The following is a 72,089-nucleotide window of genomic DNA, read 5'->3' on the forward strand; positions in this document are numbered from 1 at the left end:
TACACTATCGGATATTATGTCACATCTGTAATCTAGTACTTTTAAACGGCCACACTATCGGATATTATGTCACAGCTGTATGTAATCTAGTAATCTTAAACGGCCACACTATCGGATATTATGTCACATCTGTAATCTAGTAATCTTAAACGGCTACACTATCGGATATTATGTCACATCTGTAATCTAGTAATTTTAAACGGCTACACTATCGGATATTATGTCACATCTGTAATCTAGTAATTTTAAACGGCTACACTCAGGCTATCGGATATTATGTCACATCTGTAATCTAGTAATCTTAAACGGCTACACTATCGGATATTATGTCACATCTGTAATCTAGTACTTTTAAACGGCCACACTATCGGATATTATGTCACATCTGTAATCTAGTAATCTTAAACGGCTACACTATCGGATATTATGTCACATCTGTAATCTAGTAATTTTAAACGGCTACACTATCGAATATTATGTCACATCTGTAATCTAGTAATCTTAAACGGCTACACTATCGGATATTATGTCACACCTGTAATCTAGTAATCTTAAACGGCCACACTATCGGATATTATGTCACATCTGTAATCTAGTAATCTTAAACGGCCACACTATCGGATATTATGTCACAGCTGTAATCTAGTAATCTTAAACGGCCACACTATCGGATATTATGTCACATCTGTAATCTAGTAATCTTAAACGGCCACACTATCGGATATTATGTCACATCTGTAATCTAGTAATCTTAAACGGCTACACTATCGGATATTATGTCACATCTGTAATCTAGTAATTTTAAACGGCTACACTCAGGCTATCGGATATTATGTCACATCTGTAATCTAGTAATCTTAAACGGCTACACTATCGGATATTATGTCACATCTGTAATCTAGTAATTTTAAACGGCCACACTATCGGATATTATGTCACATCTGTAATCTAGTAATCTTAAACGGCCACACTATCGGATATTATGTCACATCTGTAATCTAGTAATCTTAAACGGCTACACTATCGGATATTATGTCACATCTGTAATCTAGTAATTTTAAACGGCTACTCTATCGGATATTATGTCACATCTGTAATCTAGTAATCTTAAACGGCTACACTATCGGATATTATGTAACATCTGTAATCTAGTAATTTTAAACGGCCACACTATCGGTTATTATGTCACAGCTGTATGTAATCTAGTAATCTTAAACGGCCACACTATCGGATATTATGTCACAGCTGTAATCTAGTAATCTTAAACGGCCACACTATCGAATATTATGTCACATCTGTAATCTAGTAATCTTAAACGGCCACACTATCGGATATTATGTCACATCTGTAATCTAGTAATCTTAAACGGCCACACTATCGGATATTATGTCACAGCTGTAATCTAGTAATCTTAAACGGCCACACTATCGGATATTATGTCACATCTGTAATCTAGTAATCTTAAACGGCCACACTATCGGATATTATGTCACATCTGTAATCTAGTAATCTTAAACGGCTACACTATCGGATATTATGTCACATCTGTAATCTAGTACTTTTAAACGGCCACACTATCGGATATTATGTCACAGCTGTATGTAATCTAGTAATCTTAAACGGCCACACTATCGGATATTATGTCACATCTGTAATCTAGTAATCTTAAACGGCTACACTATCGGATATTATGTCACATCTGTAATCTAGTAATTTTAAACGGCCACACTATCGGATATTATGTCACATCTGTAATCTAGTAATCTTAAACGGCTACACTATCGGATATTATGTCACATCTGTAATCTAGTAATCTTAAACGGCTACACTATCGGATATTATGTCACATCTGTAATCTAGTAATTTTAAACGGCTTTACTATCGGATATTATGTCACATCTGTAATCTAGTAATCTTAAACGGTCACACTATCGGATATTATGTCACATCTGTAATCTAGTAATCTTAAACGGCCACACTATCGGATATTATGTCACATCTGTAATCTAGTAATCTAAAACGGCTACACTATCGGATATTATGTCACATCTGTAATCTAGTAATTTTAAACGGCTACACTATCGGATATTATGTCACATCTGTAATCTAGTAATCTTAAACGGCCACACTATCGGATATTATGTCACTACTGTAATCTAGTAATTTTAAACGGCTACACTATCAGATATTATGTCACATCTGTAATCTAGTAATCTTAAACGGCTACACTATCGGATATTATGTCACATCTGTAATCTAGTAATCTTAAACGGCTACACTATCGGATATTATGTCACATCTGTAATCTAGTAATTTTAAACGGCTACACTATCGGATATTATGTCACATCTGTAATCTAGTAATCTTAAACGGCCACACTATCGGATATTATGTCACTACTGTAATCTAGTAATTTTAAACGGCGAAACTGTCCTCTTAAAGTTAATACTGTTAAAACCGGAAAAATGTGTATCATTGATTTAGAAGCTCTACCAACAATGTGTGAGATGGCGTTGGAGAAAAACAATGTGTTATCTGTTCTAAAAATAGCGAAACACAAGGAAGTCTATAAACACGGCATACAATTCTCTAAATTCTGCGATTGTGGTCTCCGATTTTGTGTCTCTCTTTTATGTTTGGCAGCCTGAGACAGAAGCCTGAAAAGTTAAGAAATTAAGAAAGAAGAATAAACAAAAAAATAAGAAATCGAATACATGACTAAAACACGGCAAAGCAACTACAAAAATTTAAATCTCAAAGTTGTATTATTTAACATAGCCAATCATATTTATTAAACATACGAGACATTGAGTTTAGGCTTAATTGTCCCTATATTCAAATCACGATCAAAATCCAATCCGCTAATAAATTACAGTTGTTTAGAAAAATTATTTACAAAATTACTTAAAATAAAATTATCTCTGGAAAAATAAGCCATAATTTGGTTTCAGGAAACCTGAAAACAATAAATAAAATTATCTATGTTATCTAAGGAAACAATGAAAGATATCGGAGATATTAAAAAAATCATTCGACATGTTAACGTTGTAAAAACCATGAATCAATCAGTTGTTTAAGATTGGCACTCATAATAATAATAATAGTAGTGTCCTTTTGCCTGAAATATCATGTAAATGGACGCCCGCGGTGGCGACAATCTCTCGTATAAAAAGAAACGTAGCTAGGGGGTCTACTATACAACGTGGAATACTTGAGGTGTTCACACACACACACACATCACTTCGCTGAAACATGGCGGCGAGTATATTGGACAGCAACGGTACGAAAGAAAACAACAGCGGATCTCATTATGAAGGAGCTGAAAAATTGTTAGAGGTATGGTGGAAGGCGTCTACACACCCTAAGGCTAATTTAAGGAACATACCGAGGTGAGTTTACCGCTGTTCGCTCGTTCAATCCAATGCCAACGTCAACGAGCATGCACATACCGGCCCAGCAAAATCGCTCTGCACTTACCGGCCCAGCAAAATCGCTCTGAAGCAAGAGTGCGTAAAGCTATAGTACAACCATTATGTTGATTTCACAATTCATTCAAGACCAAATTGTCTTATTTTGTCAATTTTCAGTTATTATTCTGGACTGTAGCGAAGCATTAATTTAAAGGTTGGCATCTTCACACCTCGGCATGTTGTGATCAGTTCACGTAGCAGCTGTCACTCGTGTACAGTAAAACCCGACGGTACATACCTCGTTGAGTGGTCTATCCATGGAGGTAAAAATAGAATCTAGTTTTTGTCACAGCTGCCCGTGATTTAATTTGTTTGGTTCTCTGCGTCAATTGTAAACATAGACCACATTCATACGCATTCATAGCCCAGTCTGTGTCAATCAGTAACTGTGTTTTGAACGTGTTTGGAGCATGTTTTTTTCTTCTTCTTTATTTGTTTTGTTATGTGTGATCATTTTTATCAGAAAGACTTTCCAATGTACCCCACCCCTTATTCTAACTATAAACCTAACCCTCCAGCCCCCAATTCTGTTGTATATCATGCCCCTTTAGATAACTATATGTGACGTATACAATTATTCTATGTCACTTATGACCACTACGTAACCTGATGTCCATTGTGTTTTAACAGGAGCAAACTTGAACGACTTTTACAGAAAGTAAAATGTGAAATAATCAGTCAAATGAAAACCGTAGACCAGGATGCATATGTATTAAGGTAATAAAATGTTGTATTCCTATTTATTGTGTTCATACAGTTTATATTCATTTATTGACTCTTACGCAATCCCCGGAGGAAAAGGAAATGGTCACAATGTACAAGAAAAAAATAAAAGACAATATGCTAAATAACAAAATACAATCACTAAATTGCTAAATAATACAAAATCACTAAATAATATAAGATTACCAAAACATAAACATAGTTTATTGAAACACTTAAAATTCCTCAGAAGGAATTAAAATGGTTACACTAACTGCTAAAATACATATATAAAACATACAAATTTTACAAAAATTACTATCTAAAGCACAACAATGGTAGCTGTATTAGATGGAAGCAAGTTGTATTCCTATTTAGTATGACTGTTAGAAAACCTCTCACTGAGAAATTGTATCCAACAAAAATGAAATCCAATTGTGAAGTCTCCCCTAAACTAAAGCAAATCTTACAAACACATATTTGTTTGAGTGATTATGACAATCATTTTTTTTAAAGGTGAAGTCAAGTCAAACAACATAATGCTCCCCAAGGAAAGAACTCCACAAATGTAGGAGAATGCAATTTACAGTTTTTGTATATCACTTTTCTTTCTTATAGTGGGCTACAGAATACTGGTGAAAAGTTGAATATCTAGAGAATGAAAAGTGATAAAAATAAATTTAGCCACTAAATTACATTAGTCTGGATAGTATTATTACATGTTTACTATATGATTATTTTTAATCAAATACCCTGAGCTACTAGAGACCATTATCATCTGCCAGAAGTTGTATTTTTCCAAAGTTTTTCCTGCTTGAATTGACTCACATAAACAAATCAGTTGTCGTAAAAGATTTTTGGTTTGTGATGATGCTAGAAAACATGCATGATTCAAATAAATGTATCGGAAATTCAAGAATGTAAAGTCATGATTGTTATACAACAATGAACTTCAGTTAATTTATGTCTTTATTTTATTTAGTATTCTTTCTGTGATTAATCTGATTTGATCACTGACACTTTAATTAGATCAATTTTCAATTCTACTAACTCCTCAGTTTTGAACAAATTTGACAATTTAAGAGTAATTTACCGGTAATTATGGCATGTATTGAGTATATGTGCAATGCTTTGTGTATTTTTGTAAAAGAAATTTCAGACAACCCCCGCCCCTTCCCCCTCCAATACCTTAATGACATCACAATTGTTGTTCATGTTCTGCTTTCTTTATTAATTAATTTTGATGCAATGAACTAAGGATGCAGGTTTATATTTTGATGCAATGAACTAAGGATGCAGCTTTATATTTTGATGCAATGAACTAAGGATGCAGGTTTATATTTTGATGCAATGAACTAAGGATGCAGGTTTATATTTTGATGCCATGAACTAAGGATGCAGGTTTATATTTTGATGCAATGAACTAAGGATGCAGGTTTATATTTTGATGCAATGAACTAAGGATGCAGGTTTATATTTTGATGCAATGAACTAAGGATGCAGGTTTATATTTTGATGCAATGAACTAAGGATGCAGATTTATATTTTGATGCAATGAACTAAGGATGCAGGTTTATATTTTGATGCAATGAACTAAGGATGCAGGTTTATATTTTGATGCAATGAACTAAGGATGCAGGTTTATATTTTGATGCAATGAACTAAGGATGCAGGTTTATATTTTGATGCAATGAACTAAGGATGCAGGTTTATATTTTGATGCAATGAACTAAGGATGCAGGTTTATATTTTGATGCAATGAACTAAGGATGCAGGTTTATATTTTGATGGAATGAACTAAGGATGCAGGTTTATATTTTGATGCCATGAACTAAGGATGCAGGTTTATATTTTGATGCCATGAACTAAGGATGCAGGTTTATATTTTGATGCAATGAACTAAGGATGCAGGTTTATATTTTGATGCAATGAACTAAGGATGCAGGTTTATATTTTGATGTAATGAACTAAGGATGCAGGTTTATATTTTGATGCAATGAACTAAGGATGCAGATTTATATTTTGATGCAATGAACTAAGGATGCAGATTTATATTTTGATGCAATGAACTAAGGATGCAGATTTATATTTTGCTTTTTTCTTATCTAGACAGTCTTGGCTACATTAAAATTTCAAAGCTATGTCAATGGTGGAATATACTCAAAAAAAACTATTTTAAAATAAAAGATGCATCTATTTGCTTAAAAGATCCAAAAGTTTGTTTACGTTGTTCTTTGATTGAAAAATCACTGTTGATAATATATGCAAATGAGTTGCTGGCATCAGTATGTGCGATGATGTGTGGTTTCCAGAATCAGATCGTCAAACCAATACATACAATATACATGTATCTATGTACATGTATATCTATGAGTTTATTGAACATTGAACATAATCAGTCAAAGCATGCCAGAGATACAGATATTATATTTTACCATGTTTCTTTTACTATTTATGTACTTACACAAGTGAGAATGTTTGTTCCTGTTTTCTACATTTTAAAATCTTTTTTTTTTTAAGTTCTGCTATTAAGTATTTCAAAAACAGTTTCAAAGCGCCCTCACACCTGCATCTATACCTTTAATCAGTTTAAACTTCATTAAGTTGTGCACAACCTGGCATGGATATTATCTTTAATGGTGTTAATTTTGTTGTCATAAAATTTAATGAAATGAATTACAGCAACGACATATTAGTGTTATTAATAGAGTTTGTGATGATGTTAATCACCTAGGTAACAATCCCTGATGATGTCAATCACCTAGGTAACAATCCCTGATAAGTGTTGTTCAGATTCCATTTGTATTTCTTTCAGTGAAAGCAGCATGTTTGTTTCCAATAGAAGATTTATTCTAAAAACCTGTGGTACAACAACCTTACTCTATGCCATGGAGGATATCTTACAGCTCGCTAAAGAACTTGGATTTGAAGAAGTTGAGGTATTGTTGTGTTGATAACCTTAAAAACTAACAAATTTCAACCACCTAATTCTTCAGCAGATTTTCACATTACATTGTATTTACCACATAATGTGCTGTTTTAATTCTCAAAATTTCGTCCACCGCAAATTTGTTCTTCTTTGACTTATGGTTTTTGAAAACAAACTGTTGAACTGATGGAATGGGATGTTAAGGACTCTGGAAGAATAATCTACTATACTTGCGCATAAAAATACCTTACTCTTCAGAGGTTCTTACAGCATTGCTTATTATTCAGTCATGGGTTGATACCAAAAATGTTATTTCTTTGGTTTGCTATAAAATAAAAAAATTTAAGCATGTTTTATTGTGAAAAAATGTTTCACAACACTATCAATCCTGCACAAATGTTTTTTTAGAACACAAGTTGACCTAATATGGTGTCTTTTGACCTGGTAGGTCAAAAATGCCATCAACCAATCAGAATACAGCATGATACCACCAACATATTGACAAATCACATAAATGTAACCCTGAAGTTAATTTCTTTAGTATTCAAGTTGCATTATAATCTGTTGCCATTGAATTTTGCCGTATAATGTTTTTAAAGAGATGATTTAAACTTTTTAAAAGATAAAACGAGTACTGAAAGTGTTAAACCGCTTTTATTATGATAACAAATTTATTTAACCTATTCAACCAATAAAATCTTTTTCTACTGCGCTAACTCTTTCTATTTTCTGCCATGAAACCTCAAATGATTGTGTTTTGACACAAATGTTGTCTTCTACAATAAAACATGTACCATGCTAAGGAATGATTTGGTAATCACTGATTTTTACTTATAATTCGCCTAGTGTTAAAGACATTTGTTTTTCATTCCTAGGACATATTTTATTCAAGGAAGAATTTTCTACGTCCTGAGTTACAGCATGGACCTCACCAAAATTTTGAGGACGAGGTAACTATGAACACCCAACACTTGTATACACCAGGTACATGTTATAAGAACTATGAACACCCAACACTTGTATACACCAGGCACATGTTATAAGAACTATGAACACCCAACACTTATATACACTGTGTACATGTTATAAGAACTATGAACACCTAACACTTATATACACCGGGTACATGTTATAAAAACTATGAACACCTAACACTTATATACACTGTGTACATGTTATAAGAACTATGAACACCTAACACTTATATACACAGGGTACATGTTATAAGAACTATGAACACCTAACACTTGTATACACTGTGTACATGTTATAAGAACTATGAGCACCTAACACTTATATACACTGGGTACATGTTATAAGAACTATGAACACCTAACACTTATATACACTGGGTACATGTTATAAGAACTATGAACACCTAACACTTATATACACTGGGTACATGTTATAAGAACTATGAACACCTAACACTTATATACACTGTGTACATGTTATAAGAACTATGAACACCTAACACTTATATACACTGTGTACATGTTATAAGAACTATGAACACCTAACACTTATATACACTGTGTACATGTTATAAGAACTATGAACACCTAACACTTATATACACTGTGTACATGTTATAAGAACTATGAACACCTAACACTTATATACACTGTGTAGATGTTATAAGAACTATGAACACCTAACACTTATATACACTGTGTAGATGTTATAAGAACTATGAACACCTAACACTTATATACACTGTGTAGATGTTATAAGAACTATGAACACCTAACACTTATATACACTGTGTACATGTTATAAGAACTATGAACACCTAACACTTATATACACTATGTACATGTTATAAGAACTGTGAACACCTAACACTTATATACACTGTGTACATGTTATAAGAACTGTGAACACCTAACACTTATATACACTGTGTACATGTTATAAGAACTGTGAACACCTAACACTTATATACACTGTGTACATGTTATAAGAACTGTGAACACCTAACACTTATATACACTGTGTACATGTTATAAGAACTATGAACACCTAACACTTGTATACACTGTGTACATGTTATAAGAACTATGAACACCTAACACTTATATACACTGTGTACATGTTATAAGAACTATGAACACCTAACACTTATATACACTGTGTACATGTTATAAGAACTATGAACACCTAACACTTATATACACTGTGTACATGTTATAAGAACTATGAATACCTGACACTTATATACACTGTGTACATGTTATAAGAACTATGAACACCCAACACTTATATACACTGTGTACATGTTATAAGAACTATGAACACCCAACACTTATATACACTGTGTACATGTTATAAGAACTATGAACACCCAACACTTATATACACTGTGTACATGTTATAAGAACTGTGAACACCCAACACTTATATACACTGTGTACATGTTATAAGAACTATGAATACCTGACACTTATATACACTGTGTACATGTTATAAGAACTATGAACACCCAACACTTATATACACTGTGTACATGTTATAAGAACTACGAACACCTAACACTTATATACACTGTGTACATGTTATAAGAACTATGAATACCTAACACTTATATACACTGTGTACATGTTATAAGAACTATGAACACCTAACACTTATATACACAGGGTACATGTTATAAGAACTATAAATACCTGACACTTATATACACTGTGTACATGTTATAAGAACTATGAACACCTAACACTTATATACACTGTGTACATGTTATAAGAACTATGAATACCTGACACTTATATACACTGTGTACATGTTATAAGAACTATGAACATCTAACACTTATATACACCGGGTACATGTTATAAGAACTGTGAACACCCAACACTTATATACACTGTGTACATGTTATAAGAACTATGAATACCTGACACTTATATACACTGTGTACATGTTATAAGAACTATGAACACCTAACACTTATATACACCGGGTACATGTTATAAGAACTATGAACACTTAACACTTATATACACTGTGTACATGTTATAAGAACTATGAACACCTAACACTTATATACACTATGTACATGTTATAAGAACTATGAACACCTAACACTTATATACACTGTGTACATGTTATAAGAACTATGAACACCCAACACTTATATACACTGTGTACATGTTATAAGAACTATGAACACCTAACACTTATATACACTGTGTACATGTTATAAGAACTATGAACACCTAACACTTATATACACTGTGTAGATGTTATAAGAACTATGAACACCTAACACTTATATACACTGTGTACATGTTATAAGAACTGTGAACACCCAACACTTATATACACTGTGTACATGTTATAAGAACTATGAACACCTAACACTTATATACACTGTGTACATGTTATAAGAACTATGAACACCTAACACTTATATACACTATGTACATGTTATAAGAACTGTGAACACCCAACACTTATATACACTGTGTACATGTTATAAGAACTGTGAACACCCAACACTTATATACACTGTGTACATGTTATAAGAACTATGAATACCTGACACTTATATACACTGTGTACATGTTATAAGAACTATGAACACCTAACACTTATATACACTGTGTACATGTCATAAGAACTATGAACACCTAACACTTATATACACTGTGTACATGTCATAAGAACTATGAATACCTAACACTTATATACACTGTGTACATGTTATAAGAACTATAAATACCTGACACTTATATACACTGTGTACATGTTATAAGAACTATGAACACCTAACACTTATATACACTGTGTACATGTTATAAGAACTATGAATACCTGACACTTATATACACTGTGTACATGTTATAAGAACTATGAACACCTAACACTTATATACACTGTGTACATGTCATAAGAACTATGAACACCTAACACTTATATACACTGTGTACATGTCATAAGAACTATGAACACCTAACACTTATATACACTGTGTACATGTTATAAGAACTATGAATACCTGACACTTATATACACTGTGTACATGTTATAAGAACTATGAACATCTAACACTTATATACACCGGGTACATGTCATAAGAACTATGAACACCTAACACTTATATACACTGTGTACATGTTATAAGAACTATGAACACCCAACACTTATATACACTGTGTACATGTTATAAGAACTGTGAACACCCAACACTTATATACACTGTGTACATGTTATAAGAACTATGAATACCTGACACTTATATACACTGTGTACATGTTATAAGAACTATGAACACCCAACACTTATATACACTGTGTACATGTTATAAGAACTATGAACACCCAACACTTATATACACTGTGTACATGTTATAAGAACTGTGAACACCCAACACTTATATACACTGTGTACATGTTATAAGAACTATGAATACCTGACACTTATATACACTGTGTACATGTTATAAGAACTATGAGCACCCAACACTTGTATACACTGTGTACATGTTATAAGAACTACGAACACCTAACACTTATATACACTGTGTACATGTTATAAGAACTATGAATACCTAACACTTATATACACTGTGTACATGTTATAAGAACTATGAACACCTAACACTTATATACACAGGGTACATGTTATAAGAACTATGAACACCTAACACTTGTATACACCGGGTACATGTTATAAGAACTATGAACACCTAACACTTATATACACTGTGTACATGTTATAAGAACTATGAACACCTAACACTTATATACACAGGGTACATGTTATAAGAACTGTGAACACCTAACACTTATATACACTGTGTACATGTTATAAGAACTATGAACACCTAACACTTATATACACAGGGTACATGTTATAAGAACTATGAACACCTAACACTTATATACACTGTGTACATGTTATAAGAACTATGAACACCTAACACTTATATACACTGTGTACATGTTATAAGAACTATGAACACCTAACACTTATATACACTGTGTACATGTTATAAGAACTATGAACACCTAACACTTATATACACTGTGTAGATGTTATAAGAACTATGAACACCTAACACTTATATACACTGTGTAGATGTTATAAGAACTATGAACACCTAACACTTATATACACTGTGTACATGTTATAAGAACTATGAACACCTAACACTTATATACACTGTGTACATGTTATAAGAACTATGAACACCTAACACTTATATACACTGTGTACATGTTATAAGAACTATGAACACCTAACACTTATATACACTGTGTACATGTTATAAGAACTATGAACACCTAACACTTATATACACAGGGTACATGTTATAAGAACTATGAACACCTAACACTTATATACACTGTGTACATGTTATAAGAACTATGAACACCTAACACTTATATACACCGGGTACATGTTATAAGAACTATGAACACCTAACACTTATATACACCGGGTACATGTTATAAGAACTATGAACACCTAACACTTATATACACTGTGTACATGTTATAAGAACTATGAACACCTAACACTTATATACACTGTGTACATGTTATAAGAACTATGAACACCTAACACTTATATACACTGTGTACATGTTATAAGAACTATGAACACCTAACACTTATATACACAGGGTACATGTTATAAGAACTGTGAACACCTAACACTTATATATACTGTGTACATGTTATAAGAACTGTGAACACCTAACACTTATATACACCGGGTACATGTTATAAGAACTGTGAACACCTAACACTTGTATACACCGGGTACATGTTATAAGAACTATGAACACCTAACACTTATATACACCGGGTACATGTTATAAGAACTATGAACACCTAACACTTATATACACCGGGTACATGTTATAAGAACTATGAACACCTAACACTTATATACACTGTGTAGATGTTATAAGAACTATGAACACCTAACACTTATATACACAGGGTACATGTTATAAGAACTGTGAACACCTAACACTTATATATACTGTGTACATGTTATAAGAACTGTGAACACCTAACACTTATATACACCGGGTACATGTTATAAGAACTGTGAACACCTAACACTTATATACACCGGGTACATGTTATAAGAACTATGAACACCTAACACTTATATACACCGGGTACATGTTATAAGAACTATGAACACCTAACACTTATATACACCGGGTACATGTTATAAGAACTATGAACACCTAACACTTATATACACTGTGTAGATGTTATAAGAACTATGAACACCTAACACTTATATACACTGTGTAGATGTTATAAGAACTATGAACACCTAACACTTATATACACTGTGTACATGTTATAAGAACTATGAACACCTAACACTTATATACACTATGTACATGTTATAAGAACTGTGAACACCTAACACTTATATACACTGTGTACATGTTATAAGAACTATGAACACCTAACACTTATATACACTGTGTACATGTTATAAGAACTATGAACACCTAACACTTATATACACTGTGTACATGTTATAAGAACTATGAACACCCAACACTTATATACACTGTGTACATGTTATAAGAACTATGAATACCTAACACTTATATACACTGTGTACATGTTATAAGAACTATGAACACCTAACACTTATATACACAGGGTACATGTTATAAGAACTATGAACACCTAACACTTATATACACTGTGTACATGTTATAAGAACTATGAACACCTAACACTTATATACACCGGGTACATGTTATAAGAACTATGAACACCTAACACTTATATACACTGTGTACATGTTATAAGAACTATGAACACCTAACACTTATATACACTGTGTACATGTTATAAGAACTATGAACACCTAACACTTATATACACTGTGTACATGTTATAAGAACTATGAACACCTAACACTTATATACACAGGGTACATGTTATAAGAACTATGAACACCTAACACTTATATACACTGGGTACATGTTATAAGAACTATGAACACCCAACACTTGTATACACCGGGTACATGTTATAAGAACTATGAACACCTAACACTTATATACACTGTGTACATGTTATAAGAACTATGAACACCTAACACTTATATACACTGTGTACATGTTATAAGAACTATGAACACCTAACACTTATATACACAGGGTACATGTTATAAGAACTGTGAACACCTAACACTTATATACACTGTGTACATGTTATAAGAACTATGAACACCCAACACTTATATACACTGTGTAGATGTTATAAGAACTATGAACACCTAACACTTATATACACTGTGTAGATGTTATAAGAACTATGAACACCTAACACTTATATACACTGTGTACATGTTATAAGAACTATGAACACCTAACACTTATATACACTATGTACATGTTATAAGAACTGTGAACACCTAACACTTATATACACTGTGTACATGTTATAAGAACTATGAACACCTAACACTTATATACACTGTGTACATGTTATAAGAACTATGAACACCTAACACTTATATACACTGTGTACATGTTATAAGAACTATGAACACCCAACACTTATATACACTGTGTACATGTTATAAGAACTATGAATACCTAACACTTATATACACTGTGTACATGTTATAAGAACTATGAACACCTAACACTTATATACACAGGGTACATGTTATAAGAACTATGAACACCTAACACTTATATACACTGTGTACATGTTATAAGAACTATGAACACCTAACACTTATATACACCGGGTACATGTTATAAGAACTATGAACACCTAACACTTATATACACTGTGTACATGTTATAAGAACTATGAACACCTAACACTTATATACACTGTGTACATGTTATAAGAACTATGAACACCTAACACTTATATACACTGTGTACATGTTATAAGAACTATGAACACCTAACACTTATATACACAGGGTACATGTTATAAGAACTATGAACACCTAACACTTATATACACTGGGTACATGTTATAAGAACTATGAACACCCAACACTTGTATACACCGGGTACATGTTATAAGAACTATGAACACCTAACACTTATATACACTGTGTACATGTTATAAGAACTATGAACACCTAACACTTATATACACTGTGTACATGTTATAAGAACTATGAACACCTAACACTTATATACACAGGGTACATGTTATAAGAACTGTGAACACCTAACACTTATATACACTGTGTACATGTTATAAGAACTATGAACACCCAACACTTATATTCACTGTGTACATGTTATAAGAACTGTGAACACCTAACACTTGTATACACCGGGTACATGTTATAAGAACTATGAACACCCAACACTTATATACACCGGGTACATGTTATAAGAACTATGAACACCCAACACTTATATACACTGTGTACATGTTATAAGAACTATGAACACCTAACACTTATATACACTGTGTACATGTTATAAGAACTATGAACACCTAACACTTATATACACTGTGTACATGTTATAAGAACTATGAACACCTAACACTTATATACACTGTGTACATGTTATAAGAACTATGAACACCTAACACTTATATACCCTGTGTACATGTTATAAGAACTATGAACACCTAACACTTATATACCCTGTGTAGATGTTATAAGAACTATGAACACCTAACACTTATATACACTGTGTAGATGTTATAAGAACTATGAACACCTAACACTTATATACACTGTGTACATGTTATAAGAACTATGAACACCTAACACTTATATACACTGTGTACATGTTATAAGAACTGTGAACACCTAACACTTATATACACTATGTACATGTTATAAGAACTGTGAACACCTAACACTTATATACACTGTGTACATGTTATAAGAACTATGAACACCTAACACTTATATACACTGTGTACATGTTATAAGAACTATGAACACCTAACACTTATATACACTGTGTACATGTTATTAGAACTATGAACACCCAACACTTATATACACTGTGTACATGTTATAAGAACTATGAACACCTAACACTTATATACACTGTGTACATGTTATAAGAACTATGAACACCTAACACTTATATACACCGGGTACATGTTATAAGAACTATGAACACCTAACACTTATATACACCGGGTACATGTTATAAGAACTATGAACACCTAACACTTATATACACTGTGTACATGTTATAAGAACTATGAACACCTAACACTTATATACACTGTGTACATGTTATAAGAACTATGAACACCTAACACTTATATACACTGGGTACATGTTATAAGAACTATGAACACCTAACACTTATATACACTGGGTACATGTTATAAGAACTATGAACACCTAACACTTATATACACCGGGTACATGTTATAAGAACTATGAACACCTAACACTTATATACACAGGGTACATGTTATAAGAACTGTGAACACCTAACACTTATATACACTGTGTACATGTTATAAGAACTATGAACACCCAACACTTATATACACTGTGTACATGTTATAAGAACTATGAATACCTAACACTTGTATACACCGGGTACATGTTATAAGAACTGTGAACACCTAACACTTATATACACCGGGTACATGTTATAAGAACTATGAACACCCAACACTTATATACACTGTGTACATGTTATAAGAACTATGAACACCTAACACTTATATACACTGTGTAGATGTTATAAGAACTATGAACACCTAACACTTATATACACTGTGTACATGTTATAAGAACTATGAACACCTAACACTTATATACACTATGTACATGTTATAAGAACTGTGAACACCTAACACTTATATACACTGTGTACATGTTATAAGAACTATGAACACCTAACACTTATATACACTGTGTACATGTTATAAGAACTATGAACACCTAACACTTATATACACTGTGTACATGTTATAAGAACTATGAACACCCAACACTTATATACACTGTGTACATGTTATAAGAACTATGAATACCTAACACTTATATACACTGTGTACATGTTATAAGAACTATGAACACCTAACACTTATATACACCGGGTACATGTTATAAGAACTATGAACACCTAACACTTATATACACTGTGTACATGTTATAAGAACTATGAACACCTAACACTTATATACACTGTGTACATGTTATAAGAACTATGAACACCTAACACTTATATACACTGTGTACATGTTATAAGAACTATGAACACCTAACACTTATATACACTGTGTACATGTTATAAGAACTATGAACACCTAACACTTATATACACAGGGTACATGTTATAAGAACTGTGAACACCTAACACTTATATACACTGTGTACATGTTATAAGAACTATGAACACCTAACACTTATATACACTGTGTACATGTTATAAGAACTATGAACACCCAACACTTATATACACCGGGTACATGTTATAAGAACTATGAACACCTAACACTTATATACACTGTGTACATGTTATAAGAACTATGAACACCTAACACTTATATACACCGGGTACATGTTATAAGAACTGTGAACACCTAACACTTATATACACCGGGTACATGTTATAAGAACTATGAACACCTAACACTTATATACACCGGGTACATGTTATAAGAACTATGAACACCTAACACTTATATACACTGTGTACATGTTATAAGAACTGTGAACACCTAACACTTATATACACTGTGTACATGTTATAAGAACTATGAACACCTAACACTTATATACACTGTGTACATGTTATAAGAACTATGAACACCTAACACTTATATACACTGTGTACATGTTATAAGAACTATGAACACCCAACACTTATATACACTGTGTACATGTTATAAGAACTATGAACACCTAACACTTATATACACTGTGTACATGTTATAAGAACTATGAACACCTAACACTTATATACACAGGGTACATGTTATAAGAACTATGAACACCTAACACTTATATACACTGTGTACATGTTATAAGAACTATGAACACCTAACACTTATATACACTGTGTACATGTTATAAGAACTATGAACACCTAACACTTGTATACACCGGGTACATGTTATAAGAACTATGAACACCTAACACTTATATACACCGGGTACATGTTATAAGAACTATGAACACCTAACACTTATATACACTGTGTACATGTTATAAGAACTATGAACACCTAACACTTATATACACTGTGTACATGTTATAAGAACTATGAACACCTAACACTTATATACACTGTGTACATGTTATAAGAACTATGAACACCTAACACTTATATACACTGTGTACATGTTATAAGAACTATGAACACCTAACACTTATATACACAGGGTACATGTTATAAGAACTGTGAACACCTAACACTTATATACACTGTGTACATGTTATAAGAACTGTGAACACCTAACACTTATATACACCGGGTACATGTTATAAGAACTGTGAACACCTAACACTTATATACACCGGGTACATGTTATAAGAACTATGAACACCTAACACTTGTATACACTGGGTACATGTTATAAGAACTATGAACACCCAACACTTATATACACTGTGTACATGTTATAAGAACTATGAACACCTAACACTTATATACACTGTGTACATGTTATAAGAACTATGAACACCTAACACTTATATACACTGTGTACATGTTATAAGAACTATGAACACCTAACACTTATATACACAGGGTACATGTTATAAGAACTATGAACACCTAACACTTATATACACTGTGTACATGTTATAAGAACTATGAACACCCAACACTTATATACACTGTGTACATGTTATAAGAACTATGAACACCCAACACTTGTATACACTGTGTACATGTTATAAGAACTATGAACACCCAACACTTATATACACTGTGTACATGTTATAAGAACTATGAACACCCAACACTTGTATACACCGGGTACATGTTATAAGAACTATGAATACCTAACTCTTGTATACACCGGGTACATGTTATAAGAACTGTGAACACCTAACACTTATATACACAGGGTACATGTTATAAGAACTATGAACACCTAACACTTATATACACAGGGTACATGTTATAAGAACTATGAACACCTAACACTTATATACACTGTGTACATGTTATAAGAACTATGAACACCTAACACTTATATACACAGGGTACATGTTATAAGAACTATGAACACCTAACACTTATATACACAGGGTACATGTTATAAGAACTATGAACACCTAACACTTATATACACAGGGTACATGTTATAAGAACTATGAACACCTAACACTTATATACACTGTGTACATGTTATAAGAACTATGAACACCTAACACTTATATACACCGGGTACATGTTATAAGAACTATGAACACCTAACACTTATATACACCGGGTACATGTTATAAGAACTATGAACACCTAACACTTATATACACCGGGTACATGTTATAAGAACTGTGAACACCTAACACTTATATACACCGGGTACATGTTATAAGAACTGTGAACACCTAACACTTATATACACCGGGTACATGTCATAAGAACTGTGAACACCTAACACTTATATACACTGTGTACATGTTATAAGAACGGTGAACACCTAACACTCGTATAGCTGGGTGTATTTTACAAGTACTACATTAACACATCGCCATCAGAAAGCCATCATTTATTTTCAAGCTGTTGAAGTTAGTATGATACATGAATAAACATACAATTACAATGCATTATTACTCCATCACACATTTACATTTTAGATCATGTTGTAATATACTACATGTACTATATTGTGTAAACTTTTGAAGTTAGTGATTTTGAACCTTTTATATAAAACTATTCAGCAATATTAATTCAATAATTCATTTTTAGGTCAAAGTTTTGGATCGTTATTTTCCAAGTAAGTTCCAATTCTACTTTCTACTATTCTGTGAGAAAAAAAGCTACCATATTTGTTTTATTAGTAGTGCATCAAAAAAATTCATATTTAAATGATCATCATCAAGCATATAATAAATATGCTTCTAATTCTTGACCTACCCCCGGTAACCCATATCTGTAAAATAATATTCCCACTATTAGAAATGCTATATGAAAATATCATAAATATTTAGTAATTTTTAACTTGTTTGAATGCTGTTGATCATTTGACCTACAATAAGATTTGTTTTCTGATAAGCACTGGTGTTCTAAATTATTGTATTTGTTCACAGTAATTTTGGAACAAGGCTGAATATTTCTCTGAATTCCTTCCATTATATGTTGCATAATATTGCACCAATAAGTACCATCTCAAAGTGCAGATTTGATATTTTGAACAAAATATGTAAATGAACTAGGAATGAACTTTTAAGCCAAATAACTCATGCTAATTATCTCAACAGATGGTGCAGCATATGTGTTGGGCCGGATGAATGGTGATTGCTGGTAAGTAATGTTAGTTTCTTTCAAGCTGGCATATAAATCGTTAAATCACGCAAATTAGGCATTTATTTAATTCGGGAATATGGTAAATTTGTCAAATGTTCTATAAATGTTCTTTAAAATCAATGTAATGTCATCGTACCTCACTTGGTTTTAATTTTAATGAATTTAAAATCTGGTGATTAGATCCTAAATAAGTTTAAATAATGTAAAAATTATTGGTTCAGAAATTAATTGTGGACAGCAAAGTTAAATTGTATAAAATTAAAGAGAAAAATAACTACTGATATCTCAAAAACTGCTAATCTAATCTAGGTATATAGCTGTATAGAGATAATGCTAGATCTGATGGTTTTCATGGAAATCCACTAAATCTAAATCTGGAAATGTATTTGTTGAGTTACTGTGGTCGGTGTGGTCATCAAGTCTTTATATATTTGTTCAACATATTCTTGTCTGTGGTGAGTGCAGTAATTTGCATATGGCAAGATATGTAGTTGATTGCTGTATGCAAGGCACACAATGAGTATCATTGCTGGATACATGTATGTGTGTTCTACCAATATCTCAAGAACCAATCATTAGATTTTAATGAGGTTTCCATGGAAATCTGTGCATGTTACTAATATAATAGTATTACTACCCTACTCCCAAATGAAATGCCATTTTATTGGCAAAATTCATTGAGTAACAGGGAACTTGCTGGTCAGCATACATTGCCGGTAATGTATATAAGGCATTTTCTTATTCAATTGTCTTGTCTTTGACTAAATTTCCACTCATGTACTTGTTCATTGAGGAAGAGTGGACCGTAAAAAACACATTATCAAGTTTATCTTATAAGGTTGAGTTAGATAAGAAATGTCTTTTCTAGCATAGCTGGTTGCTGCGATTGACTACTTAAAGTCAGTTGAAGTGCCGACAACTATTGCCACGGAACTCTCAATGATCTCTATGTCTATGTTTTCCAAGTTTGTCAATTTGAGTTTGATGTCTGGCTTGTCTTTTAGTTATTTGTCAGGTTACTGGGTATGTAAATATAGTGATGTATTCCATCGATCAACTAAGTAAACAAAAAAGACTCAAAATTATAATAAAAAAAGAAAATATTTTAACATTCTAAACTAAATGATAGTCGTGTGCAAGGGAATTGACATCCTGTTGAAGTGGGTGAGTGCATCAAGTCGATTGCGAGGAAAATACAGCAAAACAGCACAGTGTTATTTGAGTTAGCGTGATTGTTATAATTATAACATCACATTAAATATTTCTTGGTCGCTAAATAATGACAGCCCATTCATTATAAAGATCAAATTGCAAGATAAAATCATAGAAGTCGTCATTCACCACAAATCTCCAAACAATTCAGAAACTTTTATACAGTGAAATTAAAAACAATTACCGACATGCAAGTGTTAGGTAATTTCCTGTTTGACTGATGTTACGGTTTTCATGTCACATCATTGCTACCACTTACATAACATACATACATGGCCTCAACAAAACATTATTCAGAATCCCAAAACATTTGAAACTCTTATCCAATGTTTCTCTCTCTTCTGAAAGCACCCACAGTGAACATGGGTTGGTCCAGAATCTGGTTCTTTAAAAAGTGTTAGTACTAGCTAAGTTTAATTTTTCGACACTTGTCTTTCAATCTTTGTTATAAATGAGAACTGTTGTTCAGCGAGAGAATGTCCATCCCAACTTTTTCTCATTGAATTTACAGCTTTGGATCGTTTTGAAACACATAAATTCTCACAGTATTACTATACATATTGTTGCATCTGCCAAAAATGCAATGTTTCAAAAAATATTATATATTGTTAATAGTATAGTGCATAAGTATAGCTTCCTCTCATATTTTGGCATTTAGTGACGCACTTTTACTTCGGCTAAAGTTGGAAATAGTCAACTGTTTCAGGATAGGTTGGCATGGCAACAACTCATGTTGAACTGGAAATTAATTGCGCAATTTTATTTTTGCGAACCTATTGCAAATGGTCATTGGGTGATATTTAAACCCTGTTTTTATGCTGGTGTCGTGAATAATATGTAATAGTTACAATGTTGGTGATACTCCTCTTCTAAGAGGATTTGAAACCATTTTTAAGTTACACTGGCATAATATGTTCATATAATTTGGGGAGGTTGATAAAGGGACACTAAGAAGAGATATGATCACGCTACATCAAATAAAATCTGTTCTCATTGTTTTACAAGTACCTGCAAAATGATTTGGAAAGGTTGTTGTTTCTCAATAATGTTAAAAACTGATAAATTGCTACTTTTGACTCTTTCTAGGTATTTGTATACATTGGATGTCGTCAGAAGCGTTGTAATACCAGACCAGACTTTAGAAGTATCCTTTGTTGCGACAATTATGACTTGGTTTAAATAAGTGTACATGTGTCCATTATCAAAATGCAAAACATCAAATTCTCAGAAACCTAGTGAAATTAGGTTAGGCTAGGTTTTGTTTTAGCGACTACTTGATCTTGACATTTAATTTTTAGCTCCACTGTCGACTTTGTCGAGCGGAGCTTATCATATGAGTGATTGTCCGTCGTCGTCGTCCGTGTCAATGTTTTACTTTTTCGACTTCTTCTTGAAAACTACAAGCCTAAATGCTTTGATACTTGGTGTATATGTACCTTGGGTAGACCTCTCTTAGGTTTGTTCATTTCATGTTGATATCTTCAATTCTCTAATTTTGGTGAATATTTTTGTCATTTTTTGGTAAAAAGTGATATTTTCGACTTCTTGTTAAAAACCGCAAGGGCAAATGCTTTGATATTACATATATAGGTACTACATGTGGACCTCTCTCAGATTTGTTCATTTTGTAATGATATCTTTAATTCTCTAATTTTGGTGAATATTTTTGTCATTTTTGGTAAAAAGTGATATTTTCGACTTCTTGTTGAAAACCGCAAGTCCAATTGCTTTGATATTACATATATAGGTACTACATGTGGACCTCTCTCAGATTTGTTCATTTCATAATGATATCTTTAATTCTCTAATTTTGGTGAATATTTTTGTCATTTTTGGTAAAAAGTGATATTTTCGACTTCTTGTTGAAAACCGCAAGTCCAATTGCTTTGATATTACATATATAGGTACTACATGTGGACCTCTCTCAGATTTGTTCATTTCATAATGATATCTTCAATTCTCTAATTTTGGTAAATATTTTTGTAATTTTTGATAAAAAGTGATATTTTCAACTTCTTGTTAAAAACTGCAAGTCCAATTGCTTTGATATTACATATATAGGTACTACCGGTATGTGTGGACCTCTCTCAGATTTGTTCATTTTGTAATGATATCTTTAATTCTCTAATTTTAGTGAATATTTTTTTAATTTTTGGTAAAAAGTAATATTTTCGACTTCTTGTTAAAAACTTCAAGTCCAATTGCTTTGATATTACATATATAGGTACTACATGTGGACCTCTCTCAGATTTGTTCATTTCATAATGATATCTTCAATTCTCTAATTTTGGTATATATTTTTGTAATTTTTGATAAAAAGTGATATTTTCAACTTCTTGTTAAAAACCGCAAGTCCAATTGCTTTGATATTACATATATAGGTACTACCGGTATGTGTGGACCTCTCTCAGATTTGTTCATTTTGTAATGATATCTTTAATTCTCTAATTTTAGTGAATATTTTTTTAATTTTTGGTAAAAAGTAATATTTTCGACTTCTTGTTAAAAACTTCAAGTCCAATTGCTTTGATATTACATATATAGGTACTACATGTGGACCTCTCTCAGATTTGTTCATTTTGTAATGATATCTTTAATTCTCTAATTTTGGTGAATATTTTTGTCATTTTTGGTAAAAAGTGATATTTTCGACTTCTTGTTGAAAACCGCAAGTCCAATTGCTTTGATATTACATATATAGGTACTACATGTGGACCTCTCTCAGATTTGTTCATTTCATAATGATATCTTTAATTCTCTAATTTTGGTGAATATTTTTGTCATTTTTGGTAAAAAGTGATATTTTCGACTTCTTGTTGAAAACCGCAAGTCCAATTGCTTTGATATTACATAAAGGTGTATATATAATAATAATAATAATAATCTTTATTGTAATCGTATCCTTATTAGGATCTTGACAAAAGTGTACAATAAAGTATAGAGAAGAAAAAAAAAAAAGAAGAAAAATAAAAAAATAACATTAAACACATTAAATAAAATTAAAATACATGTAACTATTTAGATTTTGAGGCAGATGACATACTGTTTTTTTTAATATTTTCTTCTCTCAGATTGAAACAGTTGTAAATATATTTAGACAGTTCTATTATAATTGACTCATCATCACTAGTCATTATGGCTATCATTTTTTCTTCATTTGATGTAATATTATTAAGATGTTTTGTCATGGTAATTAGGGGTTCTCTCACATTTGTGTAGAGTTTACATTTGAGCAGGAAGTGTTCTTCATCCTCTATTTCATTTTCATCACAGACTGGACATTTTCTGTCACTTATTTCTACATTACTGTATCTTCCCATTTCAATCTGCAAAACATGTGCACTTAGTCTAAATTTTGATAATGAAGATCGATGATGCGGGTTTTTTATTATGTCTAAGTATTTTTCAAATGTAAAGTCCTTTTTTAGCTGCCTATAGGTACGAAGTTTATTTTTGTGGTTGATGCCTTTATTATCGTTGTTTAGAGTGTTCCTGGCATGTACTTTAAATTTGGTTATTAGTTTGTCAGTTATTTGTTCAATAAAGTTATCTTCTATGTTTTTATCACTCCATGCACTTTCCATGCTTGTATACTCTAGGCAATTTTTTATGCTGGATACCCAGTTTTGAGTGCCAGAATTGTCTAGAGCGATGCCAAGCTTGTACGCATCATATATTAGTGTATTATCAGGCATTTTTTTTAATTCTAAGCCAATATTTTAACATTTGTTTGATGCCAGTGATAATTAATGGGTATCTCCCTAATTCAATTAAGCATGCAATGTTTGTTGCTCTACTATTGACCTTGAGTAGGAATTTGCAATATTTAATGTGCATTTTTTCCATGGGTGACATTAGATTCTTAAAGTATTTTTTATTATTCACAATGTCACCCGCCCAAATTTCACAACAGTATAAAAGAATTGGTTTGATCATTGAGTCAAACATTTTTAAGTATATTTTAATTGGGATTAATGTTTCTGAATATAGTAGCTGTTTAATATATATGTACTACATGTGGACCTCTCTCAGATTTGTTCATTTCATAATGATATCTTCAATTCTCTAATTTTGGTAAATATTTTTGTAATTTTTGATAAAAAGTGATATTTTCAACTTCTTGTTAAAAACCGCAAGTCCAATTGCTTTGATATTACATATATAGGTACTACCGGTATGTGTGGACCTCTCTCAGATTTGTTCATTTTGTAATGATATCTTTAATTCTCTAATTTTGGTGAATATTTTTGTAATTTTTTGTATAAAGTGATATTTTCGACTTCTTGTTGAAAACCGCAAGTCCAATTGCTTTGATATTACATATATAGGTACTACATGTGGACCTCTCTCAGATTTGTTCATTTTGTAGTGATATCTTTAATTTTCTAATTTTGGTGAATATTTTTGTCATTTTTGGTAAAAAGTAATATTTTCGACTTCTTGTTAAAAACTTCAAGTCCAATTGCTTTGATATTACATATGTATTCATGTGAAATTTTTACTCAGTTATATTCCTGACAAGTAGACCCTTGTCATTGTTAGATAACTATAGGATTGTTGTGCAAACCATTATCAAAAAAGCAAATAAATCTAATTTTATTTCAAACCAATTTTATACATATAGGTACTACATGTGGACCTCTCTCAGATTTGTTCATTTTCTAATGATATCTTCTGTTCTTTAATTGCCATGTGCATTGCTAACAGCGGAGCTATCTCAGCCGACAGGCTGCTTGTTTAATTAACAGAATAAATTAAAAATTATTTGATATAAATTTTAAAAATTGTATGAAGGTGCATTACATGAAATAATTTGTGTGTGTGTGTGTGTGGGGGGGGGGGGGTTAAACATTTGACTTTGTTGCTATCATTACTTAACAAATGTTCAGTTACTGATGAGTGATTTAGATCCTGATGTCATGTCTCGTTTTTACAAGACTGGAGATAAAACTTCTCAAGAAGTTGAAAGGGTAAGTGTTTTTGTTTTTTTGGCATAATGATTTGAAACAGTGGTTTTTTGATGAACTCTTCTTTGTGCTGTCAATTTAACTTGTTCAGGTCAGTGGAGCCAATTATTTTTTATACTTTAATATTCCAAGCATCTTTAGCTCCGCTGTTGACTTTGTCGAGCGGAGCTTATCATATGAGTAATTGTCCGTCGGTGTGATATTTTCGACTTCTTGTTAAAAACCGCAAGTTTGATTGCTTTGATGCTATACATATATAGGTACTACATGTGGACCTCTCTCAGATTTGTTCATTTTGTAATGATATCTTTAATTCTCTAATTTTGGTGAATATTTTTTTAATTTTCGGTAAAAAGTGATATTTTAGACTTCTTGATAAAAACCGCAATCCAATTGCTTTGATATTACATCTATAGGTACTACATGTGGACTTCTCTCAGATTTGTTCATTTTGTAATGATATCTTTAATTCTCTAATTTTAATGTATATTTTTGTAATTTTTGGTAAAAAGTGATATTTTCGACTTCTTGTTGAAAACCGCAAGTCCAATTGCTTTGATATTACATATATAGGTACTACATGTGGACCTATCTTTAATTCTCTAATTTTGGTGAATATTTTTGTTATTTTTGGTGAAAAGTCATATTTTTGAATCCTTATTAAAAACAGCAAGTCCGATTGCTTTGATACTATACATATTGTGTATTTTCTAATGATATCTTCAGTTCTTTAATTGAACAGCGGAGCTATCTCAGTCGACAGGCTGCTTGTTATAATATTTGAACTAAAATGTCATAATCCTAAAATACTACCAGGAATTGTATTCTTTGTTCTATTAGTAGCACATATGCTTAGTGAATTACAGTATTTCTATTTTGGGTTTATAATCTATTAGGGATAATAGAGCATACAGTATTTGAATATTTCCTGTAATTTCAGATGTCAACAAAAACGTGTGTAATATAATAAAGCCATATATATTTCAAATTCTACCAACCTCAACTTTTCCATACACCCATGCATGTCCAGTGGCAATTTTTCAAGGGTTGTGAAAAGACCATGGTTTGAATTAGCTTCAAAATCAGTAATTACATGTATATTACCAATGCATCCCAAAAACTGTAAATGTAATTATGTCTCCAAAAATAACTGCAATAGGTTAAACTAATGTGATCTTTTTTGCATTTAATAAATCTGTATGGTAAATTACTGCAATTGATATTTTTATTCCTCGTTCTGACATGGTCAGAAAACAGGAACTTATTGATTGACCTCTGTGCGTGCGTTTGCGTGTTTGTGCATGTGTGCATTCTAACTTCGCACATACATCATACATAATATTATGCATGTGCACAGCAATTTGTTTCAAGATCTGATTCAAGATCATTTTTGTACTGAAATTGAGCATTTCTGGCATTCCAAAACCGGATCTGAGCTGTTTACAGATGAATTTTGTTCAAACTTTGTACACGCAATTGACATTATAGGTCCTTGATGCACGCATGGATTTGAAATGGGCAACTGGTGGCATGACATGCTTTGACTGATTATGATCAAATTTTATATATTTATTATACATTATGTAAATGATATACAGATATTTTGGTTTGACCATCCAGCTCAAAATGATCAACTGGTGCCATTTTGTTTTAATTATTGCTGTTCCAGAACAATATCTCTCAATATGGACAAGTACTTGTTTGATGATCAGATACAAGATGACTGAATGTCAACCATTTTATTGTTAAAAAATCATCATAATCAAGCATCATCTTCTGGATCCATATCTCTGACATGTTTATGTTCCAACTATATTACTATAAAAAAAACTATATATCTTAAATTTGATAACTAACAGGGAATGTGCCATGCATGGCTTGTTCACTAATGCTATAGTTTCTTGATAATGGAAATAATGGCAACTGTGGTGAACCAAGAACATTTGAGCAAATCTGAGCAAAAATGATATTTTTTTCCGGTGTTTAATAGCTGTTATTACTATAATATCGTAACCATGCTGCTAATAGCTGTTACTATAGTAACCATGCTGCTAATAGCTGTTACTATAGCACCCATCTTGTTTTGTACTACCACCATGTGTTACATTCCTACTAATCAACTTTTGTTGTTTATTACCATTACATTTTTTAATAACCTGTTTCAATAATTTTCACTTTCAATAAAATAACTATTTTAGAAAATAACTCTTTTACATGTAGTTCATAATTAATAACTATTTTAGTTCATAATTACATTTAATGTATTTACTCCTTTATTAGTAGTGCATGCATTAAAGGTATTTATGGTCAGAATATTTTAAATGATCTAGTTTGCAACTATTAGTTTATTTGGAAGATGCATTTCTTTTATTGGAAGATGCATTTCTTTTATTGGGAGATGCATTTCTTTTATTGGGTGATGCATTTCTTTTATTAGTAGATGCATTTCTTTATTGGGAGATGCATTTTTTGTATTGGGAGATGCATTTCTTTTATTGGGAGATGCATTTCTTTTATAGGGTGATGCATTTCTTTTATTGGGTGATGCATTTCTTTTATTGGGTGATGCATTTCTTTTATTGGGTGATGCATTTCTTTTATTGGGTGATGCATTTCTTTTATTGGGTGATGCATTTCTTTTATAGGGAGATGCATTTTTTTTATTGGGAGATGCATTTCTTTTATAGGGTGATGCATTTCTTTTATTGGGTGATGCATTTCTTTTATTGGGTGATGCATTTCTTTTATTGGGAGATGCATTTCTTTTATTGGGAGATGCATAATAATAGAACAAATATGGTGTGGATTAATTCCACAAAAAATAATAATATTTTGTGAACATATTCATTAACAACATTAAATGTGAAACATATTTATCTTTTGTAGTCATGTGGTATTTTGGATTTGTTTCCTGAGATATCGATTGATTCCACTCTATTTGATCCATGTGGCTACTCTATGAATGGACTAATGTCTGATGTGAGTATTAATTTGTCATATTGCATGTATGGGTTTGTCACATTTTTTTTTATACCATATATCATGTGTAATAAAGCAGTATAATATGTTTTTATCCCAATGCTCTGTTATACAAATCTCAGTTATCTGATTGATCAAAGCAAGCAATCTCAATAACAGTTAAAATCTGTTGACAAAGTCTAGTAAGAGCTACAAAGACTACTTTTGTAGCTTGTTGCTACAAAGTAAACTTAATTACTTGAAAATTCATGTATCAGAATAAAGAGGGAGACACACACACAAGTTGACGGGTTGTGGGGTTAGCAGTGAAGTGCCACTTTTTATTGCGTATCACGTGATCAGCTCATGACAACATACATGACGTAAGAATTACTAGAATTAAGTCAGCGAGTCACCTGTCAAGAACCACAGTGAATTGTTCATTGCTAGAATTAAGTCAGAGTGTCACTGTTGTTCATTTACATACCATTTACATTTATGTGTAGTTTACACAATGTACATTGTTGTTCATAAAGTTACTGACATACATGTCCCATAGGCTTACATTGTTATTAATTATTCACTTTTTTCGTTTCTCCAGAGTGGATATGTCACCATTCATGTAACTCCGGAATCAAAGTTTTCATATGTCAGTTTTGAAAGTAACATTGCACAGGTATGTATAAATATGATTCATAAAAGTCACACATGCCAATATATAACCTCTAAAGGTAATAAAAAAACAGTATTTTGGAATTTAAGAGCTGGATAGCTGTGAGCCCCATGTGATGGTGCATAACTTTGTTATCTTCACTGCAAGTTCATGATTTAAAACTTGCTATGCACCAACAATATATATGCTATTGTATCCATAGTTGTACAATATATATGCTATTGTATCCATAGTTGTACAATATATATGCTATTGTATCCATAGTTGTACAATATATATGCTATTGTATCTATAGTTGTAAAATATATATGCTATTGTATCCATAGTTGTAAAATATATATGCTATTGTATCTATAGTTGTACAATATATATGCTATTGTATCCATAGTTGTACAATATATATGCTATTGTATCCATAGTTGTACAATATATATGCTATTGTATCCATAGTTGTACAATATATATGCTATTGTATCCATAGATGTACAATATATATGCTATTGTATCCATAGTTATACAATATACATGCTATTGTATCCATTGTTGTACAATATATATGCTATTGTATCCATAGTTGTACATTATATATGCTATTGTATCCATAGATGTACAATATATATGCTATTGTATCCATAGTTGTACAATATATATGCTATTGTATCCATAGTTGTAAAATATATATGCTATTGTATCTATAGTTGTGCAATATATATGCTATTCGCCTATTGTATCCATAGTTGTACAATATATATGCTATTGTATCCATAGTTGTACAATATATATGCCAAAATGGCTGCTATCCACTAAAAAATACAACCATGATTTTCTTGAAAATTAACCTGGTGACCCCCATTTTTTTTTAAAGTCAGTATTCTTATATTGCCTAGAAGTACAATATATTAAAAAATGAATAAAATTCACTATGTTCAATTACATACCATAGACTTTCGGTCAGTCAAAATGACTATTTTGAACTGTAGGAATTAATCAGCGATTCTGCCAATGACGGAGAGATAGAATAATAGGTCAGGGGAAGCCCCATGACCCCAAGATTCTTTTCCTTTACGTCACAAACCACGTGACAGAGACCATATGGCGGCGCCATTATGGCTGGATTTTCACTCTCCTTTCTTCTCTGCATCGACGGGATGAAGTTTAGCGGCTCTGCTTGCATAGCCTGCCTTTTCCTGTCTGGGTTTCTAGCTTGGATTCTTGCCACAGTGCTTGTAGCTGGTAAGATAAGTCTTTGGGTCATGGTGCTTCCCCTGACCTAGATTCTATCTCTCCATCATTGGCAGAATCGCTGATTAATGCCTACAGTTCAAATTAGTCATTTTGACTGACTGGAGTCTATCGTGGGTATGAACTATGTGAATAGGCGGGTTCGGAGAACCCTCTGCCTAATTCTGGGTTTTTGAAATCATGACTAGGCGTCTACCTTAAAGCTAACAATTCGTAATGTGGAAATGATACAATAACACATGTCTGATAAATATGTGACTTTTGTGCAATATACATGTGATGCTAATGTGGAAATATGTACTCTACCAACATAACAACCAGTCTAGGTTTTATCCAATATTCAATAGCTAGCCTATCAATGGACAAGGTTGTAATAGTTATGCTATGTTTATTTCTTCCTTTCAGGCCAACTACAGTGAATTGGTTACAAAGATCCTGAAAATCTTTAATCCTAAAAAGTTTGTAATGACTTTGTTTGCAAATACAGTAAGTCATGGTTACTCCTTCAAATACGAGTTCTGACATTCCCATTGGTCTCTGTGACACAAAGCTTATGCAATAGCTATACAGTATGCTGGATTACTGAAATATGAATTATATTCACCATTGTCACACTTCGAATATATCTGTAATCACATGCACTACTAGTAGTGTAACTCTGGTATTCATGTCAATAATGTTATAATATGTTTAAAGTAAAAAAAAACAAAACAATTTAGCATGGTTTATTTTTCCCCACAGAGTGCTATTTGTGGCTCATCATTTAAGGCTTTCCATGGTAACCAATTCCCAGGTTACAAGATGCAAGATCGTCAGTTTTCGCAGTTCAAGAACTATGATTTGACCTTTGGGCACTACCTGAAGTCTGGCTATAGCTGACAGAGTTTCAAATCGCCTATTATACAGTTGAAGTACTGGCTATTAGTTTATCAGTTTCTCTCCTCTACTTTATTTCCATGGCAACAGACACTGTTTTGGAACTTTGCACAGACCAATGATGCTGTTAGCTGATAGAATTGGCAAGTTCTATTATGGCTAATCAAGAGTTTTCACCATTTCTGCTTGTTGTGTAAGTTACTGTTTCTATAAACCTGCTCATCTTCAGGTTTTCCAGTTCAGATTTTACACAAAAAGTGCATTTATAGTATTTTTTTTACTGGTAATACAATGTAATGTAAAGTACTTTATTTTCATTTGTAATTTAATTTCGCTAAAGAAATGAATCGGTAAAAATAAAAAAAAAACAGTGAAAATACTCTTTTTCAGTGTTAATAAACTACATACACAACAGATAAAGTGCCTTTTCAGCGAAAAAAAATTCTAGCTAAAATAAATGATTTTACAATACTAAATACAAACAAATATTTGAAATGTTTTACTAGTAATTGTTTTTCATATCATATATTCTAATTTTAGCCAGTTAATCTTACTTTAAAACTGCATTATTTAGATAACCATGGAAACATAGCAAATGCACTTAAAAAATCATTGAAGTTTAAAACCAGGAAATATTGCTGGGTCATAAGTCTTTCTTATACTGTGTGATAATTTGTATTTATGGTACTTACTACTTCCTGTTTAGTCCAAAAACAGGAATTTATTGATTGACCTCTGTGTGTCTGCATCTCCACCTGTATCTTGGACATGCCTGGGTTGATTAAAATCAAACTGCACACATACATCAGTATATTTCCATTGGTTTCACAACCTAATTCAAGAATGCCCAGAATTCAGCAAAATCACATATATCTGCCATTCCAAAACAGAATCTTGGTCGTGTATTGATGGTTTCATTCAAACTTGATACAATATAATGAGACCTTGATGCACATTGTTTTTTTTTCACACATCAGATACAAAATGGCTGACTGGTTGCCATTTCATTTTAAGTGCTTTTTCAAAGCCACAAGTCTGACATGTCTTGACCAATCATGTTCAAACTTTATGTATTCATTCTGTCACACACATGCATTCATTCACAATCCAATTCAAGATGGCCAAATGGCGACCATTTTAATCTCAAAAATTATCAAAATCATTCATTTCTGCCATTCTGGACCTATATCTTCATCATATACGGACAGCTATTGTGGCCGAATGAGAGAAATGTTATAGGTAGAACTTCAAACAGCAAGTTATACATGTAAAATTCAGATGACCATTTGTAAGTGATGTTTCTTTTGTTCTAAATTAGTGTTAAACCATCAAAAAAGACAAATCAAATGCAAATGACATTTGGAGAACTTTAATTAACAGTTTGTGATCGAACAGAATTTTAGTAGCCAATAAATAACAAAAAGCAGCCGAATTTGGTCTAATTTTGTAGTTTTTACTGTTACCAGGCACTTCTACATCTGTATCTATTCTTGAATTTATTTATCAAGGCAACATAGGTTTTTATTTCATTATACAATGTAATAACTGGTATTATATTATGGCATTAAGGCAACATAGGTTTTTATTTCATTATACAATGTAATAACTTTTATTACATTAAGGCAACATAGGTTTTCATTTTGTTATACAATGTAATAACTTTTATTACATTATGGCATTAAGGGGACTTAGGTTTTCATGTTGTTATACAATGTAATAACTTTTATTACATTATGGCATTAAGGGGACTTAGGTTTTTAATTTGTTATACAATGTAACAACTTTTATTACATTATGGCATTAAGGGGACTTAGGTTTTTATTTCATTATACAATGTAATAACTTTTATTACATTAACGCAACATAGGTTTTCATTTTGTTATACAATGTAATAACTTTTATTACATTATGACATTAAGGGGACTTAGGTTTTTATTTCATTATACAATGTAATAACTTTTATTACATTATGGCATTAAGGGGACTTAGGTTTTTAATTTGTTATACAATGTAATAACTTTTATTACATTGTGGCATTAAGGGGACTTAGGTTTTTATTTCATTATACAATGTAATAACTTTTATTACATTAAGGCAACATAGGTTTTCATTTTGTTATACAATGTAATAACTTTTATTACATTATGGCATTAAGGGGACTTAGGTTTTTATTTTGTTATACAATGTAATAACTTTTATTACATTATGGCATTAAGGGGACTTAGGTTTTTATTTCATTATACAATGTAATAACTTTTATTACATTAAGGCAACATAGGTTTTCATTTTGTTATACAATGTAATAACTTTTGTTACATTATGGCATTAAGGCGACATAGGTTTTTAATTTGTTATACAATGTAACAACTTTTATTACATTAAGGCAACATAGGTTTTTATTTTGTTATAAAATGTAACAACTTTTATTACATTATGGCATTAAGGGGATTTAGGTTTTTATTTTGTTATACAATGTAATAACTTTTATTACATTAAGGCAACATAGGTTTTCATTTTGTTATAAAATGTAACAACTTTTATTATATTATAGCATTAAGGCAACATAGGTTTTTATTTTGTTATACAATGTAATAACTTTTATTGCATTATGTCATTAATGCGACATAGGTTTTTATTTTGTTATACAATGTAATAACTTGTATTACATTATGGCATTAAGGCAACATAGGTTTTTATTTTGTTATACAATGTAACAACTTTTATTATATTATAGTATTAAGGCAACATAGGTTTTTATTTTGTTATACAATGTAACAACTTTTATTGCATTATGTCATTAATGCAACATAGGTTTTTATTTTGTTATACAATGGTATTACAATGTTATTACATTGTATAACTAATCGAAAACCTAAGTCGTCCTAATGTGATAAAATTTATTACATTATGGCAGTAAGGCCAGTTAGGTTTTTATTTTGTTCTACAATGTAATAAAATTTATTACACTATTTCATTAATGCAAGTTAGGTTTTTATTTTGCCATTATACATATTTATAATAAGTGTTATACATTTTGGTAATGTACCATATTGGTAAACAATTAGACATTAAGTATACTAAAATTGCAAATGAAATGAGGCTGGCTTTATCATTCTTCCATTGTACAAATACTCTTGTAAAAATGATTGCTATCTACAGAAACAATGTGTCACTTTCAAATACTTTATCTAGTTGCTGATAAAAAAAATTGTGGCATAAATGTATTAAGCAATATTTTGAGTGCAAATAGTTTCACATTTTCAGATGGAAATGTATGAGATTGGAATGTGAGTTTCTAAAATTATTTTCTTTAATTTGTTGCAGAAATGATAAATTCGGATTTGTGAAGGAATACTATTGCCATGGAAACATTTTAATAATACTTAATTTTTTGGAAGTCAAAGCTATATTCACCATTATACTTATTTTGTTGTCTTTGCCAGTGCTTTTCAACGATGTCATTGAAAGCCAATAATTTAATAAATGTGAACAAATAAAGTTGCTCAATTTATGTATGCTTGGAAGGACATTCAGAAGATCTATTTATGTCATGATATTCTTGAAATAAATACATAGCATGCAAGTTTCTACTGTCATTTTTACAAACTCTGTACCCCAAGCCTGGCACTTGTGTTAAACTGGAATATATATGCTGTTCCCTTTTGATTTAGTACATAGATGGTCTGAGATAATGCTCGCACCTGATTAGTTTTGGATAAAAATATGTGCATGTTACTTACCTAATTTGCATAATAATTAGTCAATTTTAGGCTTTTCTCGCTGATATCTATATATATTAATCATCACATTTCCATGAAAATTGTACATAGATTATCTAGGACAATGCACAAACATGCTCGGTGTTGGATAATAATTCATAATTTGTTTGGCTATTCAATCTATGTCTCCAGTTCTAATCACATTTCATTGAAATTTGGTTCAAAGATTTCTAATTTGTCTTTTATATCTAAAGTCCTTGAACGTGTCGTTGCATCCAGAGTGAAACAACATTTAGAGAATTATTCGTTGTATGAAGAGTTTCAATCAGCGTATGGGACCGCACATAGCACTGAAACGGCTCTTTTGCGGGTCGCTAACGATGTACTATGCAGTATTGATAATTCTAAGAATTCAGTTGCTCTCGTACTTTTGGATCTTTCAGCCGCTTTTGATACTGTGAATCACAGGATTCTCATCGATAGGTTGAGATCAAATTTTGGTTTAAATGGTCTCATCATCAAATGGTTTGAGTCGTATTTGAGTAACCGCATTCAAAAAGTGAAAATTGGAAATGTATTTTCTGATATGACGTCTATATTAGTAACCGGTGTTCCACAGGGCTCCGTCTTAGGGCCATTATTGTTCTCAATGTACATGCGTCCATTGGGCGAGTTATTGCGACGTCACGGCGTAAAATATCATTTTTACGCCGATGACACACAGATTTATTTATCGGTTTCTGAAGATGATCAAATTCGCGCCCGGGTGATACTTCAGACATGTATTCAAGATGTTAGCGATTGGATGTCTTGTAATTTCCTACTTTTGAATGTGTCGAAAACTGAATTTGTGTGCATGTCGTCTCGGAGATTCTCACAAGACTTGTGTCCTTTGTCTAGTATCGCAATTGGTGAAGAATTGGTTAGTGCTTCGTCAAGTGCTAGAAATTTAGGTGTCTTGTTTGATTCGCAGCTATCTATGGAAACACACATTTCTACTATTTGTAGATCTGGATATTCCCATCTAAGAAATATTAATCGTATTCGTAAATCATTATCCCAATCTGATACTGAAAAGTTGGTACATGCTTTCATATCTTCTCGCTTAGACAGCTGTAATTCATTATTGTCTGGTCTCCCTGTAACTAAGATAAAACCTCTTATTCGTGTACAAAATGCAGCAGCCCGCCTTGTCACTCGTGCTCGAAAATATGACCACATTACAGACAGTTGTACAAAGAATCAATTTCAAATTACTTTTACTAGTGTATAAATCTTTGTATGGTTTTGCCCCAAATTATCTATGTGAATTAATCGAATTTTATGTACCGAGTCGTAGTTTAAGATCTGAATCGAAGTTTCTTATTAAAACTCGTCAGATGTGTAGTAAAAAGTCCAAGGTGTTATACAAAGACCGTGCTTTTGAAAATTTAGGTCCTAAACTTTTTAATGAATTACCTCTGTCTGTTCGTTCTAGTCCTTCAGTAGACATTTTTAAATCCAGACTGAAAACGCACTTATTTAAATGTGCTTTTAATATTTGACTGATTGTTTATTGTATCAGCGCCTTTGATCTTCATATGTTGGAATTGTTGCGCTTAATTAAATAGAGTTATTATTATTATTATTATTATTATTATCTGGGGTAATTTCACAGATGTCCTATGTAACTTGTAATGTATGTATATTATTTCAAAAAGTGAGAAGTATGAAATTACAACCAAACTTGGTTTGAATACCAGCTTAGCGCACAACTATTTCTGAGATTAGATTCAAGAACTGGGGTAACTTTACTGATAGTTATGAGAAGGCTAAGTATAGGATAACATACAATGCATTTGTTCAGATATTGAATGCATGAATACATTATCCGACAACATGTCAGCTAGAGGTAAAATAGTATTCTGATCCCGGCCCCTGCCCCTGCCAACCGCACATGGTTGTACCGACCAATCATGTTCTAATGATTTTGTTAGTTTGTTCATTCATGTTTCTGCTTTTGTTTAAATATTAAGTTGGGACTTGTGGTCGAGTTATACTGCATATGCATATTATACAGCTTATGTTGCTGCTCAAAAAAATGTTCTCCTGGAATTTTGAGGGGGAAGTTGAGAAAAACCTCATCCTGAAGATGTCCCTTTCTAGTGTACTGTCATTGTTGATGACAAACAAGTAAACAGTGACAGTTTGGAACAAATGTTGCTCCAAGGTATATGGTTTCAATGAGGTGACCAAAAATCATATTTCTCTTTGTCCTCAAAGTAAAATGTAAAGTAATGATAGAGCTATTTCAAAAACATTTAATAGACGTATCTATCAGTATTGATTCATTTATGTTTTGGTTATTCTATTTTTCCGGCTAATATTGAATAATCTTTAATTGTCTCAAAAAAAAACAATATTTCACACATTTGAATGATAATTCAAAAACAATATTTCACACATTTGAATAATTCAAAAACAATAATACACACATTTGAATGATAATTCAAAAACAATATTACACACATTTGAATGATAATTCAAAAACAATTTAGAACATTTGAATGATAATTCAAAAACAATATTACACACATTTGAATGATAATTAAAAAACAATATTACACACATTTGAATGATAATTAAAAAACAATATTACACATTTGAATGATAATTCAAAAACAATATTACACACATTTGAATGATAATTCAAAAACAATTTAGAACATTTGAATGATAATTCAAAAACAATATTACACACATTTGAATGATAATTAAAAAACAATATTACACACATTTGAATGATAATTCAAAAACAATATTACACGCATTTGAATAATTCAAAAACAATATTACACACATTTGAATGATAATTCAAAAACAATATTACACACATTTGAATGATAATTCAAAAACAATATTGAACACATTTGAATGACAGAACAGACAGTTAAAACAACATTACACACATTTGAATGATAATTAAAAACAATATTACACACATTTGAATGATAATTCAAAAACAATATTACACACATTTGAATGATAATTCAAAAACAATATTACACACATTTGAATGATAATTCAAAAACAATATTGCACACATTTGAATGGTATAATTGACAGTCAAAAACAATATTGCACACATTTGAATGACAGAATAGACAGTCAAAAACAATATTACACACATTTGAATGACAGAATAGACACTCAAAAATAATAATACACATTTGAAAGATAATTCAAAAACATTATTACACACATTTGAATGATAATTCAAAAACAATTTTACACACATTTGAATGATAATTCAAAAACAATTTTGCACACATTTGAATAATTCAAAAACAATATTACACACATTTGAATGATAATTCAAAAACAATATTGCACACATTTGAATGACAGAATAGTCAAAAACAACATTACACACATTTGAATGATAATTCAAAAACAATATTACACACATTAGAATGATAATTCAAAAACAATATTGCACACATTTGAATAACAGAATAGTCAAAAACAATATTGCACACATTTGAATGACAGAACAGACAGTTAAAACAACATTACACATATTTGAATGATAATTCAAAAACAATTTTGTACACATTTGAATAATTTAAAAACAATATTGCACACATTTGAAAGAATAGACAGTCAAAAACAATAATACACATTTGAATGATAATTCAAAAACAATATTGCACACATTTGAATGATATAATTGACAGTTATCGCTGAGTTATTATTAACTCGGGGGTGATAGAGTTGAAAAAAAAAATAATAAAATTAAAGTTCAGGAAAAATCCTTCAGAAATTAATAGCATAAAAAAAATTCTGCAAGCTTAAATCTCAGGGAAAAATATTTTACACAGTTATTTTGCCATCGCCCCGAGTTTCTATTGGTCCAACCCTTACTAGTATTTTCGACGGGCCCCATTTTTGCGGTTTGTGCCTCAACGCTTTCCTCCTTAACGTAGTGCCAGTAAATATTAATGCGCTATTTGTCAGATGACCAGCGTCGGTATTTTAAAGACTTTAACATTAAAGAATGAATGGACGAATACATTTTATTTCAAAGCAAGGACTATTTTTTTCATTGCCGGCACAAAGTAATTACAGCACAACGCCGACTTTTTTAGAACTATTTTATATCACGGAATGATACACCGGAATTAAAGATGGCGGTAAGTTTGAGACTCCTAGCTCCTAGCGAAATAGTTTTTTGTCATGGTGTGGATAATTGTTATGATAATTTAAGATCATTGTGACCACAATACTTATCCACAGCGTATATTGGCGTTGTAAATCAACTCGGTATCTCATCGCTTCTAAGTTCTAGTCGCGGGACTTCAACTCGTTGCCAACTTAAACTGAAGGTAATGTCATTGTTGTTATAACTCCAAATATTCTAATTTGTAAAATAAAGTAGCATTGTTTGACAAGTTACAAAATATCATACGAGCGTTGGACAGATGCGTTAGGAAACATTATTACTAAAACTTCATTTGTGGTCTCTGAAGTACCGTACTAGTGTAATAAATACATGTATATGATGTTTGTGGTACTGTTCGTAGAGGGCGTACGTCAATATCCTGAAATTTAACCATGGTACTATCTAAATTGTCCCAAATTCTAGGAATTATTTGTTTGTGTCTAACTTCAGAGCCCCTATAAGATATAATGACTTTTGATTTACAACGACTGAATGCTAACATCGCTGGGAATAATGTTGCTTTAAGTATTGCAATGTTGCAAGAATTGATAGTTTTTCATGATTATTTCATCTCAGCCCTGCTGTAAAGTCAACTTTTGTCACATGAAATAAAATAACTCATATAATTTATTTACTTTGTTTTAATTAAAACAAAACTTTGCAGGGAATATTTAATATTTTTTTATTTTTTTACTAATATGAATTCATGGCATTGTGATACGTGAATAGAAAAATAATGTTGTTGCAACTCATTGTACTGTACACAAAAATGAATTTGTTCATTTACTTCTTTTGATGTTGTGGATAACCAGAACATAACTGTGAGAAAATCCACTATTACAATTTACTATGTTGTTGTGTTTATTGTAATGTACATTATGCCCTCTAACAGGACGTATTGTAGGAATCTTGAGTCAAAATGAAACCCACAGAGTCAGTTGAGCCAGCTGTTGACTGCTGGTAAGGTCAGTCTTCCAGAAAAAAAAAATTGTATACCACTGTGTGGGTAACTTGAGGCACAAAATAAAATGCAGTGGCCCTGATTTTTTTTGTTTTTTATGCATACTTTGCTTGCAAAATAGAAATTTCATTTTTCACTATAGTGAAGGGCATAAAGCTATGGTCGTTAAGCATTTTATCAATATCGGTATACATTTTTATAAATCAAAATGGATGTTAGAATCCAAATTGACTAATCCATAAAATTGTATTGTGATATCATCGTTAGTTCTAATAAAATTAAGGAGATACAATGTAGTTCACATTGTCCAATCAAGAAGCACCTCATTTTAAGTGCATGGTGGTCGAAGTTGCTATGTCATGTGATGGCATGCACTTATTATGGGTGTAGACAGTGTTTAGCTCTTGAGCCAATCAATTTTCAATATTTGAATTTGAAGCTGATGATCAGTATTTTATAAATACGTTTTTAAACAAAGCCCCGGATTTGTGACTTTCACAGTATAGTAACCTGTTGTCCAAATTCACGACAATGACCAACCAGTGAATTAGGACAACTACATGTTTAGTTGTATCAGCAAATCTTTTGTGTAAGTGACACAGTGGTACATGTATTAGCTTATAGGGCACAGTGGTGATAGACGTAATTTGTTAACAAGTTGCTCAGGCCAAGTCTAGGACTCTGAAAGTATGGGTCACTCAATGGATATCCTATAATACGAATAAGCTAATTAATCATTGTGAAATATTTTAATTTGTTTTTTTAATATTCAGTCATGGTAACAACGGTGTCTTGTCTTGCTTGGTTGAAATCTACTTATTGTATCCATGCAAGTTTTGAATGGTGTGAAGCATGTATAGAATGGATCAAAGATGAATATCAAGTACGTACCAAAAGGGGTGAAAAATAGGAGAAAAGATATAACATTTGTTATTTTATCATTTGTGCAAATTTACTGTGCATTTAGTGTGTAACTTCATGTTATATTTGAACAGGTTTCTTTCAAAATCCCAATTGTTGGTAACCGACAGACAGTGAATTTAATTTGTACATATAAACATGTATATATAATTTGATTGAATCCGTTCCACTGAAAAATTACCCATTTGGATTTAAGTCATCAATTCATATTTATTACTAGTAGTCATATTTCAGAACTTTATGGACCTAATTTGTTTAGTTATTGCATGTGCCTAATACTTTATATGGGACATGTGCACATGTTCAATTCAAGATGGCTGACAGGCAGCCATTTTGTTTTTTGTAAATGTGGCATCTTGGAGATGCTTTGTCAGTTTTTGTTGAAATTTTATACATACATTATACATGTTAATATACATGTCCACAATGATTGGATCAAAGATGGCAGACTGGTAACTATTTATGACTCGCAGCTACTATACCTCCAAGACTTATTGACCATTTTTATTCATATTTGGCACATACCTGATTCTGCTGTAAATTGACCCATCCAAATGGTGGTAGGTTCTTGATGATCATCAAATTGTTTTTTTGGGACTTCATTTCATTGAAAAATCTACTAACTGTAGAAAATGCAGAAGCTAATCTAAAATTTTATACATTTTTTTTCTTTTTGCTACAGTTACTGTTTTACGCACAGCAGGGGTTCCCAGATGCTGAATTAAAAAGTAGTCACCTAAAATTTAATTATAATGTCACTCAGTGTCATCTTTCTTCGAAAAAAAAATCAAATTAACCTGGTATGCCAAATACAATTATTTTTAAAAATTTTATTGGTAGCGAAAGTATATTCTAAAAAAAGTTTCAAATAAAAACTAATACAACTGCATTGCTTAGTAGCAAATGATCACTGTAGCACAATCCGGTCATGCTGTGTTTCACAATTGTTAATTATTACTCATTAGAAATTATAATAACATACAACATTTTTTTGTATTGTTATGAAATGCAAGTAAAATTCAATTTAGTTTCATCTTAAGCGAACGCTCAAAGTGATATGATGTCCATCATTTTTTTTCTCTTACACATTAACCAATCAAAATGCTTGATGATGCCAATGTGTTCAAATCACCATAGCTCATTTAAATATGTTAATGTAATTGAATGCAATGCGGAAAAGATTTGTCGAAAGATTCACCAAAAATATGGGTAGGCAGGGTTATTGAAAAAACTGCCTTATGGAGTATGTACTTACGAAACAGGGTGTTATTTTCTTTGCCAGTTGTACATGCAGTAGCTATTCCATCTAGGACCAGAATATCACAATGAAAAATCAAATCTGTTCAACAAATATTTGTTATAATATAATAGTGACAGCCCAAAACTTGGAGTGAAACACACAAATTCACATTTTTTCAGAATTCTCCACTATCTCCAAGAAAAGTACATGAATTAGTATTTGAACAATGGTTACATGCAGACTTGAAAGATATTGGTGAACCATGTTTACCAGATGGACTGCGAACACAAGAACAAGCACATCTAACAGGTGTTCATTCATTGCAGGTAGCTATAATATACTATTTAAAATGTAAATCTTCTACACTTCACAAGTGAAACAAACGTCAGTGTAAACTCTGATTAATAGAGCATTTTCTGTCCTTCTATAACAAGATGTCAAGCAATTTTGATAGTCTTCGAGATTACTTTTTACCCTGTGAGGTTCCCCATCATCTGGTATCCTCATGAGGTAACCTAATTATTTCATTGATTAAAAATTACAAATAGATTGAATCTATGGAATTTATTTTCTACTGTTTTGTGTTCTTAGGTTGAGAGTTTGAGAGATGTCAGCACACCTGCTTATTCACAATTACAGAAGCTTTCTGGTAAAGATGATCCAGAAGACTTGATTTCTACAGCTACACAACCAACGCAACGGGTAAGAAGTATTTCTAATGAACAAAGCAACAAGACAGTGTTTTGTGATCTAATCATGTGATGTCAGTTCATTATTATTCTGAGACCTTTGATTGTTTGTGTCAGTAAACTGGCTTGGTACGGCAGATTATTTGTGTCAGTAAATTGACTTGATATGGCAGATTATTTGTGTCAGTAAATTGGCTTGATATGGCAGATTATGTCAGTAAATTGGCTTGATATGGCAGATTGTGTCAGTGAATTGGCTTGATATGGCAGATTGTGTCAGTGAATTGGCTTGATATGGTAAATTGACATGATATGACAGATTGTTTGTGTCAGTAACTGGCTTGATATGGCAGATGTCAGTGAATTGGCTTGATATGGCAGATTGTGTCAGTAAATTGGCTTGATATGGCAAATTGTTTGTGTCAGTAAATTGGCTTGATATGGCAGATGTCAGTGAATTGGCTTGATATGGCAGATTGTGTTAGTAAATTGGCTTGATATGGCAAATTGTTTGTGTCAGTAACTGGCTTGATATGGCAGATGTCAGTGAATTGGCTTGATATGGCAGATTGTGTCAGTAAATTGGCTTGATATGGCAAATTGTTTGTGTCAGTAAATTGGCTTGATATGGCTGATTGCATGTGTCAGTAAACTGGCTTGGTATGGCAGATTATTTGTGTCAGTAAATTGGCATGTTATGACAGATTATTTGTGTCAGTAAATTGGCTTCATATGGCAGATTGTATCAGTAAATTGGCTTGATATGGCAGATTGTGTCAGTAAATTGGCTTGATATGGCAGATTGTATCAGTAAATTGGCTTGATATGGCAGATTGTGTCAGTGAATTGGCTTGATATGGCAGATTGTTTGTGTCAGTAAATTGGCATGATATGGCAGATTGTTTGTGTCAGTAAATTGGCATGATATGACAGATTGTTTGTGTCAGTAAATTGACATGATATGGCAGATTGTTTGTGTCAGTAAATTGGCATGATATGGCAGATTGTTTGTGTCAGTAAATTGGCATGATATGGCAGATTGTTTGTGTCAGTAAATTGGCATGATATGGCAGATTGTTTGTGTCAGTAAATTGGCATGATATGGCAGATTGTTTGTGTCAGTAAATTGGCATGATATGACAGATTGTTTGTGTCAGTAAATTGGCTTGATATGGCAAATTGTTTGTGTCAGTAAATTGGCTTGATATGGCTGATTGCATGTGTCAGTAAACTGGCTTGGTATGGCAGATTATTTGTGTCAGTAAATTGGCATGTTATGACAGATTATTTGTGTCAGTAAATTGGCTTCATATGGCAGATTGTATCAGTAAATTGGCTTGATATGGCAGATTGTGTCAGTAAATTGGCTTGATATGGCAGATTGTATCAGTAAATTGGCTTGATATGGCAGATTGTGTCAGTGAATTGGCTTGATATGGCAGATTGTTTGTGTCAGTAAATTGGCATGATATGGCAGACTGTTTGTGTCAGTAAATTGGCATGATATGACAGATTGTTTGTGTCAGTAAATTGACATGATATGGCAGATTGTTTGTGTCAGTAAATTGGCATGATATGGCAGATTGTTTGTGTCAGTAAATTGGCATGATATGGCAGATTGTTTGTGTCAGTAAATTGGCATGATATGGCAGATTGTTTGTGTCAGTAAATTGGCATGATATGGCAGATTGTTTGTGTCAGTAAATTGGCATGATATGACAGATTGTTTGTGTCAGTAAATTGGCATGATATGGCAGATTGTTTGTGTCAGTAAATTGGCATGATATGGCAGATTGTTTGTGTCAGTAAATTGGCATGATATGGCAAATTGTTTGTGTCAGTAAATTGGCATGATATGGCAGATTTTTGTGTCAGTAAATTGGCATGATATGACAGATTGTTTGTGTCAGTAAATTGGCATGATATGGCAGATTGTTTGTGTCAGTAAATTGGCATGATATGACAGATTGTTTGTGTCAGTAAATTGGCTTCATATGGCAGATTGTTTGTGTCAGTAAATTGGCATGATATGGCAGATTGTTTGTGTCAGTAAATTGGCATGATATGGCAGATTGTTTGTGTCAGTAAATTGGCATGATATGGCAGATTGTTTGTGTCAGTAAATTGGCATGATATGGCAGATTGTTTGTGACCGTAAATTGGCATGATATGACAGATTGTGTCAGTAAATTGGCATGATATGGCAGATTGTTTGTGTCAGTAAATTGGCATGATATGGCAGATTGTTTGTGTCAGTAAATTGGCATGATATGGCAGATTGTTTGTGTCAGTAAATTGGCATGATATGGCAAATTGTTTGTATCAGTAAATTGGCATGATATGGCAGATTGTTTGTGTCAGTAAACTGGCTTGATATGGCAGATTATTTGTGTCAGTAAACAGACTTGATATGACAGATTATTTGTGTCAGTAAACTGGCTTTGTATGGCAGATTGTTTGTATCAGTAAATTGGCATGATATGGCAGATTGTTTGTGTCAGTAAATTGGCATGATATGGCAAATTGTTTGTGTCAGTAAATTGGCATGATATGACAGATTGTTTGTGTCAGTAAATTGGCTTGATATGGCTGGTTGCTTGTGTCAGTAAACTGGTTTGGTATGGCAGATTATTTGTGTCAGTAAATTGGCATGTTATGACAGATTATTTGTGTCAGTAAATTGGCTTCATATGGCAGATTGTGTCAGTAAATTGACAATCTTGGGAACTTTACATGTTTTATGCGTTATTTACAGTGGCAAACCAAACCCAATAGGATGTTGATGTTACACTTGACAGATGGAAGCCAGACCATTCAGGGAATGGAGTATAGACCAATACCTGACCTGGATGTCAGTATACAACCTGGTTGTAAGGTGAGTACAATGTATGGAGTATAGACCTATACCTGATCTGGATGTCAGCATACAACCTGGTTGTAAGGTGAGTACAATGTATGGAGTATAGACCTATACCTGACCTGGATGTCAGCATACAACCTGGTTGTAAGGTGAGTACAATGTATGGAGTATAGACCAATACCTGACCTGGATGTCAGTATACAACCTGGTTGTAAGGTGAGGACAATGTATGGAGTATAGATCAATACCTGACCTGGATGTCAGCATACAACCTGGTTGTAAGGTGAGTACAATGTATGGAGTATAGACCAATACCTGACCTGGATGTCAGTATACAACCTGGTTGTAAGGTGAGTACAATGTATGGAGTATAGACCAATACCTGACCTGGATGTCAGTATACAACCTGGTTGTAAGGTGAGTACAATGTATGGAGTATAGACCAATACCTGACCTGGATGTCAGTATACAACCTGGTTGTAAGGTGAGTACAATGTATGGAGTATAGACCAATACCTGACCTGGATGTCAGTATACAATCTGGTTGTAAGGTGAGTACAATGTATGGAGTACAGACCAATACCTGACCTGGATGTCAGTATACAACCTGGTTGTAAGGTGAGTACAATGTATGGAGTATAGACCAATACCTGACCTGGATGTCAGCATACAACCTGGTTGTAAGGTGAGTACAATGTATGGAGTATAGACCAATACCTGACCTGGATGTCAGCATACAACCAGGTTGTAAGGTGAGTACATTGTATGGAGTATAGACCAATACCTGACCTGGATGTCAGTATACAACCTGGTTGTAAGGTGAGTACAATGTATGGAGTATAGACCAATACCTGACCTGGATGTCAGTATACAACCTGGTTGTAAGGTGAGTACAATGTTTGGAGTATAGACCAATACCTGACCTGGATGTCAGCATACAACCTGGTTGTAAGGTGAGTACAATGTATGGAGTATAGACCAATACCTGACCTGGATGTCAGTATACAACCTGGTTGTAAGGTGAGTACAATGTATGGAGTATAGACCAATACCTGACCTGGATGTCAGCATACAACCTGGTTGTAAGGTGAGTAGAATGTATGGAGTATAAACCAATACCTGACCTGGATGTCAGCATACAACCTGGTTGTAAGGTGAGTACAATGTATGGAGTATAGACCAATACCTGACCTGGATGTCAGCATACAACCTGGTTGTAAGGTGAGTGCAATGTATGGAGTATAGACCAATTCCTGACCTGGATGTCAGCATACAACCTGGTTGTAAGGTGAGTACAATGTATGGAGTATAGACCAATACCTGACCTGGATGTCAGTATACAACCTGGTTGTAAGGTGAGTACAATGTATGGAGTATAGACCAATACCTGACCTGGATGTCAGTATACAACCTGGTTGTAAGGTGAGTACAATGTATGGAGTATAGACCAATACCTGACCTGGATGTCAGTATACAACCTGGTTGTAAGGTGAGTACAATGTATGGAGTATAGACCAATACCTGACCTGGATGTCAGCATACAACCTGGTTGTAAGGTGAGTACAATGTATGGAGTATAGACCAATACCTGACCTGGATGTCAGTATACAATCTGGTTTTAAGGTGAGTACAATGTATGGAGTACAGACCAATACCTGACCTGGATGTCAGTATACAACCTGGTTGTAAGGTGAGTACAATGTATGGAGTATAGACCAATACCTGACCTGGATGTCAGCATACAACCTGGTTGTAAGGTGAGTACAATGTATGGAGTATAGACCATTACCTGACCTGGATGTCAGCATACAACCTGGTTGTAAGGGGTGAGTACAATGTATGGAGTATAGACCAATTCCTGACCTGGATGTCAGCATACAACCTGGTTGTAAGGTGAGTACAATGTATGGAGTATAGACCAATACCTGACCTGGATGTCAGTATACAACCTGGTTGTAAGGTGAGTACAATGTATGGAGTATAGACCAATACCTGACCTGGATGTCAGTATACAACCTGGTTGTAAGGTGAGTACAATGTATGGAGTATAAAGCAATACCTGACCTGGATGTCAGCATACAACCTGGTTGTAAGGTGAGTACAATGTATGGAGTACAGACCAATACCTGACCTGGATGTCAGTATACAATCTGGTTGTGAGGAGAGTACAATGTGTGGAGTACAGACCAATACCTGACCTGGATGTCAGTATATAACCTGGTTGTAAGGTGAGTACAATGTATGGAGTATAGACCAATACCTGACCTGGATGTCAGTATATAACCTGGTTGTAAGGTGAGTACAATGTATGGAGTATAGACCAATACCTGACCTGGATGTCAGCATACAACCTGGTTGTAAGGTGAGTACAATGTATGGAGTATAGACCAATACCTGACCTGGATGTCAGTATACAACCTGGTTGTAAGGTGAGTACAATGTATGGAGTATAGACCAATACCTGACCTGGATGTCAGCATACAACCTGGTTGTAAGGTGAGTACAATGTATGGAGTACAGACCAATACCTGACCTGGATGTCAGTATACAATCTGGTTGTAAGGTGAGTACAATGTATGGAGTATAGACCAATACCTGACCTGGATGTCAGCATACAACCTGGTTGTAAGGTGAGTACAATGTATGGAGTACAGACCAATACCTGACCTGGATGTCAGTATACAATCTGGTTGTAAGGTGAGTACAATGTATGGAGTATAGACCAATACCTGACCTGGATGTCAGTATACAACCTGGTTGTAAGGTGAATACAATGTATAGAGTATAGACCAATACCTGACCTGGATGTCAGCATACAACCTGGTTGTAAGGTGAGTACAATGTATGGAGTATAGATCAATACCTGACCTGGATGTCAGTATACAACCTGGTTGTAAGGTGAGTACAATGTATGGAGTATAGATCAATACCTGACCTGGATGTCAGTATACAACCTGGTTGTAAGGTGAGTACAATGTATGGAGTATAGACCAATACCTGACCTGGATGTCAGTATACAACCTGGTTGTAAGGTGAATACAATGTATAGAGTATAGACCAATACCTGACCTGGATGTCAGCACACAACCTGGTTGTAAGGTGAGTACAATGTATGGAGTATAGACCAATACCTGACCTGGATGTCAGTATACAACCTGGTTGTAAGGTGAGTACAATGTATGGAGTATAGACCAATACCTGACCTGGATGTCAGCATACAACCTGGTTGTAAGGTGAGTACAATGTATGGAGTACAGACCAATACCTGACCTGGATGTCAGTATACAACCTGGTTGTAAGGTGAGTACAATGTATGGAGTATAGACCTATACCTGACCTGGATGTCAGTATACAACCTGGTTGTAAGGTGAATACAATGTATGGAATATAGACCAATACCTGACCTGGATGTCAGTATACAATCTGGTTGTAAGGTGAGTACAATGTATGGAGTATAGACCAATACCTGACCTGGATGTCAGCATACAACCTGGTTGTAAGGTGAGTACAATGTATGGAGTATAGACCAATACCTGACCTGGATGTCAGTATACAACCTGGTTGTAAGGTGAGTACAATGTATGGAGTATAGACCTATACCTGACCTGGATGTCAGTATACAACCTGGTTGTAAGGTGAATACAATGTATGGAATATAGACCAATACCTGACCTGGATGTCAGCATACAACCTGGTTGTAAGGGGTGAGTACAATGTATGGAGTATAGACCAATTCCTGACCTGGATGTCAGCATACAACCTGGTTGTAAGGTGAGTACAATGTATGGAGTATAGACCAATACCTCACCTGGATGTCAGTATACAACCTGGTTGTAAGGTGAGTACAATGTATGGTGTACAGACCAATACCTGACCTGGATGTCAGTATACAATCTAGTTGTGAGGAGAGTACAATGTGTGGAGTACAGACCAATACCTGACCTGGATGTCAGTATATAACCTGGTTGTAAGGTGAGTACAATGTATGGAGTATAGACCAATACCTGACCTGGATGTCAGCATACAACCTGGTTGTAAGATGAGTACAATGTATGGAGTACAGACCAATACCTGACCTGGATGTCAGTATACAATCTGGTTGTAAGGTGAGTACAATGTATGGAGTATAGACCAATACCTGACCTGGATGTCAGCATGCAACCTGGTTGTAAGGCGAGTACAATGTATGGAGTATAGACCAATACCTGACCTGGATGTCAGTATATAACCTGGTTGTAAGGTGAGTACAATGTATGGAGTATAGACCTATACCTGACCTGGATGTCAGTATACAACCTGGTTGTAAGGTGAATACAATGTATGGAATATAGACCAATACCTGACCTGGATGTCAGCATACAACCTGGTTGTAAGGTGAGTACAATGTATGGAGTACAGACCAATTCCTGACCTGGATGTCAGCATACAACCTGGTTGTAAGGTGAGTACAATGTATGGAGTATAGACCAATACCTGACCTGGATGTCAGTATACAATCTGGTTGTAAGGTGAGTACAATGTATGGAATATAGACCAATGCCTGACCTGGTTGTCAGTATACAATCTGGTTGTAAGGTGAGTACAATGTATGGAGTATAGATCAATACCTGACCTGGATGTCAGCATACAACCTGGTTGTAAGGTGAGTACAATGCGAGTGTGATGCCACGCAATGTATGTGTGCTCTGAAAACACACCCAACCTACTGTGAGTGCGGTGCCACACATGTATGTGTGCTCTCAAAACACACCCAACCTACTGCGAGTGTGGTGCCATACATGTATGTGTGCTCTCAAAACACACCCAACCTACTGTGAGTGTGGTGCCACACATGTATGTGTGCTCTCAAAACACCCAACCTACTGCGAGTGTGGTGCCACACAATGTATGTGTGCTCTCAAAACACACCCAACCTACTGTGAGTGTGGTGCCACACATGTATGTGTGCTCTCAAAACACACCCAACCTACTGTGAGTGTGGTGCCACACATGTATGTGTGCTCTCAAAACACACCCAACCTGCTGTGAGTGCGGTGCCACACATGTATGTGTGCTCTCAAAACACACCCAACCTACTGCGAGTGTGGTGCCATACATGTGTGTGCTCTCAAAACACCCAACCTACTGTGTGTGTGGTGCCACACATGTATGTGTGCTCTCAAAACACACCCAACCTACTGTGAGTGTGGTGCCATACATGTATGTGTGCTCTCAAAACACACCCAACCTACTGCGAGTGTGGTGCCATACATGTATGTGTGCTCTCGAAACACACCCAACCTACTGCGAGTGTGGTGCCATACATGTATGTGTGCTCTCGAAACACACCCAACCTACTGCGAGTGTGGTGCCATACATGTATGTGTGCTCTCAAAACACACCCAACCTACTGTGAGTGCGATGCCTGCTAATTGCAAGTACCATGAGTAGTAATTTATTAGTCCCCGTACAGACAAAGTCCGAAAAGGGGGACTTATAAGTCGGTCTCCATCTGGTCAAGGATGGCCGATTGACAGCCATCTGACTTTTTAGCCCTACTACTATATTTCCACAATTTATGTACTATTTTCATTTGTATTTGGCACATACATCATACATATCAGTGTGTTTTATAATCAGATCAAAGATGGCCGAATAACGGCTGTTTTTATTATTGGCCATATTACTACTATATGGAACATGTGTTTTTATGTAAATAAACAATCTGTTGTATACGCCACTTGGAACTCAAGTTTCAAGAACACGCTCATGACAACTCCTCTGCATTAATATGACGAGCACAAAAAGAACTTTCAAAAATTTTGACAGGGAGTGTCATTTTCAATGAGTTGTTATTTAATAAACTTCACAGATTCAGATATGTGGCAATGTGCAATGTCGTCTTGGTGTATTGATGCTAATGGCAAGTAATGTCAAGGTACTAGGTGGCGAAGTAGAGTCATTACAGGAAGAAAACTCACAACAATTGGTTCTCTCTAGAGCTATGTATGTATACAACCCTGTATTTCATTATTTGACCCAGTATTTTCTGGAACTAATAAAAGCAAGCGTAAATTGTTTTTGATATATTTCATCTCAGATATATTTACCAATATCACAAATAAAGGGTATAACACTTCTCATGATTATAATTTTTTTTAGCTAAAAAATGGCATTAAATGCTTTTAAATATTCTAATCCTAATACATGTGTAGTGTGCATATAAAGTGTGCATTGCAATTTACAAATTTCATGGCGATTGGTTACAGAATTTGGCAGAAAAGCGAGATTTAAAAGAAAACAGGGAGGTGCTTTATTTATCATATTTAAGGGGGTCACATCGGTATAATTACAATAAATATTTAATGAAATGCAAGTGTCAATTTATGATCAGTATGTCAATATTGTGAACACTTTGAATGGTCAATTTATGATCAGTATGTCAATATTGTGAACACTTTGAATGGTCAGTTTATGATCAGTATGTCAGTATTGTGAACACTTTGAATGATCAGTTTATGATCAGTATGTCAGTATTGTGAACACTTTGAATGGTCAGTTTATGATCAGTATGTCAATATTGTGAACACTTTGCATGGTCAGTTTATGATCAGTATGTCAATATTGTGAACACTTTGAATGGTCAGTTTATGATCAGTATGTCAATATTGTGAACACTTTGAATGGTCAGTTTATGATCAGTATGTCAATATTGTGAACACTTTGAATAGTCAGTTTATGATCAGTATGTCAGTATTGTGAACACTTTGAATGGTCAGTTTATAATCAGTATGTCAGTATTGTGAACACTTTGAATGGTCAGTTTATAATCAGTATGTAAATATTGTGAACACTTTGAATGGTCAGTTTATGATCAGTATGTAAATATTGTGAACACTTTGAATGGTCAGTTTATAATCAGTATGTCAGTATTGTGAACACTTTGAATGCTCAGTTTATGATCAATATGTCAATATTGTGAACACTTTGAATGGTCAGTTAATGATCAGTATGTCAGTATTGTGAACACTTTGAATGGTCAGTTTATAATCAGTATGTCCATATTTTGAACACTTTGAATGGTCAGTTTATAATCAGTATGTCAATATTGTGTACATTTTGAATGGTCAGTTTATAATCAGTGTGTCCATATTGTGAACACTTTGAATGGTCAGTTTATAATCAGTATGTCAGTATTGTGAACACTTTGAATGGTCAGTTTATGATCAGTATGTCAGTATTGTGAACACTTTGAATGGTCAGTTTATGATCAGTATGTAAATATTGTGAACACTTTGAATGGTCAGTTAATGATCAGTATGTAAATATTGTGAACACTTTGAATGGTCAGTTTATAATCAGTATGTAAATATTGTGAACACTTTGAATGGTCAGTTTATGATCAGTATGTAAATATTGTGAACACTTTGAATGGTCAGTTTATGATCATTATGTCAATATTGTGAACACTTTGAATGGTCAGTTTATAATCAGTATGTCAATATTGTGAACACTTTGAATGGTCAGTTCATAATCAGTATGTCAATATTGTGAACACTTTGAATGGTCAGTTTATGATCACTATGTCAGTATTGTGAACACTTTGAATGGTCAGTTTATGATCAGTATGTCAGTATTGTGAACACTTTGAATGGTCAGTTTATGATCACTATGTCAGTATTGTGAACACTTTGAATGGTCAGTTTATGATCACTATGTCAGTATTGTGAACACTTTGAATGGTCAGTTTATGATCACTATGTCAGTATTGTGAACACTTTGAATGGTCAGTTTATGATCAGTATGTAAATATTGTGAACACTTTGAATGGTCAGTTAATGATCAGTATGTAAATATTGTGAACACTTTGAATGGTCAGTTTATAATCAGTATGTAAATATTGTGAACACTTTGAATGGTCAGTTTATGATCAGTATGTAAATATTGTGAACACTTTGAATGGTCAGTTTATGATCATTATGTCTGTATTGTGGACACTTTGAATGGTCAGTTTATAATCAGTATGTCAGTATTGTGAACACTTTGAATGCTCAGTTAATGATCAATATGTCAATATTGTGAACACTTTGAATGGTCAGTTAATGATCAGTATGTCAGTATTGTGAACACTTTGAATGGTCAGTTTATGATCAGTATGTCCATATTGTGAACACTTTGAATGGTCAGTTTATGATCAGTATGTCAATATTGTGAACACTTTGAATGGTCAGTTTATAATCAGTATGTCAATATTGTGAACACTTTGAATGGTCAGTTTATAATCAGTATGTCAATATTGTGAACACTTTGAATGGTCAGTTCATAATCAGTATGTCAATATTGTGAACACTTTGAATGGTCAGTTTATAATCAGTATGTCCATATTGTGAACACTTTGAATGGTCAGTTCATAAATTCCTCAAAATCTCAATGTAGGATCAGTGGCTCACCCTCATGGAAAAAGTTTTTTTGAGATCACCTCCACAGAGGGTGTCAGAGGCTGATATGTTAATATTTTCTGCAATTAAAACTTGTGAGCATAATATCTGTGCATAATTTGTGAAAATATATGTATTGTCATAGTTACATGTTAAGTTAAAAATATGTCATATTTGACTACCAGTCTGAATGTATTTCCCACTGTGGCTGTAACCTAGTGCTAATAATCATCTTTCATTTTGACTTTCAGAGGTGTTGAAGCTCAAGCATTGCCACCTCAAATCACAGCTGGAAATACTACAGATAATGTGGAGGAGAACATGACATTGCATAGCACCAATGATACTACAAGACATGCTGGTCACACAGCATCCTTTCAATCATCAGAACCAACAATTACTGGGCAACATCACCACAACAGACAAAATATGCAGTCAGGTTTACTTCAAAGTGATAATCAGACTTGCTTAAATTCTGGGTTGGTTATTTCACAGCATAGCAGACATCAGGCTGTGAGAGAGACCACACATACACAGCAAACACACCCTCAGCCAAGCATGACTGAGGAAGAGGCATGGATGGAGGAAGAGATGGATGTTGATGATGATGATATCCTAGATGAGGAATTACTACAACAACTTGACCAGATTGAACAGCGTGAATTGCAGGTACATGTAGTTAACAGTTTTCATCCTTGTCTCAGTGACCATGGGACTGCCATTTTTAGCTACTGTGTGTGATCCATTTATGGAGTAATGTTGTAATGAAATATTCCTTCACCGATATGTCAAGAGACATTGGGTGGATTGAAATGAAACTTGGTACACAAGTACCGGTATTATATTTTGACCACCAGACCTTATTACATTTTGTTATAAATCTGAACATGATATTCAGGTTATTTGCATAATACACCAGTACATGTGTATCTTTGTCTACATGTAGGTGCTTTGCAGCTGATTATTCTGTGCATTTAATTAGCTTATCGTAAAAACTCTTAATTCGTGGTAGTAAAAATAATTGTTTGGATTGAGTGAATTGATAGGTTGCATTTTGCTTTGTTCAATTAGAAGCATTTTTTTGACAGTGCATCAAACATTACAAAACATTCTTGCTAGCTCTGGGTTTGAATATTCATTGCGATAAAATCCTGGAACAAACAAACAAAACAACCCTTTTCAGGGCCACCCACATCCTCAAAAAAACATATATACCATACCAGATGATCAGCACATGGTACTGTGATTTTAAGAACACTTGACTAGCAGTACAGACTTGGGTTTGTTTTGTTGAAAAAGTTTAGTGTTCTGAAAACTCCACTTATTTGCCAAATGTGGTAATAGGATAGGATAGGATAGGATAGGATATTTTATTTGGAACGTACACAAAAACAATGCTTGAGTAAAGTCCAACGTAAGAAACATACAGTATCACAACTAAACTAAAATAATTTTAAAATCTGAAAAACAAAATTAGCTAAAATACTACAAATATATTTGTCTACACTAGAGAAAACATTAATAAACAATTCTCCATTTGGTAATGTTTGATAGTCAGGTGAGTATTTGAACAATGTATAGAGGAATTTTTTTCTGTGTTCAGAAAAACTGTCACAATGAAAAAAGTAATGTTTTTCATCACCCACATCCTTAGAGTTGCATACCCTGTCAATTTTATTTATTCCCCTGTGACGGCCTATTTCAATTGGCAAGAAGTGGGCTGAAATACGAAATTTGGTTAATGCTACTCTGTGTTCTTTGTTTTTTATATCATCCAAGTATTTTTCAAATTTATAATTATTTTTGAATGTTTTATAAGTACTTAGTTTATTATGACCAGTTTTGTTCAACTGACTTTCCACATTTGTTGAGTAAATTTGGTTTAACTTTTCTTTAAACAGATTGCAAAAATTTGCCTGATTAGTATCCGTGTTTGTCATATTTGTAATTTGTAGAAGTTTTTGGACAAATTTATACCAGGGATCGTATTTAAACCCACTACTTTCTTTAAAAGCAGCTTCGATAATTATGTTGTTTGTTTTCTTACATGACAACCTTTGATAAAATTTTATAACAGTAGTACAAACATCAATCACAAGTGGGAAACGACCTAGTTCACCTCTACAAGCAATATTCGATGCCTTCCTATGTACTCCCAAAACTCTCTTACAAAACTTTATATGAAGTTTTTCTGGTAATATTTTGTCAGAGAATAGCTTTGATACAAAAACAGTATTATCAATCTCTGATTTGCTATTGCCAGTTCCACTAAATAGATTAGTCTGAAAACTACCCCAAACTTCTGACCCATAAAGAATAACTGGTTTAATAACAGAATAAAACAGTTTACAGGCTAGACTCACTGAATTACATTCATTTGAATCCCAAAGCATTTTATACATTTTAAATGATGCTTTGTGAGCTTTTTCATATAACCTTGCTGTGGCTGCACTAAATTTCTCATTTGATTGGAAAGTGATGCCAAGGTAGTTATAAAAATTCACACATTCAAGTTGTGTTCCATTAATATAGAATTGAAATTTGTCTTCAAGGTTTTTACCAGTGCTGTTGAAAACTATAATTTTAGATTTGTTTATGTTAACCTTTAATTTCCATTTCTGGCAGTAATTTTGAATGGCATCAATGCCCTTCTGTAGACCATCATGACTAGTAGATATTAACAGAAGATCATCTGCATATAAAATACAGTTAAATTTCACACCATTCAGGTCCACTGGGTCAAAATTGTTAACAACATCACAAATACCATTGACATAAATATTAAACAACTGGGGACTTAAGTTGCAGCCTTGCTTCACACCTCTATTAGAATCAAAGTATGGTGTAATTCCCCTATTCATTTTTATGCTATAGTGTGTATTTTTATAGATTGACTTAATTGAATTATAGAAGTTCCCCCAAATGCCTAAATGCAGAAGTTTATATAGTAAGCCCTCACGCCAAACCGAGTCAAAGGCTTTGGTGAAGTCAATAAAGCATGAAAATAAATAGTTTTCTGTTTTTTTACGTTTGTTGTTTACATATTTTGTAATCAAGGATCTCAAAATATAAATGTTATCCGTTGTCCTATGATTTTTCTTAAAGCCAAACTGGTTATCTCTGTTTTGATTGTTTTCATGCAGATAGCTAGTTAACCTGCTGTTTAATATCATGGTATAAAGTTTGGATAAACAGCAGGAGATGGCAATGCCTCTATAATTATTGCAATCCGCTGGGTCTCCTGATTTAAAAATAGGGATAATTAAACTGCAGTTCCATAATGCAGGAAATTTGCCTGACTTTAAAACTAAACAAAATAATTTGGCAATTGAATTAATGAGATATGGTGCACCATGTTTTAACATTTCATTTGAAATCATGTCATTACCTGAGGTTTTACCTAATTTAAGTAATTTAATATGCTTTTTTACTTCATCACTTGAGATTTCATAATCAAGATTAATTTTATTTACATTCTCCCTCTCCAGTTTACTAACACTATTCCTAACTGTATGGGTAAAACTACTCTCATCAACATTAGATTCACTGCTTAGACTTTTAAAGTGATCTAACCAATCATTTACATTAATGTTGTCACTGTTACTATTTATTTTGTCAACATTTCCAAGTTCCTCTAACAGTTTCCAGAATAATTTAGGATTTTTTTGTTTAAGTGCCATAATTTTGTCACACAACTTATCTTTATATTCTCTTTTTTTAATTTTAATTATTTTTTTGTACTTTTTGTTGATGCTGTATCTTTCCTGTCTAATAAGGTTATCTCTTGGAAATTTGTCAAGTAAGCGTGAGCAATGAATTAATTTTTTACGCATTGAAGTAACATCGTTATCAAACCATTTTTTATTTTGGGGTTTATTATTCCTTTTCTTTACTGATGAATTAGCTTTAATGAACTGTTGGCTGCACTGGTTATAATATCATTAAAATGACTAACAGCTTCATCTATGTTTTCATAATCATGAGACTGGAAGGCATCAATTTTCTTTTTCACAGTGTTATTTGAGATAGCTTTGACAAAATTTTCACGCCCATTTTCATCCCAGATAAATTTGCCTGGTAATGGGGAAATGTTGCTATAAGTATTTTTAATGTCATGATTGAAGTTTGCAGTGAGAGACAAGGAGATAGGACAGTGGTCTGAAAGGTGGTTAAGTGGCCAAACTTTGAAATACTGTACATCTCTAAATATGGAACTACTAATTACTCCATAATCAACAAGACTACTCCCCCCATATTGGTGACTAGTAAATTTTCCCAAGGAGTCACCTGGAACTCTCCCATTCAAAATGAGACAGTTACTATTACGACATAACTCTACCATTGCTTTACCATAGCTGTTTATATGGTTGTCCATATTGTTCCTTTTATACACATCATCTATGGGAAAATGGTTTGGTAATGGTAAGTTATTATTACTATCATTACAAATGAAGTCCTTCAGCAAGCCACTCCTTGCATTCAGGTCACCCATTAACACAATATCTCCAACTTTGTTAAATTTATTATGACATGGGGACTGGGAGGGGGGGGGCTGATTCATACAACACTTAATATATGAATTCACTTAATAACAACATGGTGGACATATACCGATTCAATTCTGTTGCTGTCTCTTCCAATGTCATTGCTTATCACAACAATTCAAAATATTAATTGACTCTAATTGTCCAAGCCAAACATCTTTAGTGTCGTGTGTGAATGAAATGTTTTTCCTCAGTCACTTCTGCACTGATAGCTGCAATGGCTGGTGATCACAGTAACACAACATATTGGTAACATGAACATGGCTTGTGTATTTCAAAATTGCAGATTTATGTTTACTATATGTTTATTATAAATATCTCCTACATCAAATCTATTCCTATAATGTGGTACAGATTACTTGTAAAATGTGCATTATTAACAGTGGAGCTAAATCAGTTGACAGGCGGATACTCAGATGAATAAAATGTATTTTTGACAAATGTTAGATATTTACTCAGGACAGTTTCCTACTATATGTATTCGTTTATTTTAATTTAATTCTGAAATCTGACAGTACACTGTACAGTTAATTGGTTCATAGGACCACTTTTCTGACCTAATCCAAAATGACATCTATCAATGTAGTTGTAGTTAATCACATTGCACTATTTTCTTATTTAGGCGACTGAAAGCATAAATACACCTCCTGCAAGCAGTACATCCATGGAAGCTGTATCAGCTAACCACAATACAACATGGAACAATCCAATGGCAAAAGCAACCTCTATCTCTAACAGTACATCCATGGAAGCAAGGAAGTTGGACAACTTATCTTCTTCAACTACTTCAAATACAAATACATTAGGAACTAGTTCTCCTAACTGGAATAGTCCTGGGATGTACAATACTCCTACAAATACAGCTAACCACACTGGCATCAAGTTGGATCCCAAACCACATTTAGTAAAGCAGCGATCTGTGACACAATTTTTCAAGAATCCAGAGCTGAATCAGTCACCTGTTGGACAACAACATGGGCCTCGTACAAGCCCTGTTGCAACACATGGGATCTCTGTTAGAACACCATCTACTGCAGACACTGCTGCATCAATGTTGACAACTGCTTGGGTTTCACCGGTGAATAATCAGCCAAACACACCAGTAACAAATCTATCTATGTCAAGTGTTGGGAAGCAAGAAATGAAGCACCCTCAGGAATGTAAACAAGCTTGTGAAGCAGAGCATGTTTCTAAAGAGCAAGGTATTTATAGAATCTGTATCAGGGTATAATTTAGTTTTTGGTCATTGAATCCCAAAAATATTGATACATGTACATTACATATTCAAAATCATATCTCTAGTACACATTTGTCAATACAATCACTGCACTGCTTTTGTGTATGTTCATTAGAAACCACAGATACTGCATCTACCTCAATTAAGATCTTCTTTGTTTACATGTCATCAGCGATAACGGAACCAATCGTCTATTTGTCAGATGTACTGAAGGATTTGTCATTTGATGATAGAAGAGTTGTCAGCATTAAGGTAAGACTACTATTATCTGTTAGACGGGTTTACCACTTTACCCCTATCAAGCTTGAGAACCTCAAACTCAATGGAAGGAGAAAACCACTGGCCTAGATTCATGAACTAATGCCTGTGACTTTGGGGTACCTTGGTTGATGCTGGTAGGGAACATTAATTTATTACTATAATGTCAATTTGGAAATCTATTCTAATGAATTGAAATAATATACCAATATTGTTGTCTTCCTGAAGAAATTCTGGTTGATCATCATTGATGTTTCATCATAATACATATTGACCACATATGTATACAATGTACTACTGATAGTGTGTAATGTAGTAATGCAAAAACTATGGCTTGCAATGTCTTAGTATTCAGCTAGAATTTTTCCAGAAGGACAAAATGCAATTATGAATGTATTATTTAAATCCATTAAAAAATTCTGATTTCACTGGTTTCACTAGTAGAGTGCTTTACTCTGGTATTACCTTGTAGGGATTTATTATGACCCTTCAGAGCGGCTTGCGATGTCATCCATCATGGTGTATTGAAGCTAAAATTAATGATGGCACAGCATCAATAGATGTGGATTTAACCCATATAGTACTTAATGAGCTTATTGGTTTCAATGCACAGGAAATGAAGGTATGTATCAATATGAATTTGGGTGACATGAATGCCTACTCATGAATGTCAATAATTTGTCAAAATATAATTATGTTGTAAAATTAGCCATTATAGGGATGAAGTGTTTGGTAAAGGCTGCCATTTTGTCAGTTTTTGAACCTTGTTTTGATAGATTCATATAGAACGCTAATGAGCTGATTCATAGTGGCTAATGTATTCCTTAGGTGTAAACTTGTATGATATTTTCCTACTGGCAGGTCTTGCATGTTATTTTAAATCTTCAAACTAATAATTTTGTTCTCATTAGAATCAAAAGTAGAATTGTAAAAAAAATGTTCTTATTCATAAAAATGTTAAATGTCAGGGTATGAACTTGGGTATTTCAAATTATGTATTGAATGAGGTATCTAAGGGTGCATAAATACGCCAGTTGCGAGTGGTGAGTTGTGAGTTGCAAGTAGCAAAATGTGTCAGTTGGGAGCGCTCGAAAGTGGCAATTGCTAGCGCTCAAAAGTGGCAGTTGCTAGTGGTGATTTGTATGTAGTTGAGTGTTAGCTACATCGGCATTGTGTGAAATAAAATTAAGTCCGATGTCCTAGCCACTTGTTTTCAAGTTACATGTGTTGAAATGTATCGAAATTCTGAATGTCTACAATGCTATTTGTGCGTGTGTGTGCTACGTACACTTAACCACTGTCCTTCATGTGTTGAGGAACGGTGACTAAACGTAGCAGTTGCGAGCAAGTCTGGCTGCTAGATCAATCGGAACTGTGTGAATAAGATTTAGAGTGGACTTGTCTGAGATTGTTTGTGGAAAAAACAAATCTTCACTCAAGATCATTGTACTCTCTTTTCCGTAATCGCCGTTTTTAACCGAGAAAAAATACAAAAATCACCGTAAACAGCATCATTTCGTTGGTTCATTCGAAATATCAATTTGACCTTTGTTTAAGTTTTATGTACAGCGGACGGTACAATGCTCTGATTTTAAGTAACAGTGATATTTGTTCTCACTAACAGTCTTATTTTGCGTTAAAGTGACTTTGGTTGAATGTAATTTTTAGGTCAGAAATGAATCATTGGAATGCAATTTTACGGCGGCCCTGTTACACATTCAGAACGTAGGTAGGTGTCATGTTGGGGAAAATATAACAGATAAAACTGATCCCATGCTAGTCCCTTGGTGTGGTAATGCATCCTGGTCTGAGGTTGCGAAACGACGAGACTGACGGCATTTGATCTTGGACCAGCATACACATTATTGATGAAGCCACTATATCGGTCTCTATTGTTTGTCAACAGTTGATGCCTTCACAAAAGATTAAAGTGGCAATCGGTTAAATGCTGAATAAAGCTAAACTTAACAGCACAACAATACGTGATGTGCTGTCAATCTCCGCCCGCGCTTCGCCAGCAAAATTTTGCATGAAGTGACTGACGACTCATTAAACTTTTAGAAATAAACATTAAACTCCAATTGTTGCAGTAAAAATAACACGAGGTGTTTTTGAATACAATTTATATACATGCATATTTATCACACATAATTTTGCTCTTGGGAGTGGACCTACCACAATGGGAAACAATCGTACCACATTGCGTTTTTTTGTTTTATGTATGCCCTTTTTGTAATGAAATACTTTGTTTTGCAGGGCTCGATTTGTACAATGTATATGAACAAAGAATATTATTTTGACTCACTTGAAGTAAAATGTCAAAGAGCGACATACTCTAAACAACGACAGTGGATAACTTGATTACGCTTCATTGGGTTCAATATATATCTTTCGCCGGTCATTGTATTCAATCATGGTCCTACATATTTTTGTGACAACATTATTTTCTGTTAAGGAGTTAAGGAGTAGTTACCATACTCCATTGTATCCAGTTGATGATTATTCTCATTCAACAACTGAAGCCGCCCACGCCCTATTGTATTTCTGTCAACTTTTATTGTATTCTTTCACACTTATTAAACCCTTTCAAGTTTCCAATAAACCACTGAAAAAAACATGCATAATTTCTTTGATATTACTGTCATTCTACCGAAGACCCACTTCGACTTTGCAACATCGACACAAATCGCACATAACGCATTTTTTTATTATTCATTGTCTGTTTCTGTCATGGGACTGCTATCTATATTCTGTGAAGACATTCACATTGACCGCGCATGTACACACATTCAAGATGTGTATTATACACCTTCGTGAGACTCCATCCGTTTGCTGACTTCGCTGTAGTTAGTTTTTTTTCTTGTCGTCTCAAGATTGTTGCGAGTTTACAATTATCAAAACGCTTACATTGTTGGTTTAACCACCGTCCCTTAGCTCCATGGTTTAACCGAATGCGTGTCACACAAGTGCTTGATGAATGGGGAGACACAGGGATTTCACATCTAGAGTAAGCTTCACCTCCATTCCAACCGACCTTGTGATTTAGACGAAACATATTGACTCAGTTCCAGTAGGAATTACAATTAATTTCCTCACTTCAATACTTGAAGATGCAATTCAGAATTTCCATGTAACAGCCGAAAACCTGAACACAGTCTCCTGACCGTGAATAAAGGCGATCGATTTATAGCATGTCGGGGCTATCGGCGATTTCAATGAATAGAGATTTAGAATGTCAATACATTTCAACACTCGCAACAAGAAAATATGCCGCTAAGACATCGGAGGCGAAGACTTATTTTTATTATTCACACAGTTCCGATTGATCACGCGGCCAGACTCGCTCGCAACTGCTACGTTTAGTGTACGTAGCACACACACGCACAAATAGCATCGTAGGTATTCAGAATTTCGATACATTTCAACACATGTAACTTGAAAACAAGTGGCTAGGACATCGGACTTAATTTTATTTCACACAATACTGATGTAACTAGCACTCAACTACATACAAATCGCCACTAGAAACTGCTATTTTTGAGCGCTCGCTTGCCACTTTTGAGCGCTCGCAACTGACACATTTTGCTACTTGCGACTCACAACTCACCACTGGTGTATTTATGCACCCTTACATACCTCATTGAATGGTATCAATGCATTCATTTTGGGCATTGAGGCCTAGGAGTATGTAATACATGAGAAACATTGAGATAATCTTCTTAATTTATACAAGCAAGTCAGCTGACCATTCCAGTTTGTTATCTTCTATTTCTATCAATACTGTTAAATTCAAGCACGTATTGCTGGCAGGACTTTTACTATAATGTTAGGCAAACATGGCAGGACATCCTAACTTGAATAGTGCATTTATTATCCAAATTGTAATTCATGTGTTACAATGTATGTTTACCAAACCAATCCTAATACTGTTCATCTGATTCTCACTAAGGCCAGGAAAAAAAAATTCTCTGTTTCTCGTTTCATGGAAATTTTAAAATGAGGCGGTGAGGCGTTTTTTTTTTTTTTAATACTGAGGTAAAATGGGGGAAATTTGAGACAAGTGCAAGTACAAGCGCATTTTGTAATGCTTTAAAAGGAAAAAAAACATTCGAGGCACATAGTTTAAAATGATGCGCACGGAAACGAGAAACAGAGATATTTTTTTCTCAGCCTAATACACTTTGTAATTGTTTATTTCAGAAAATAAAATTGCAGTCGAAACACAATAAAGAGATGAATCATAAAATTATGATGGTGAGTTTGATATTTCATGGATTTCCATGACAACTCTGTATACAATTATTGTAACAGCAATGTTTTTAGCAATATATTCAATTATTGTTTATGTATGAACGGAATTTATAATACACCAGACATCAGTCACACATATGCACTACATGTGTTCATTTGACCATTCAATTCAAGATGGCCAAATTGTGGTTGTTGTAATGTTAAACTTTTATCAAAATCAAGCAATTCTGCATAGACAGATTGTCTATGAATATTAATGACAAGTAATTTCATTTTGTTTTATTTTATATCCTACCGATTTGGTCAAATGGATTAAATGGTATATCATTGCTTTATAATCAATCAACATGAGCAATGCTGAAACAAAAATGTTAGTTGTTCAGTAAACATCAAAGAATATAATTGTTCATACAAGTACCTTTTTTAGCATTTTTAGTCCCCGTTCAGGCGCAGCCTGAAAAGGGGACTTATAATTCAGGTTTTGTCCTTTTTCCGTCTCCAACATTTTCTCAGAAATTCTACAGCAGGTATCAGTGAAACTTGGCAGGTTGAGGAACAAGTGTCTTCCGAGTATGCACGTAATTTTTTTTCCAGATCTGAAAATCCCAAGTGGGTCTTTTTCACGATTTTTATCAACAATACCTCTCCCGGCAACATTGACAGAACGTCTGCGTATGCTCAGAATAAATTAATTACTGTAAAATACTTTATTTTTGCTTGCAACATTTTTTTGCTATTTTCGCTGAAGGAATGTTTCAGTTAAAATAAAATCCAGCGAATATTCCCTTTTTCCTATATTTTACAGTCAAACTTGTCAAAAATCAATGAAAATAAATTCAATACAAAAACAGCCAGAAAAAGTCTTTTCAGCGAATGATAATTCCAGCTGAAATAAAATATTTTACAGTAGATTAGATCTGTGAGTAACGCTACACCACGTGATTTCTCCATTGCGTGCGATTTATTATAGTACTGTTTATACATGTATTCTGTTCGGCTCAGTGGTCTCATTCACTAGTTACTAGAAGAACTAGTAACCTTATTTGATTTCAAGAACTTCAAAAAAGCGGCATAAGAGACGTGTTTGCAAAGGTAAGTTCTCCAGTTTCTACAAAATTGAATGTATTTTGGGGTACGATTGGTGTACATTCCGTGACGTACGTACGGACGTGAATATTATGATGATTGCCAGCTTTATATTCTTGTGAAAAGCCAAAAAAGCAAACAATTGTCTCCAATCTACGAAACTAGTTTGTAAATTGTATACCCTGTCAAATTATTGTACACGGACGATTAATTCATGGGGACATAGTTTCAAGTTAGTAAATCGTTATCCGGTCTTTTGCTTCTGTCGCGATTTCCGAAATATCCACAACTCGGGGGGGGGGGGAAGAATGTCCCTGTGTCGATCAATTTATTCATTATATAATAGTAGGTTGCATATGATTATATTCGTATTTTTATGTTGTGAGCATTAAACTGTTAGTTGTAATGAAGATTTTGCCGATCTCGTACGATTCAACATGGCCGATGTGCAGTGACAACACGTGTATGGACGTTCGATCGAGTAGTCTGCAACGGACCATGAAATCGCCCGGCGTTTTTTCGGCATTTTTTTTTTAGTTTTTTTTAAAATATTTTAGATATTTCATTCACTCCTGGCGCCTAAAAGAGTCTACTTTATATTTTACCGTAGTCATTGACACCTATTGTGAATAGCCCGAATGGGTAAGCTTCGTTTCGACAATGAGCTGTTATTTCTGCGAACAATGTTAAATTATTCTTTGAATGCTCAGTTTATATTTCGAAAACAACTAATTTTTTGATTAAAAAAAAATCATGCCGTTTTTCCTGTCAAAATCAAAGCATAAAGATCTTGCCAGAACATCGGTAAATCTACTACCGCGTTGCGTTCACCACGAGGTCACTGAACCGTCATTAACATATTTAAATGAGCCACGTGTAAATGAGAACAAGGCGGATATCTATCGCTTGGCGCATTTACATTCGACCGAAATCATTCGTTTACGATGAAACTAAGTTGAATATTACTTCCAATTTATAAAAATTCAACGAATTAAATTTTTGTGCGTTATTATAATCATTACTGAGTAATAATCAACAATTGCAATACTTCGAAAACAAGTAAGTTATTCACTTGCGAAACACAGAATGACCAGATTGTGCTACCGTGATCATTCGCTACCGGTACTAACCACTAAGCAATGTATTCGTGTTTGTATTTATTCGAAACTTCTTTTAGAACATACTTTACTTTTCGTTATCAACAAGATTATAAAAAAATAATGGATGTTACAGTATGTGAATTTTTTGGGGGGGATTCAATTCCAACATTTCGCGATGCCTATGAACCAAAGGCCTTTCACTCTTCTCTGAGTGTGACACCTAAACCAGAGGTTTTATGGTGTATAAATTGGCACTAAATGAAAAGGCCGTTGAACCTTAATCAAATTTATAAATACATGTTATTATGTATTTCATTATGAAAACTGACTAAATTAAATGTGATCTTATTTTTAATTATGATTATGATTTATATCGGTAATGACGTTTTCATCCAATATTAATTGTGCAATTGTTAAAAATGCCTACCTACACATTTATTGTTTTTGTTTCTGTTGCCCTGAAATAGACATTTGTAAAAAAAAAAAAAAAAAAAAAATTAAAAAAATCATGCTTGATTAAAATTCAAAAAAAAAAGATGTAGTCATGTAGCCCCTGTTACCTGTTTTCAACTTCTTCCAAAGTAAAACTGGCGAAGCCTTGTAATTGCCATACAATCATCAACTGTGGGAAAACTTGTATGTTATTGAAAATCTTTATTTTGTTGTCTGTGAATTAATATAATATTTGAAATGGCGTAATGGTGCAAAATATTCTCAAACAATCAGTCTTCTGATGACACTACACTGCGCATTTATGCACAGTCAGTATCCCAATGCGCGATCACAGCTTACTAAGTGATGATTGTGGTTGAAATGGAAAACTGAATACAAAAATCCAGTAATATCTCAAACGAATTTCCGTCTGCTGTGAATGCATGTTTCGTTGCATCAAATAAATAACCCAATTTTATGATAGAAGCTTGCAATCTTGTGCCATACAGGGTCAAGTGATTGAGCAATAACAAATGTGATTTTATGTATTAGGTCATTGAATGTATCCAAAAACACGGTACCAATGATCTGAAATTTCAGGAGTGCTCACGGAAGGTTTATCAATCCTGCGTATTGTCTTGTTCTTTTTCAATCCTGCATTTCAGTTACTAGAATTCATACTAAAAAAATAGTTTCTGTTTTTCTTCTAATAATTCGTCCACTTTCAAAAACAAGTATTTTTCCATAGTCGAAATGCTAGAAGAATACAAAACTACTGTGATTTCATAGCGATATCTGTAGGGCCATTGTCAATTAGTTCGCCTGATCAACACACCGTTATACATAGGACTGATATTGAATCACGGAGAGTAAAATCTGGTGATACTAATCCCTAGAACCACTCAGATTGGGACATATGTCTTATGAACCCACATGTGTATATCTTTGACTATACTCATTTTAACCTTTTTTTTTTTTGTTTTTTTTACAGTGGTGCTGTGAACTGCTTCAATTTCGCAAGGCAATTTTTTCTGGGTTCCTTCAACATGGAGTGTCAGGGACTTTATTGAAATGTTGTACACAAATTTCACAAAATCCTGAATATATCTAGAAGTGAAAATTAAATGGTTTACAGTATTTTATAACCATTAATAATGATTGAAATGCAATAATATCACTGCACTAAAAAGACTTCACAAACAATTATTTGTTTCTTCTCCATTGAAGGGAATGAGCAGACCAACCTTTATCGCAACTGGCTTTCTTAATTATTACATGTACTTGCTCTGAAAACATAGCTTTTACAATTGTTTAAATTAACAGATGTTGTTCTATGTACAATGAATACATTTTAAATAATAAACCTTACTGTGTTAATAACAAATTGTATTTGACAACATGAGAATGATTCTGATGCCCAGTGGTGATGTTGAAACAAACCCAGGTCTTGGTAATATACCAAGACCTGATTAACAAAGAAGTCGTGTACCGGTACATCAAAGTTCACTCAGATTTATGAATGCAGTTTCTTGAGCAAGTATACATGTATGACAAATAGTTTTGTTGCACTTGTGTACTCTGAGATTCTGAACATGGGTCAGTGGAAGTTTTTAGTTGTCAATACAAAACTAGATCATCGGAAATCACAATCATGATGAGTTGTAACCACAAAGAGTACATATTTATTCACCTGTTTGCAGATGTTCCTTGTACAACTTTATAATCAAATAACGGGGACTATGACATTTCATGTCTTGTTAGCATTGTATCTCATATGAAGCATGTAACATTGTTTATTGCAGGGTATCCAGAAATGTCAGGCAACTCTGACAAATCTATGTTGTATCATGAAAATTGAATTCTCCCCGGACCATATCAGACCAGTAATTATTGATATCTCCCAAGTAAACCAAGGACATTATCAACAATTATTCCACAAAGTTGGATGTCAATAAATTGAATTCTCACCAGACCATATCAGACCAGTAATTATTGATATCTCCCAAGTAAATCAAGGACATTATCAACAATTATTCCACAAAGCTGGACGTCAATAAATTGAATTCTCCCCGGACCATATCAGACCAGTAATTATTGATATCTCCCAAGTAAATCAAGGACATTATCAACAATTATTCCACAAAGCTGGACGTCAATAAATTGAATTCTCACCGGACCATATCAGACCAGTAATTATTGATATCTCCCAAGTAAACCAAGGACATTATCAACAATTATTCCACAAAGCTGGACGTCAATGAATTGAATTCTCCCCGGAGCATATCAGACCAGTAATTATTGATATCTCCCAAGTAAACCAAGGACATTATCAACAATTATTCCACAAAGCTGGACGTCAATAAATTGAATTCTCACCGGACCATATCAGACCAGTAATTATTGATATCTCCCAAGTAAACCAAGGACATTATCAACAATTATTCCACAAAGTTGGATGTCAATAAATTGAATTCTCACCAGACCATATCAGACCAGTAATTATTGATATCTCCCAAGTAAACCAAGGACATTATCAACAATTATTCCACACAGCTGGACGTCAATAAATTGAATTCTCCCCGGACCATATCAGACCAGTAATTATTGATATCTCCCAAGTAAACCAAGGACATTATCAACAATTATTCCACAAAGTTGGATGTCAATAAATTGAATTCTCCCCGGAGCATATCAGACCAGTAATTATTGATATCTCCCAAGTAAACCAAGGACATTATCAACAATTATTCCACAAAGTTGGACGCCAATAAATTGAATGCTGAATGTTATTTTTCATAGTTATTAATTAACTTTTAATTATGCTGAAAAAAATATAATTAAGTGTTGTGTATACCACCCTGTCACTAGATTAATTCACAGTTGACTAGTTTTAATTATTTTGAAATAAACAAAACTTTTCCCAGGCTTATACTTGTTACTGTATATCATGGAAACATGGAATGGCTTCCTGACTTTTTTACATTCACTTAGGGAGTAGTATATTACTGTGTAAAAGAGAAACGTGTAATATTAAATTCTTGGGTATCTAACTTTTTATACACACTTAGGGAGTAGTATAATACTGCATAGAATAGAAAAGTGGAACACGGTCACTGAAAAAAGTAGTATCCAATTTGGGGGCAGGTTGTACTCTACATGTTTATAATGAAAGCCAAGTATGACTCCCTAGTTATTTTACAAAATAATGTAATGTCACTATAATGGAAACTCATCAATTCACACTGTTTCGTAATTATTCTACTGTATTACCTGTATAACTATTTATGAGTGTATATTTTACAGGTCATATTTGTTTGTATATTAGTTATTATTTGCCATGCAGACTAAGTGTGCAGCGCTGTATTTCGATTACCTCCACACATACTTAATACCTTATCTGATACATGTACAATGATTTTCAGCAAAGATGGTAGACTGGTACCCATTTTTTTTTATTCAAAATGCACTAAAATCTAGATTTCTCTCATCAACCATGCAAATCTATTTTAAGGCAACCAAGCATAGAGAACATATGACCGTTTCATCCATAGTTTGAAAAATGATCTTATTCAGATTAACAGCCAGCTAATCAATGTCATGGTCACGCCAACATGTCCAGACGTTATGATGAAGGAGAAAGGCAACCAGGCTCATCAACATGCAACATTGCATGAAACACAGATCAACTTTTCTTTACAAATGTAGTTCTGAGTTG

At 33.4% G+C, this 72,089-nt stretch overlaps 2 protein-coding genes and 1 long non-coding RNA gene across 3 annotated transcripts; all 3 read left to right on the top strand.

Moving 5' to 3' along the window:
• The first annotated feature begins 3,204 nt into the window (after positions 1-3,204).
• Positions 3,205-36,041, top strand: LOC102805717 (S-adenosylmethionine decarboxylase proenzyme-like). Its single transcript, XM_085505610.1, has 13 exons — positions 3,205-3,389; positions 4,101-4,187; positions 6,988-7,111; positions 7,977-8,051; positions 19,973-20,000; positions 20,485-20,527; positions 22,829-22,886; positions 26,632-26,712; positions 29,596-29,688; positions 30,269-30,343; positions 31,988-32,068; positions 32,324-32,651; positions 35,783-36,041. The coding sequence occupies exons 1-12, from the start codon at positions 3,253-3,255 to the stop codon at positions 32,459-32,461; spliced, it is 1,020 nt and encodes a 339-aa protein (XP_085361736.1). The 5' UTR covers positions 3,205-3,252; the 3' UTR covers positions 32,462-32,651; positions 35,783-36,041.
• A 6,073-nt stretch (positions 36,042-42,114) lies between these two features.
• Positions 42,115-70,620, top strand: LOC102803647 (recQ-mediated genome instability protein 1-like). The gene is made up of 11 exons (XM_085505557.1): positions 42,115-42,222; positions 43,680-43,826; positions 44,092-44,202; positions 46,945-47,064; positions 52,901-53,034; positions 55,718-56,135; positions 60,633-61,212; positions 61,420-61,499; positions 61,978-62,127; positions 65,706-65,759; positions 70,177-70,620. Exons 1-11 carry the CDS (start codon positions 42,115-42,117, stop codon positions 70,327-70,329), a joined length of 2,055 nt encoding a protein of 684 aa, XP_085361683.1. The 3' UTR covers positions 70,330-70,620.
• Positions 66,817-69,737, top strand: LOC144347285 (uncharacterized). The gene is made up of 2 exons (XR_013419609.2): positions 66,817-66,848; positions 69,366-69,737. It is a non-coding gene; the product is annotated as an uncharacterized LOC144347285 (long non-coding RNA).
• Positions 70,621-72,089: the final 1,469 nt, after the last annotated feature.

Source organism: Saccoglossus kowalevskii, chromosome 11 (genome assembly GCF_978046115.1).
Source record: "Saccoglossus kowalevskii chromosome 11, keSacKowa6.1, whole genome shotgun sequence".
In the NCBI taxonomy this organism is placed as follows: domain Eukaryota; kingdom Metazoa; phylum Hemichordata; class Enteropneusta; family Harrimaniidae; genus Saccoglossus; species Saccoglossus kowalevskii.

Excerpts from the sequence above, each read along its gene's own strand:
- LOC102805717 (XM_085505610.1), top strand. The coding sequence starts at position 3,253 with ATGGCGGCGAGTATATTGGACAGCAACGGTACGAAAGAAAACAACAGC. Across the intron at positions 8,052-19,972 it reads ACCAAAATTTTGAGGACGAG|GTCAAAGTTTTGGATCGTTA; the intron begins GTAACTATGAAC and ends ATTCATTTTTAG. Across the intron at positions 22,887-26,631 it reads TACCAGACCAGACTTTAGAA|TTACTGATGAGTGATTTAGA; the intron begins GTATCCTTTGTT and ends ACAAATGTTCAG.
- LOC102803647 (XM_085505557.1), top strand. The coding sequence starts at position 42,115 with ATGGTAACAACGGTGTCTTGTCTTGCTTGGTTGAAATCTACTTATTGT. Across the intron at positions 53,035-55,717 it reads TTGGTTCTCTCTAGAGCTAT|AGGTGTTGAAGCTCAAGCAT; the intron begins GTATGTATACAA and ends TTTGACTTTCAG. Across the intron at positions 62,128-65,705 it reads TCAATGCACAGGAAATGAAG|AAAATAAAATTGCAGTCGAA; the intron begins GTATGTATCAAT and ends TGTTTATTTCAG.